This window comes from Hesperophylax consimilis, unplaced genomic scaffold (assembly GCF_061612785.1).
Source record: "Hesperophylax consimilis isolate HC1 unplaced genomic scaffold, BYU_Hcon_1.0 scaffold_67, whole genome shotgun sequence".
Taxonomy (NCBI): Eukaryota; Metazoa; Arthropoda; class Insecta; order Trichoptera; family Limnephilidae; genus Hesperophylax; species Hesperophylax consimilis.
Window position 1 is genome coordinate 108916 of NW_028301296.1, and position 72089 is coordinate 181004.

At 36.7% G+C, this 72089-nt stretch overlaps 2 protein-coding genes across 2 annotated transcripts; one reads left to right on the plus strand and one right to left on the minus strand.

The window, feature by feature from the left end:
* The first annotated feature begins 35407 nt into the window (after positions 1–35407).
* On the plus strand, positions 35408–37140 carry LOC149408793 (uncharacterized). Its single transcript, XM_089650445.1, has 2 exons — positions 35408–35666; positions 35933–37140. Exons 1-2 carry the CDS (start codon positions 35408–35410, stop codon positions 37138–37140), a joined length of 1467 nt encoding a protein of 488 aa, XP_089506571.1.
* A 12013-nt stretch (positions 37141–49153) lies between these two features.
* LOC149408794 (uncharacterized) lies at positions 49154–53157 on the minus strand. Its single transcript, XM_089650446.1, has 2 exons — positions 52715–53157; positions 49154–49271 (listed from the first exon to the last, which is right to left on the minus strand). The coding sequence occupies exons 1-2, from the start codon at positions 53155–53157 to the stop codon at positions 49154–49156; spliced, it is 561 nt and encodes a 186-aa protein (XP_089506572.1).
* Between the last annotated feature and the right edge of the window lie 18932 nt (positions 53158–72089).

Consider the following 72089-nt stretch of genomic DNA (forward strand, 5'->3'; position numbering starts at 1 on the left):
GCCGAGGATTCGAAAAGTTGTTACGTGGCAGTACTACGTCTTTGGTAGGATTAACAGTGAAAAATCTTTAAGTGTTAAATTTTAAATAAGCCCCTGGACTTAGGAAAATTTTGTGAAAAATACAAGTGCTAGAGTCAGTGAAATTTAATAAGTCAGTTAAACTAAATCAAACAGTGAAAATAAATACAGTTTAAACTCAGTGCTTTAAAAGTAAAGTGAGAAGTGCTAAAAAGTGAATTGTGAATTAATTAAAATTTTAAAAATAATTATTTCATTCAAAGTGAAAACATTCAAATTAAATTTAAGAGTTTGTTATCGTTAAACTAAAGTGAACGTGATCGCGGATTATTTAAAAATAGATTATAATTTAACATCGATTTGGTAAAAAAAAAAATAATAATAATAGTAATAAATATTTACGTCTTAGTTTAAAATAAACACAATCTAGACAGTTCGAAAAGAAATAACAAAAAATGCTCAAACCTTTGTTCTAAAATTAACAGTTCGGAAAAGAAATTAATTTATTAAGAATCAAGATAATTAAAAGTCTGCGCAATTCGGAAAAAATTTTCTTATCAATTTATATAAAAAGAAATTTAGAATTAATAAATTGTTCAATTAAAATCCATCGTGCGTATAGCGACAGTGTTAAAAGAGTTTGTCGTTCTAACCGGAATTTTAATCATCAGTCTATCATTTCGAAAAAGAATTTGAAACAGCTATCATTCAAAAGCCTAAACTAGAAAGGTGTTATTAAATCAACGGGTTTTCTGGATTAGGATTTCGTTCGGAAGAAAAATCAATTATCAGCAAATTTATATGATTCAAGCAAGAATAAAATATTAAATAGGAATAAATAGTCGAAAAGATTTATTTTGAAATTAGTTGGAAAATTCAGTTAATTAGGTAGTTTTCTTCATCAAGGTTGTTGTGTACACCCAACCGGAAATACCTTGATTGGGGGTAAGTTTTCCTTTTATAAATAATTTTCAGGTCCCAGGAGACGCAGAAGGGCTGTGAAGTGGAAGTATATCAATTGAATATTAAAATAAAACAACAAAAGGAATTACACATTAATATATGTATATATATTGTGTATTTATCTATATGAAATATAAAATAATATATTGTATATAAAGAATAAATATATATGTAATGTATTTATATATATGTATTTTATTTATTAATCAAAACATCGGAATGGTAACGATTTAAAATACCTACTCATGGACATATCTATATTATTGAAAAAGAAAATATGTATTTATTAATATTCAAGACCATGTAGAATCATATACCTCATATGTATTTATTAATATATGTAATCTTATTTAACGTATTTTGACAATCGAGATATGTGTACATATATATATATTTATATTATTTTCACCTAACTTCTAGTAAATTTACTAAATTCGGGAAATGAAATAAATAGTTTAACTTCAATAAAGGATTTAAAAATATTTTAATTAATAGTGCACAATAAAAGTAAAGAGGCACAAATGACTTCTAAGGAATTTTAAAATAAACAAAAATCACATTTAGGTTAGTGTGTCAGGAGATGTTTATATTATTTGTTTACAAATAAAGAGCTCACTGGAGAATTGGGTCAACTGCATAGTTTGGAAACGACCTTGGCCGTAACTAGATAATTTATCGGAGTTATAAGGATAAACATCAGGATGTTATTGTGCAATGTGCAGCGATTTGGGTCATTCACAAATGCTTATCGTTCGCAAACGACAATTGAAAAATCACGGGTTAGCCAGATTTATATCGAAATTACATAAAACATTTGAATATCATTGATTAGATAGTCGCATAGATTTTTATTAGTTACCTGAAACAGCTGGAAGCTGCGTGCTTACAAATACTTATCATTCACAATCGACAATTGAAAAATCACGGGTTAGTAGGATTATATCGAATAATTATACAAAACATTTGAATTTCATTGATTAGATAGTCGCATAGATTTTTATTAGTTACCTGAAACAGCTGGAAGATGCGTGCTCACAAATACTTATCATTCACAATCGACAATTGAAAAGTCACGGGTTAGCCAGATTTATATCGAATAATTATACGAAACATTTGAATTTTATTGATTGGGTGCTCATACAAAACCCCATCAGTTGCCTGAGATATTTGAGGGTCGAGTACTCTCTAATGTGGCAATCAACCACTTGAAACAATTGGAAAATCACGGGATAGGATGAACAAAAATTAATGTTGAACCCTGGAGGTAAAATTTAAAACAAATACAGTTCATCAATAGGAGGCAGTGGTCGCTCCTATAACAAGACCATTAACCAAATCAAATAGAGATGGCGATTCTCTTAAATAAAAACGTCAAAACCAAACAAACAAAAGCCTGGAGTTCGATAGCTCTCCAAAACAAACTATCAAATATGACCTTATTCTACTAGTATTTATTAGTATCACCTTATTAGTACGTATATATTCGGTTACCAGACCTAGAGCTTCGCAGAGTTCTTCGCGCGAGATCCGAGCTCGGAATGCGAGGTAGATAGCCTCGTATTGCGAGTTATAAACCTTTCCCAAACTGTATGTATACATATATTTATTCGTATGTACTGTTTACTGGAGAATGCGGACCCGCATACAGCTTGCATTTTAGGTCTTATAGACCACTCTCGCATTTTCTTTTAAACGTGGAATGAGGATTCACGACCCGTAAGTCCACACCAACCGTGAGTATATGATTGTATATAGGACGAAACCGGTTCGCCCTAAGTAAATTGTAGTCCAAGGAGGGGTCGGAATTTGGGGGTATCGAGACCCGAGGGGAAACTTGAATGCAGTACATGATGACGTGGAAGGCTCTTTGGGACGCGATAACTTAGGTATCAATCAAAGAGCCGTGTCAAAGGATTGTGCAAATTTCTTGTTGACTCACGATCATCTCGTTTACTTGCAGGAGGATTTGGAGCCAAATTATGCCAGCAAATGGGCTATTCCGAGTTCGTCAAATATGCAATTAACTAATTACATTAACCTACTAAATCAATCTTTACATGTACCTTATAGCAGCAGAATCAAAAAGGAGTGGCGCCAAACAGACCCAAGAGTTTACCAAAATCAAATTTACTAACAATTAACCATTTGAGTTATATTTAATTACCTGTCCAAATAAACATGTATAATATCTTTTATCAGCGTTTAACTACGACTTTGTTAGGGTGCAGGGAATCAGAATAATTACAATAGGAAAGTTAGCTCATCCAGAAAATTCATTTAAGTCTAGGTTTGCAATGGAAAGACCAATAAAATTGTGAAACTCAACACCTCGATCAGAACCAAGGGGGTTACCACAAAAATGAAGGTAATTAAAATCCTATATCATAAATCAAAAAAATTACACAACGTTTGATGGAATTTAATTACAATATAAATACGGAAATATTTGCGTTCAAGTTCGTAAATAACGTATTAATTAGTTAAGTACATATGTCTATAAAGATATATAGTACAAGAGAGCTTTAAGTAGCTTTCTGTAGATATCAAAGAAAAGGGTCCAATTTTCATGGAGGCTTATGTGTTGTAGGGGAGGAATTTTCCATCCCTGCGAACACATATGCAAAGCCTTAGAGAAAAAATTAAATATCGGTCATAGCCAAGAGAGAAGAAAATTTTATATTGTTTTAAACAAATAAAAATAAAAGAAAATGGTGAAAAGGCGAAAAACATTACAACTTTCATCACACATACTGATTCTAAGTTGAATTTCCATGAATAAGTCATGCAAAGGTTCGATTTTTGCCAATCGGACTTGGATGATTGACGGATCCGTTTGGTTTTCATCTAACAATGACTGAAACTTCGTTATCAGCCCTTTGATCTGACCTCTTCTGGCTGTTAGAGCCTTCAGGTTGTCCGCCATTGTCAGATGATTAGAGATCCGTGCCTGTTATGATTGAGAAACAGCAAAAGTATTACACAGTAAGGAGGGAAAGTTGAAAGGATTGACTTAACTATGGTGCTTGCTGTGATGATTGCTGATTTCTCCTGTGGTGGCCTGGGTGATGATTGCTGGTGCAATCCGGCGAAGGACCATGAGCAGCGTCCTCGTGTGGAGTCCAGAAGCCTCCAGTCAGTTTGTAAGGCTGATCGGTTGTTGTAGGCTTCTTTCGTTTCACGCAAGGATTGGCTTGCCGTTGAGATGGATGGAGGTTCACTTCTCATTAAAACACTTGTGTTTTTTGTTGATATGTTTAATATGTCACACAGAAGAGGGTAGACATTAAAACGAGAGAGAAGCGAGAGTTGGTTGATAAAGAATGTTGAAGAATGCTATTGCTAGAATCGCTGTAGAATGATCACACCAAGCTATTTATAAACAATACACAAATATTTGACGTGACTACAGACACAAGATATTATAGATGCAAATTAATGACAATATTACACTATGACGTGCCATAGACAAAAAGATTTAACACAAAAGGTGGCACAGACAGAAAAGGATAATGTAAAAGGCTCTACACATCGAGATTATAATATGAAAAAATGAAAGAGTTTAGGCTTGACTGAATTGACTGAATTTAAATATAAAGCAGGACAATCACAAGATACGACACGCAACATACTCCCGGCTTTGACAAACTAAGTTTGTTAACAAATCATGATGAAGTCTATGAAAGTAAAGTTCACTGGGTTTCACTGTGGGGAATGTCACTGGAGAGTCATTGTATACATGTCACTGGAGAAGTTAGTGTAGGAACGTCACTAAGGTGACAGAGATGATGATGATGATGACGATGTTGTCTGGTCAACGGGTAGTAGACAGAGCCGGTTGACAGCCCTTGTTACTGTCGATTTAGATGTAGCGACAGTAGCTGCTCGTGTGATGCCATCAGTGCCAGGGTGTAATGTTAGAATGCGACCAAGAGCCCACTTGGTAGGAGGTAAGTTATCCTCCAAGAGCAGTACCAAGGAGCCTGGTTGCAGAACGTCTGGGGTTTTGGTCCTCCATTTAGCTCGTTCCTGCAAGAGAGAGAGATACTCCTTAGACCACCTTTGCCAAAAATGTTGAACGAGCTGAGTGGTTCGTTCAAATCTGGAGAGCCTTCCAGAATTCGTAGCGGTCAGGTCCAGTTGAGGTGCAGCAACCAAAGATTCGCCAATAAGGAAGTGACCCGGGGTGAGAGGAGTGAGGTCAGACGGATCGGTGGAAAGGGGAGTGAGCGGACGAGAATTGAGGCATGCCTCGACCTGCGTTAAGACAGTATACAGCTCCTCAAAGGTCAATGACAAGTTACAGAGAACTCTAGTCAAATGATGCTTGGCTGACTTCACTGCGCTTTCCCATAATCCGCCAAAATGAGGAGATCTAGCTGGAATAAAGTGCCATTGAATAGAATGAGAACCAAAAAAATCCGAAAATTCATTCTGAGTCGAAGAGTTCTGCAAAAAAGAGGTTAAGGACTTGAGATCATTTGAAGCTCCTGCAAAATTCCCAGCATTGTCTGAGTAGATATGAGCACATTTTCCCCGTCGTGCGATAAAGCGATTGAAACATTTGAGGAAACCCGTAGTAGATAAATCAGTAGCAAGCTCAAGATGAACTGCCTTGGTAGAAAAGCACACAAAGATACACAAATAAACCTTGAGAGTTGTTTTACTACGAATATTTCCAGATTTAATGTAATAAGGTCCTGCGTAATCAACACCACACGTAAGAAACGGGCGTGTTGGTTGCAGTCTAGACTGCGGTTGGTTCCCCATTAATGGTTGAATTGTTGTAGGTTTTGACCTGAAACAAACTATACATTTACGAAGAATACTACGTATGGTGCGTCTTCCACAGAGTGGCCAAAATTGTAAACGAATGGATGCGAGTAACGCTTGCGGTCCAGCATGTAATAATTGACGATGAAAATGATTTATAATTAGGTTAGTAAACTGGTGATTGGAAGGTAAAACTACAGGATGTTTTTGATTATAGGTGAGGTTTGCATTTGATAGACGTCCGCCAACGCGCAGTACGTTCTCCGAGTCTAAAAATGGGTTCAATGAGAGAAGTTTACTATTTGACAAAAGACATTTTGATTTTGACTGTAATGCCTTTATATCTGATGCAAAGCATTGCCTTTGAACTATTTTAACAAGCGTTGTCATTGCAGTAGTTAGTTCAAGTACAGTTAGTGTGGTTGTTTGAGATTCAAACTTGCGGAGAGCATTAGTTTTGAAACGAATACAATAAGCTACTACTCTTTGCAATTTATGTAAAGTAGAATAACGATCAAAGATGTCAGTGTTATGTATTTGTGTTATGAATGCTTGAGTAGTGGTTTTCTGTTCCGGAAGTTCTGGTGAATCTGGGATGACGGTAGTTGGCCAATGTGTTTCATTTTGAGATAGCCATAGAGGACCATTCCACCAGAGGTTGCAAGATGCAAGATCCATTGGAGAAACGCCTCTAGATATGAGATCAGCAGGGTTTAGTTTGGTTGAAACATGTCTCCATTGTCCATGAGAGGTTGTGTCTTGAATCTCCGATACACGATTGGCGACAAAGGTTTTCCATCGTGCGGGCGATGCGGCGATCCACGCGAGAGTTATCGTAGAATCGCACCAGTAAGAGGTGGATCCTTGAAATGTTAATGAGTCTGTTACCTTCTTCATGAGTTGAGATAATAAAAGAGCTCCTGATAGTTCTAATCTAGGCAAGGAGATTTTTTTCAGAGGCGCCACTCTTGAGCGAGCGCATAGCAATCTGCAGATCCAGATGCCGTTTTCGAATGTCCGTATGTAAATACATGCTCCATATGCGCGTTCTGATGAATCGCAGAATCCGTGTAATTCAGAATATTCCTTAATTGTAGGTACATGTCTAGGTATAGATATTAGATTAATGTCTTTCAACTGATGTTGAAAGTTGAGCCATGAAGTTTGAATATGACTTGGAACGTCTGAATCCCAGTCAATTTTTAATTGCCATAAATCCTGGATGAATAATTTTGCAGTGATATTTATTGGAGCAATTAGACCGAGAGAGTCGAATAGTTTCGCGATTTGTGACAAAAGATTTATTTTAGTTATAGATGAATTTAAAGATGACGTAGCAGGTTGATATCTAAATCCAGAGTAGAATTCCAACTCAGACCGAGTGTTTTGGAGGTTTCAGATTTTCCCAGTAATGTCGAATCGACAGACTGATTGAGGGATTTTTCGTCTGTGATGAGATTCTCATCATTGGATTTCCATTTTCGTAGATTCATACAGGCAGAACTTAATATAGAATTTATACTATACTTGAGTTTTAGCGTTGTCTCAAAATCATTACTTCCTGTAAGGAGATCGTCGACGTAAAAGTCATGTAGGATGCGCTGACTTGCATCTGGCGACATTTCTTGTGAATCCAGTGCTAGTTGCCGTAGACATCTTGTCGCTAAATACGGAGCTGATGCCGTACCGTACGTAACTGTGTTGAGTCTGAAATGAGACAATTTGTTTGAAGATGGGTTTGACCAAACAATTCTTTGTAAATCACGATGTTTGGGAGTTATTAAGATCTGACGGTACATTTTTTCTATGTCCGCAGATATTACATATCTGTAAGTTCTGAAACGTAGGATTATTGAAAGGAGATCATCTTGAACGGTCGGTCCAACCATGAGGATGTCATTTAGAGAGAGCCCTGAAGAGGTTTTCGCAGATCCATCAAACACGACCCTCAGTTTGGTGGTTTCGCTGGATTCACGTAGAATAGAATGGTGAGGTAAGTAGAAATGATGGTTAGAGGATGAAGTGTTGTCCTTAATAGATATTTCAGACATATGGTTTAGGTGAATATATTCATTCATGAATTCAGAGTATTGCAATTGTAGTGGAGGTGAGAGTTTCCGTTCAACGGAGAGCCATCGTTTTGTAGCTGTGTTTAGCGAAGAACCCAAGTCTTGTGGGTTTCCCTTGAGCGGAAGCTCCACGATGAATCTACCATCTTCATTTCTGTAATGTGTCAATGAAGTGTAATTCGACAGCCTTTTCTTCCAAGGACTGAGGTGGATGAGAAAGGTTTTCTTCCATATGCCAGAATTTAGTCATGAGATCATGAAGGGCATTGTTGTCTTTAATGGAAAATAAAGAAATACCTTCGTCAGCTGGTGTGTCGGTGTGTGTAATTACCCAGCCGAAAGCGGTTTGTTGAAGTTGCGTTCCTGAGATGTTTGTTCGCCTTTGTTCTAGGCAACTCCAGAACATGTCGCAGCCAAGAAGGATGTCGATTGATGCAGGTTCATGATAGGTTGGGTCTGCTAGCTTCATGTGAGATGGTAGCGTAGCTGTTGCGTTGCTGGTGATTTTGTGTACTGGAATGTTTGGAGTAATTTCATTTAAACAGATGCAAGATAATTGTTTTACAAAACGCTTTTTATATTGTGAAGCGATGGTTATATTAGTTTTGAAATTACTGTTGAATGATGCGCCGGTTATTCCAGTAATTGGGCTATCTGACTTTATTAGCTGAACACCTAGATGCGTAGCTAATTTTGTGGTAATGAAGTTGCTTTGACTGCCAGAATCGAGTAAAGCTCTGGCCTGGATGAAATGTCCTTGCGCATTCTTCACATTGAGAATAACAGTAGATAGTAAGGCATGAGATTCGTTCGCCATAGATGTAGCGGAGATGATTGGACCTTGTTCAGATTCAGTTTGAACTTCTTTGTGAAACAGAGTGTGATGTTTTTTGTTACATGTTTTGCAACGGAATTTGCTTTGACATTGTTCATAAGAATGACCCTTTCCTAGACAGTTGTAACATAATTTAAAAGTCTTAGATGCATTTATTCTGTCTTGAAGAGTCATTTTCTGAAGTTTAGGGCATTGATAGATAGAATGATTTTCAGAACAGACATTGCAGCAATAATTTGGAGATGTTACAAAAGTGAAATTTGGTTTTTTTGCTATTAATGTTATCAGATTTATGAGCTGTTGCAGATGACTTTGGAATAGATTGAAGCATATTAGATTTATCGGTTAAAAACTTTATGAATGTTTCCATAGAATGAACGTAAGTATTTGGTTCAGGAATGGGAATTCGTTCCCACTCGCGAGATGTTATTGGATCAAGTTTTTTTGATAAATGATGAATTAGTAAGGCATCCCAATGTTCTGTAGGTAGGTTTAAATTTTTCAAAGCCCGTAAATTAATTAAAATTTGATCTAAAAAGGCTTGAATTTCTTTGGAAGATTCAAATTTAATGTTTGCAATATTGTATATAGCTTGGATGTGGTTTTGAATTATTAAGCGTTTATTTGCGTATCGATCTGTTAATAAATTCCATTTCTGAATAATTGCGGTAATTATAGGCGTTATATCCGGAAGACATTTCTTTAAGAGCCAGGTAGGTATGGGGTCTTGTGTGCATTGTTTATTAGGACAAGACATCACAGCACGCGTGACATCTTCTTCCGTTACAGCTGCGAAAGTAGTGAAGTCACCAGAGAGCGGACTTGGTGCTGCGACAGAAGGCGATCCTGCTACATTGAGGGCCCGAATGTTTTCAACCTTATTTCTGAAGTGTGTTGCGAGGCTGTTTGCTTCAAGGGAGGAATCAACCTTGATGTTGCTCTCTCCAGACAGAGTCTTTATGTTTTGCCAGAGCTTTCGAGGGTCCTTTTCTGACTCAAGTTGGTCACACCAAAAGTTTGATTTTTTCTTCGTCACTTCTTCCTTATACACTTTTTGCTTTGCAATCCAAAGCTGCCGATTGCTGAGAGTTGGGTTCCGTCTGTAAGCCCTCTCCAATTTACGCATTTCCCTTTTCCTTTAATAATAATAATAATAATACTTGGATGACTTGTATAGCGCCGTTTTTGTGCAAAAACACCTCAAGGGCGCTGTACAAACTTATAATACATCTGTACAGTGGTCTATGTTATTACTTAACTATTTATGGAGAAAATATACAGTTCAATACTTACCTGATAGGTCACTTGAGATTAACACTTAATTAACATTATCTAATTGTTTATTGGCGAAATTTAGATACAGGATTTAGGACTTAATTGAAGAATTGAATATAACTGGACTTTCTCTTAGGGTTGGTATATTTGAAGACATTCTGCATCGAACCATTTACTGCAATTTCTAATGCGGCAGATCTTTTCTGTGAAAGGAGCATTTTTATCAATTAATGCCAGTAGCGTAGAATTATAGAGAGTAACTAACTCTTCTACCTGCATTTCGCAATACTTTTCCTTATCACAGAGAGGCGAGGTTTTTAATTCGATGCAAAATGTCTCGAAGTCGAATTCTCTCCAATTTCTGGAGATAATAGATTTAAACTCCAGTTTTGGAGGATCGAAGGCAAACACGGATGTGACGAGACGATGATCCGATAGTCCAATGTCCGTAACATCTACGATTTTCGGAGGAAAACCGACCCGGGAAATTATTGCGTCAAGTGTGCCTCCTGCATCATGAGTAGGTGAGTTAACCCACTGGTCGCAGCCGAAGTCACGCAGAATTTCATTCAATTTTTTAGTCATGGGATTGGCTTTCTTTTCCAAGTGAATATTTATATCTCCCAGAATAACAACGTCGCAATTATAATTGGAGGTGCACTCCAGGAGAGATCTAAATTCATTGAAAAAAATTGCAGTCGGTGTGCATGACCCGGGACGATAGATGGAAATTATCACGAGGGATGCACCATTAGCTGAAGCCTTGCAGCCGACAAACTCAAAAGTGGTATACACCTGACGTATTCCTATACTGTCTAAGCGAATACCATTTTGCGCTACAATTGCAACCCCCCCGTGATTTGTAAAATTAACGTTGCTTGTGTCCGTTTTGATCGGTCTTGCAGCTTCATACACCGAGAAACCGCTTGACCGAAGTGTTTTGATGGAGTATGAGTCTGCATTCTCATGCCAAGTCTCCGATAGCGCCAAAATATGAATATCTTTGCCCCTTATCAGATCCACAATATCTTCGTGTTTATTAGCAATGGATCTCGCATTCCAAGCCGCAACATTCAGAGACTTAGGTGGACGCAAATTCCTGGTTTGTGTTAACCGCAGATTTTTCACTAATTTTACCTTCCTCCCGGCTCTACACCCTCGTTTCCTTCCCTTACGTTGGGGAAGAAGTACACCATTGTCCTTTTCATTATCACCACTATTAAAACTATTATGATTGTTTGTTACCGGTAAGGGTCGTAAGGCATACAGTTCGTCCAAAGTATATCTTATCATGATTTATGACCTTACTACCCATTTCGAAATGTTCCCACAAAAAATAAAACGTAACCTTACACCGGTCATCGCTCCACCCCGGCAGAAAAACATGTGGCATCCATCTGTGAACCCACACTGCACTTTTAAATACAGCTATGTCTGTTAAAAGTTTTTGAATAAAACTCTTACTTCAATATTTTAAATTGTCATATCTATTAGAATTTACACTAAACAACTATTTTAACATAAAAAACACAACAATTTTAATATTTCACTTATAAGGACGAACTTTCAGAACACTAGTATAAGAACTACCCCGTCAGGAGAATTAAAGTCCGGGAGCTTATATAGATACGTGTCTGCAGCTTCTAAGCGCGAACACAACCTTATCACTTCTTACCAATTTATTGACGAATCACAGTCAGCTTTACCCCCTTCGTTCTTCAACAGTTGATTTTACCCCTCGCCATTATCTTCTCGTCTATTTATTCCTATGTCTGTGCATTAGACTCATTCTGGCTGGAACGACTCGCTCCTGTTTGAAATGAATTGTGTCACACAAATGAAAGAATATCTTTGTTTTAAACCTTGTTTATTACATTTATATACGTCGACCGGTTTCGGTTGAACTCAACCTTCATCAGGACAGTACAAATATAAACTAACATATAATACAGAGGAAGATTATTAAGTAAACAATAAAGAAAGAGAAAGTATATAAATGTGAGGGAGAGAGCATCAGGGCAGCGGAGTAGGTAGTGGGGTCGGGGAGGGGTGGGGATTACCCAGGGAGAAAGGAAACATCTTTAATTGATCTGAATTGTGTCAGTTTTCAGTCAATTATCTTGATGATCGTCATCGAAGCTACAACCTTTGGAAGAAACCTGGCTTCCTATAGCAATATTGAGTAGTGTATTGATATAACCTTCCTTTGACCTTTGTAGGGTCTGGTGGATAAGGTGACTGAAGTATTCCTCTGCATCATCTGCCAGGATGTGCCCGCCAATCCTGTCACCACGAGTTGCTGTCACAATTTCTGCATGGTAAATAGTATTTTTATTTCTTGCCGAAATTTTGAAAAATGTAGAACAAACAATATGGCGTATTGTCTTTCTATTTTATTACAGTTAAGGTTAAACGCAACGCTTGTTATATTCTACGTGTTCATAGATGGCGTTAATTAAATAATTTGATCAAAATTCGCTTTTTGCAAGGTATTGCTTTACAGTATTAAGACAAATTATATGTTTGCGCCCGCATATACGCAATATGAATATGAATAAATAGTTTTGTCTATATAAAAACTCAATTCTATCGAGAAAGGCATGCAAATACATTATTGGATTGAATAATCGATACAATATTGTATTTATATGCCTTTCTCGAAAGAATTGAGTTTTTAAACGAACAAAACTATTGATTCATATTCATATTGCGTATATACGGGCGCAAACAAATGATTTTTCTTAATATTGTAAAGAAATACTTTGCAAAAGCGTATTTTAATAAAATTATTTAATTAACGCCATCTATGAACACGTAGAATATAACAAGCGTTGCGTTTAACCTTAATATGGATATTTCAAACTTCTATAACTCATGATAGGAATCAAGATACAAATTCTGTGTTATTATGAAAAAATATAATAAACAATATGGGGTCTTGTCTTATTCTATGACATTTAAATGGATATTTCGAAGCTCCATAGCTGAGTTTAAAAAAATGCATTGAGCTACAAATTTCAGAGCTGTTCAAATTTCACTACGCCGAGCTTACCATTCCAGAGTTTTAATGCTTCAGATTAGCTACCTGATTTTTCCTTAAGAGTTTTATCTTAAGAGGTTAAAGGAAGTAGGTTAATAAATACCTGGCTATTTAGAACTTGTCACCAGACGTAGCTAAAAGCCATTTCAATGTTTTTAATTTATTAATAACCTTTTATTTCGCTTTCAGTCCTGTCTAAAACTTGCCTTCAAGAGTAACGAAGCCAACATATGCCCCGCATGCCGGAACGATCTGTCCAAGGAAGAAATCACGCACAACGAACTGCTGAAAACAGTTCTACTGACCATCATGCCGGGATATGACACTCGCAAAAAATAAACACCATTTTCTCAAACATAATATCATTATCTTCGTTTATATTCTAGTGGGAATAATGGTTAACCTTATTTATGTGGCCGTGGCTTATGTGATCGATCCGCGGCTAACCTGATAAGCAAATGCTGCGTATATAATCCCATGAAGTTTCACAAAAACCTTATTGCCAAACATGGCTCGTTATGGGATTTCATCGCGTTGAAAAGACCAGCATTGTTCAGGTTAATAACCACTGTTTTGTATTATACGTATCACAACCAGAGTTGAATACTGTACTCAAACAAAAGCATTGCTTGCATACAGCGTGATTCAAACTTGTTATTCGACTTAAAATAAAATTGCAGTGAAATAGAATTTTTTTTTATAAATAATAAATAGAACAACACACTATAATACTTTTCGAATAACTAGGTACTGTAAAACTTTAGTATATTTGATGATCATCACTTTTTGGTAATTATAGGCAAAGTCAAAAGATTATTTCACAAGGATGTCGCTCTCGGAAATATATAAATATGCACCAATAAACACAATTTTAAAATTGTACAAATATTATTTTTCTTAGGGGTTGATTGATAAAACACATTCTCCAAAGTATATTTGTGAGCGCTCTTCATTTCAAGTCCTCCGGAGATTGCAAATTCAATTCCCATAGCTCTGCAAAATTATATATTCATATATGTTGGTTTTGAGAAGCCATTTTCGTTTTCAAAATGTTATCTTGCGTAAATTCTATGTATCATCTTATTAATTATGTTGTGTTTTTGGAAAGATTACCACTACATATACAGTAAGGACAAAATTTGGAGAAAACAGCCATGTATTATTTTTGAGAGTTTCCAAACGGGAAGATAAATTAATGTGGTATTTTAGCTGTTGTTGTTCTTCTACCTTTGTTTGTTTTGAAAGCAAGAAACTTAATGGGGGGTATTTCACCACCCCTGATTAAACTGTCGATTAGCACTACACAAAGAGAAGAGTATAATATCTGTTTCGTCACTGTTGAGTAATGCTATCTGTCAAGTAAGTGCATGTTTTTACTGCAGCGTTAATCCAACGATTGCTTAGCTTTAACGATTAAAGCTAACTTGATGAGCAGTTAATCGATAGTTTACTCGGAGATGGTGAAATCTCCCCTGAGTGTTTATGTATTATTAATGTGTTCATTACATTCTAGTTTTAATAATAATTCAAACAATGTGCCTTATTTCTTAAATTATTATTATTAATTGTTATTTTAGTATTTTACTGACTAGATCTGAAGTTAATATTAATGACTATATAGTTTAGCCTACGATTATGTCATGATTAAATGATTGTTATGTTTTAATTCATGTTAATTTTAGATTCAGGGTAATTCTGTATTAAATCTGTAGTTATGTTTAAGATCATCACTTTATGGAATTGTAGCCAGAATTTTCCATGGAATTTTTTACAAACACAATTTTTGATTTTGTTGTCGAAAAAGATAATCTTGTATTTCAAAGATAAAGCTCAAAATAAATTAAGTGACTTAGACAAGTTTTAAGAAGAAGATTGTACTGAGGCTTTTATGTAAAAAAATTTTTTTATTAATTTTCCAAATTCTTTTTTAAATTGAAAATATATTTTCAAAATTATGTTACTCATCATTACCTGAGTTTCAACTCTCCTTTTTTGTTATTGTACATTTTCGAGTAAATCGAGTCAGAAGTTGATTTTTTTTTCAATTTTTTTTTCAAATTCTTATAAATTATTACTGAAGATCAAATTACCCAACTAATGAAAACTATTTAAAAGTAAAACAAATAAAGAAACCCGGATTTAAAGCATTATTTTGAAATCACCCTTCATTTAATCCGGTCCTAATCATAAAATATTTCTGCTCTGCAGGGTTAAAACATCTATTGTTCTAATATTCATACCTATCTCTGACATATTAACCCTGAAATAGCCGAAAAATATTTTTTTTTGTTTTTTTTTTTTTTTGGTGAAAATGCTTAAATTCAAAAATTTTATGTTTATTTGGGTTCCCCATGTGGTGTAGATTCTCCAGTTTCCCGCTTGTACTACGAGTTTCCGGACACCCTGTATACATATATTTTTGGAAACCAATATTTGGATATCTAGGTATATTTGTGGAAACCAATATTTGGATATACAGGTATATTTTTGGAAACCGATATTTGGATTCCTAGATATACTTTTGGAAACAAATATTTCGAATATTGTTTTATGTGGTTTGGATATTTCGATTATCTATGTTTGGGAAACTGCTATTTCGATTATGCTATGCCAATCTAGCAGTCTGTACTTCTAGTGATAGAAACAATTAACTAAAACGCAAGAGAATTCCATATAAATATGCTGAACACTAAAGACAAGATTTTGAATGCACAGAATTAGGCGACACTAGCAAATAAATTAATGCAAACACTAATGTTAAATAAAATCCATTCACCATTTATTAAAATGGAATTTGATTATTTTTAAAAGTGTGGAGTATTTTTAATATAAACTTAAGTACCTACCTAATAATTAATTAGTTTTATTTTTATATCTATAAATAACATTTTGATCCTCATTATAAAATCTTCGTAATATGTATCATATTTTGAAAAAAAAAATTGTTCAAAAAGTTGTGGTGGAACATTATTTAAAATATTGTTGTGTATGTGCCACTTTATAAAATAAAGTTGTGCATATACAAAGACTTTTTTTTCTTAATATATATTCTTATCTGCACAATACATTCCTCATTATGTTAAACAGCAGTGAACTGATAATCCGTTGGATGATGATCTGGCGTGTAGGTAGCACAGATCATCCAGGGAATATAATATTTCCCTATGAAAAATGATTTTGGATTAATAACTTTATCTCTGCAGGGAGAAAAATAACAAACCAGTCACCAAAATACAAATGAACAGAAAAACTCACCCAAAACAATGGCATTCACAATTTAGGTCTTCTATTTTTGTCATCAGATTCGGTTTCAGGCAGCAATCAGCAATCACTTTGCATTTGCACTAGATAAGGTTATAAGGAACAACCAGCTCACAAGAGAGAAGAATTATTAATGACTGAGATGAATCAGCACACTCATTGTAATAATACACACAGCCGATTTTGTGACATTTTATTTTGTCAAAAAATATATTTGAATTATTTTTATCTTAAATAGACCTCTTTTGACGAAATATCACAATCTCAGATGAATCTACTGAACAGATGTAAAAGGTGATCGCAATTTGCTTATCATTCACCGGCAGAGAAAATACTATCCGAAATTGACAAGAGATGTCTCTTTTTGTCCATTCTATATCTTAAAAATTAATTAATTAATTTATGTTTATATATTAAAAATAATTTTAAATTAAGTTTTAAATCTAATGCTTCTCCATACTCCCCGCCTTGGAAGTTCTCAGAACTTGCAAAGGAGTAAGAGAACAACGTACAAATAAATAAACGTCAAATCATTTCAAGTGACTCTATTCACATATAATATCCAAGAATTACGTCGGAAGGTCACCAAAAAAAAAAGCTTTCAACAGAACGAAAAGTATAAACTTAATAAAGTTCAACTGACAAGAGTACAATTAACTGTAACGGAATATCATGGCATAGTCGGAGATAATTTGAACTACCAAAAAAAAATAACAAAAAATAAAAACAAAAAATAGAAGTAAGCAAATTATTGAGTCGGAAGGGGATATAACTTGATAACGGGTCGTTTGAAGAACCCAAATCGTGTCTTCACCGTCGCAACGCGAACAATTTTGTCCAATCCGGGATGGACCTCAGTGATTACACCCAAAGGCCAGTTCAACGGAGGGGAATCTTCCTGTCCCACTAGAACGACAGTTCCGATCTCAATCGGATGATCAGGGGTAGCCCACTTCTGCCTGACTTGCAAAGTGTGCAGATACTCCACACGCCATTTTTTCCAGAAAGACTGAACCATACTATCCAATAATCGTTTGCGCTGAGCGAAATTAATTTTACTGCCCGTCGGGATAGATGCAGGTAAGTATTGTAATGGTGTAGTCATTAAAAAATGCGCAGGTGTTATGATTTCCGGATCAGGGTCGGAAGATACAGCTGTGAGCGGGCGAGAGTTCATTATGCACTCTATTTGCACCAACACAGTCTGAAGCTCCTCATAAGTGAGAAGCTGACTTCCGATCACTCGGTATAAGTGAGTTTTCATGCTTTTCACGTTAGACTCCCACATACCTCCGAAATGGGGTGCGTGGGGTGGAATCATTTTCCACTCGATACGACGCTTGGCGAGTTCTCGTTTTAACGCGGGCTCATATTCCGATTCAACCAAAAACTTGTAAAGGTCATCCAATTGTGCCTTTGCACCCACAAAATTGGTACCATTATCCGAATACAAGCACGACACAGGGCCACGCCGTGAAATAAAACGGCTGAAAGCAGCCAAGAAAGCATTTGAAGTTAAGTCAGAGACCAACTCAATATGAATGGCCTTAGTCACAAGGCATACAAACAGACAAATATATGCCTTCTGCGAATGTTGTCCTCTCCGACGAGCAAGCGTAATACGTAGAGGACCCGCGTAATCAACACCGGTGTGAACGAAGGCTTTTGCTTCAGTAATACGATATGAAGGTAAATCTGCCATCTTTGGGGTAGGATGTGATGGATTTGAGCGGAAGCAGCAGTTGCATTTCCGCACCCTTGCCCTAATAACCGTCCTAGCATCTAATATCCAATAGCGCTGACGTAATATAGACATAAGAAGTCCTGGACCGGTATGACAGTTCATGACATGAAAGTGATCTATGATAAGATTTACAACACAGTCATGTTTAGGTAGTAATATCGGATGTTTAACCTCAAAAGGTAAGTCCGATTTAGACAGGCGTCCCCCGATACGTAACAAATTGTCCTCATCAAGAAATAAAGACAAACCCTGAAGCCTTTTGGAGTGGAATTTGCCTTTCTGAAGTGCAGCAATATCATTTGAAAAATGAGCATTTTGCACGGAACGAAGTACAGCCTTTTCAGCAGTCACAAGATTATTGACAATTCCAGAGGAAGGTGATATCTTTTTTATGAATCGGAGAATATAAACGACACTCCTTATAAGTTTATCCCAAGTGGATATACGCTGGGCCAGTTCACCCAGAACCGATTGTTCACCCAGAACCATTGCAGTGAGCACATTAACTTTGTGTTCAGGCATTTCACCGGTATTGGTGGGGCGAAACGGTTTTACTGGCCATTCCAAAGGTGGGTGGCGAATCCATGATGGGCCGTTCCACCATAAATCATGTGAAACGAGTTGAGAGGGTAGCATGCCACGAGAAAGGCAATCGCTCGGGTTTTCAATACCGGCGACATGGTAAAAATTTTCCGGAGACAAATTTTCCTGGCACTGAGCTACACGATTGCTAACAAACACCGACCAACGATGCGGTGAGGAATGTATCCAGGAGAGCGCAATGGTAGAATCTGAAAACGCGTATGTTCCTGCAATAGAAAGACGCGCACGATAACTATCTTGAACCGTCCGTATTAATTTTGACATCAAAACTGCGGCACAAAGCTCCAAACGAGCGAGAGTTGTCACTCTCGTGGGAGAAACCTTTGATTTCGCACACAATAACCTCACTGAAATATTTCCAGAGAGATCAGTGGTGTGCAAATAAATCACGCAGCCATAACCATTCATGCTCGCATCGCAGAAGGCGACAACGAGCACTGTACTGTCCTTTAGGACGCCAACATGGCGGGGAATTTTTACTGTCGAAATTAAAGGAAATTCCTGTGTGAGAGCCGAAAACCTTTGAATAACGCTCTCAGGGGGTATATCATCCCAACCAATGTTGCACAGCCATAGCTCCTTAATAAGTAATTTCGCATACAGAATGACAGGGGCGACCAAGCCGAGAACATCGAACAAGCGGGCTACTATGGAGAGTATGTTCCGCTTCGTGCACTTCTCCTGAACATAAGAAGACGTAAAGAAGAAGCTGTCATCAGCTGGTTCCCACGAAAGGCCTAACACCTTAGCGGCATTGTTAGAACCAACAGTAAAGTCCACAGGGCTCCGGTGCGAATCTGGAAGATTCTCAAGTACCACTGAAGAATTACTAGTCCATTTTACCAAATCAAAGGCACCGGACTTAAACAACGAGATCAATTCTCGCGACAGACGTACGGCACTGGGTTCATCTACAATAGAATATACCAGGTCGTCCATATACAACTTAGACTCTGCCACATTGGCAGCGTCCGGAAAATGTTGTCTCATATCCTGGGCCAACTGTCGAACAGTGCGCATTGCCAAGTATGGACTAGCTGTTAGTCCGAAAGGGACCCGATTGAATTGAAAGGTTTGTATGGGATCGTTGTCCGCGAACCGAAATAGAATTTTCAAATATTTGCGATGCTTGCTTGGAACCTCAATCTGCAAATACATCTGCTTTATGTCTGCAGTAATAGCAATGGGAAAAAGACGAAAGTCTAACAGAAGCAAAAACAGATCGGCTTGCAAATTCGGACCAGTATAAATAACGTCATTTAATGACAATCCTGTATGTGTCTTAGCGCTCGCGTCAAGTACAATCCGAGGCATAGGTTTATCCGGGCGAGTGACAGCGTGATGCGGAATGTAATATCCGTCATCGGTAATATCCGACCTTGAAACTTTTGCTAAATAACCGTTTTCAATGTACTCATGAATAACTTTATTATAATTCTCCCGCAAAGCCGGTGAATGTTTAAATTTTCGCTCCAAAGCCATAAATCGGCGCTGAGCAGTAGCAAGGGAATTACCCAATTGCTTCGGGTCTTTACAGAAAGGTAAAGCAACAGAATACCTTCCGTCGACGGTGCGAGAAATGGATGATATAAATAAATTCTCACATTCCGTCTCTTCCGGACTTAGAAATTGCATGTTGGGTATTTCCTCTAACAGCCAAAAATTTTTGTACTAAGTCATTAAGCGCAAGTGCCGAAAATGACGTACTTGTATTAAGCACATTACTAGGGTAGTCACCCATTAACACAAAACCGAAAGTAGTCGCTAATGCCGGAGGTTCGCCGTTACCAGATTCAACCCGGTTCCCTAAATAAATATATGGGAACAGTTGTGCACCTAATACTATATCCACGCATCCAGGAATATTCCACGTTAAGTCAGCGAGAGGTATACCCTTTAAGTAACTCATATCACCCTTGGTTATATAGTGATTAGGTAGCTGATCTGTAATACTGTCAATGACAAGCGCATAAATATTATATTTATTATTCGGGTACACGCGGGACTCAATGTCCAAATAAACGTAACCCAAAATTGGTTTGGATGCTGAACCGATTCCTTTTACAAAGGAATTGTTTAAAGGAATTATTGGTAAGTTGAGGATCTTGCAACAATCAACAGTAATTAAATTGTTCTGTGAACCGTTATCCATTAAGCACCGAACAATAACTTTATTTCCATTTTTACTCTTTGCGAATACTTGCGCGGTTGATAATAGAATCGTATTATGTGTCGCTTTCACAGAAAGGGAACATGAGTTATTTATGTTTAGCGGAGGTTCTTCAAATTGTGTATCACAATTTTCGGATGTCCCTGTAGATGTTCGCGACGTGTGTGCGTGGGTACTTGATGGAGTTTTAGCATTGTTATCAGCACTGCCAAAATGCAACAAAGTGTGATGACGTTTTTTACAAAACTCACAAGTTAAAACCGATTTACACGCGTTTATTGTATGCCCTCCACTAAGGCAATTTAGGCAAGCATGTTTTGACTTTATAAATTCAAAACGCGCCTGTGAAGAGCTCATATTTTTAAATTTAACGCAATATTTAATTGTATGATTAGTTTTATTACAAACAAGACAACAATTTGTGCGCGAAGCCGTAAACCGAGAGTAAGGATGCCATTTACCGGGTACTTTTTTTTGATCAGCCATAAAACGAAGAAATGATTGAATTTTCTAAAAATGAGTTTGTATGTGTATAACTGTATTAATCTTTTATCATGTGTGTACAATAAAAATAATTTAGCGGCCGTACTTAAAAACACAAAAAGAAAAATATGTGAAAGGAGAAATTTTGTCTTTGAAAAAAAGAGGTCCTTATATCGGGTACCATACCTGCCTTTTATCGGGTACCCGGTGATAGGATGCCTACCATTTATCGGGTACCCGGTAATACGCATAAAAAGTATTTCTGCAGGTGCTTTGAAAAAATTATTATTTTTTTTTAATAAAACATAGTTAATTAACTTATAAAAAGGCTGTTTATTTTCGTACTGTTAAGTTCAACCGTTAAGGCAAATATCACATATGAAATCGAAATTCCCGCTATCGGAACATTCTACGTGAGCCCATTTTTTACATGCAATGCATTTTATCCATTTTTCTCCTCTGAAATTAGATGAATATGCTTTGTTACAGTAAACGCACGCTGCATCTTCTTCATCGGTATCTGGATCATCGTCGGTATCCATGAAAATAACAGAGTCATCGTTACTCTCACCACTATTGGAATCTGATGTGTCCACTTTTTTTTGCTTCCGTTTCATCTTCGTTGTATTTTCAGTTTTCGTCTGTTTTTTCATAATGCGTTTAAATTTAATTTACTGACGCCTTTCTTATCTTGTTTAGCTAAAGACTCACTTAAATTGTTTTTTGTATGGGGATCCTGAAACTAAACAAGCAGATCCGGTTCTTTTACTTGTGTTAGGTTTAACAGTGGGTAGTTTTTTAATGTCAATACATCTAATGGGATCATTGCTTGAAGATGCAGCAGGGGTATCTACAGTGCCAACAGTTGCCAACGCCTGAGTGAGATGTGTGCCAGAATCAAGTAACTCAGCTTCTAGCGTAATATTTTGTGATTCTTCCGGTTCTGGAACATCGTGAGCAGCAAAATCGTGGTCTCTGAATATGAAACGATTGCAAGGAAATATGCCACTTTTGCGGAAACCATTGATGGCCACTTCAACAGTTGCACTACGTTAGTATGCTTGCCCCATAAGACTTGCGACTTGTAATGGAGTCACCATTCTTCCGACATTATTCCTCAACCACGTAGTTACAGCTTTTGAATAATATGTTTTAAATGGCCCCATAAAAGCAAGGTCTAGCGGTTGCATCTTATGAGTTGAATGTGGAGGTAAACAAATTATTATAACGCCATTGTCGCGGGCCATGTTGATTATGTCAATATTTCGTGTATGCGAGTAATGACCATCAAGAATAAGAATAATTTGATCCCCTTTATTCCCGCCTGGTGTATTTAACGAAGTGGCGAAACCAATCAGTACAAATATTTTGCTGAACCCAGCCTGAAGGATGGCACGCCGATATAGCTCCTGGAGGAGCTCCATAATAATAATAATAATAATTATAATTGGATAATTTGTAGAGCGCCGTTTTTGTGAAAAATCACCTCATCCATGAGTTCTGCTTTCATGTTTTTACGGGGAAATATGAGCATCGGAGGTACGTAGTTGCCAGATGCACTCATACATGTTATAACAGTTATGAGGGCTCCTCTTTCTGCAGATGTTATGGCTCCGACTTGCTTCTTTCCTTTCAGCGATAATATTTTTGGCAATTTACTTTGCACAACGCTGATACCGGTTTCATCTAAGTTGTAAATTCTAGTTGGGGAATTATCAACACTGTCTAGTTGTGCCTCCAAAATATCAAAAAATTTTGAAACATTGTCTGGGTTGAAACCTTTAATACGTGCCAAAGACGTACCTTGGGGCTTCCTCTTGGCAAGATAGGGGTGTCTCTGTAAAAATAATTTTAGCCATTTTTATTTTTTATTTTATTTATTTTATTTTAAATGCACATTTACAGTTATACATAACCAATAATAAACATACATTTTATTTTAATTTATTAAGTAATAATAGCGATTGCAACAATAACATTTGGCTGTCATCAGTTGTTTTGTTTTGCTCTATCTAAAATTAATTTTTTACCATTCTTTTTTGTTTTCTGGCAAAAAAAAGTGTAGTGTGTTGTGCCTTGAGGTTTCTTCTCCCTCCTGATCTTCCAGGAGTCACTTTTCGCTGCTGATTTCCAGATATTTATAAACTTTTTTACTTCTGTCATTTTTCATACTATTATTGTAGTTGTTTACTGTTGTGAATAATGGAGGAAGATTTCCCTCCTGGACCCCCTACAAAGCCCCCAGATCCCTCTCCAGACCCCCCAGACGGGGAAAATGTAGAAATTTCTGACAGTGATTCTGTCATCTTGACTTCTACCAAAAAAAGGAAATTTACTCCTTCTTCCCCAATAAAACTTGACTCGCCTTCGACTTCACTGTCCCCACCAGCACTTTCTCAACTTCCTCCAACAAACTTTTATTCTCCTCATTCCCGTGGCCCATTCATAGCATACGCCCAAAAAACTGAGCAAGGAAAAACCATCCACCCTCTTGAATTTGGCAAATTCCTATCAAATAGCAAGAATCTTTCAATCAAACCTGGAGGTGTAAAAGCCGAGGGTCGCTTCCGAATCTCCGTCGAATTCCTCTCAGGGCCAGCTGCCAACAGTTTCATCAAAAATATCTTCATTTCATCTAATTCAAAGTTCAAGGCATATATCCCTACTTTCAATGTCACTCGCATGGGCCTGGTCAGAGGTATCTCGACCGATCTGTCCATCGAAGAAATTCTGTCTTCACTTTCAACCCCCCAACACATTGGCAATCCCATAAAAGCCAGGAGGCTAAATTACAAGGACTCCTCTGAGGGTATAATTACCTGGAAGCCCTCCCAATCTGTTGTTATCACCTTTGAAGGTCAATCTCTTCCCTCCCATATATATTTATTCTTCAACTCATTACCAGTTGAAATGTATACATATCCCACCACTCAATGTTTCAATTGCTGCCGTTTTGGTCATACCAAAGCTGCATGCAGATCTCAACCCAGATGTTTTAAATGTGGAGAAAACCACGCAGCTGACCAATGTCCTTCTTCCTCCTCACCTAAATGTTTTAACTGCTCAGGCTCACATACAGCTGTCAACACATCTTGCCCAGAACAATCTCGCCAAAAAAATATTAAAATTTCTATGGCCTCTCAGAACTTGTCTTTTCTACAGGCTTCTAAACTATTCCCGCCTGTTAAAAAATCATTTGCTGAGGCTTTATCCAGCAACTCCTCATCCAACCCTCTTCCCTCCACTACAACAACTTCTTCTCGTTCAACTAAATTCACATACAAAAACGCTATCTCTAAACTGGCTCCTGGATACGATCAGCAACAACACAACTCACTGCTCTTAAATCCCAATGGTTCACCTCTTTCAAATGCCACAAATGGGTGTGCAAATAATTATAATGCGTCCTCAATGAACTCTCTTAAACTTTCTGAAAAACTCTCCCAAGACAATTCTACATTTATCCAAACTCTTATTATGCTTCTAATTGACCTTATTTCTTCTCAAACTAATCTACCGTCCAACGCTGCTACTATTATTATTTCCACATTAAAATCATTTATTCAAAATGACTCTTCAGGATGTCAGAATACTTCAGTGGAATAGCCGAAGTGCTATTTCTAACAAATCTGATCTCCTTAACCTATTAAATTCCAACTTTATTTCTTTGGCTGCTATCTCGGAGACTTGGTTTACTCCATCCACCCACTTTAATGTGGGAGGGTATTCCTGTCTCCGCGACGATCGCCCGGAAGGTTCGGGCGGCGGTGCTGCCCTTTTTATTAAAAAATCCATATCATTTTCCCCAATAAATAATATCAAACCCCCCAATGCTGACTTCCAAATGGTTGCAGCTAAAATAAAGGACACATCCTTTATTTCAGTCTATCTTCCCCCAACAGCCCACTTCAATAAACAAACTTGGTTGCAAATTGTAAGTCAACTAAGCCCTCCTTTCTTTATATTAGGCGATTTTAATGCCCATTCCCCCGTCTGGGGTTCTGCTTTCTCCGACCGAGATGGTCGAAGTGTGATGGATTTCCTAGATCAATCCAACCTTTTCCTTTTGAATGACGGATCTCCTACTAGGATCTCACGCCCCAGCACAAACCCCAGTGCAGTGGATCTCTCGATATGTTCTACTAGTCTGGCTTCTCTCTCCTCGTGGGTGGTGTCCCCCGACCCTTGCTCCAGTGATCATTTCCCGATCATCATTACTTATCAAACTTCTTTCCAATCGGACAAGTCTCATATTTCGACAAAGATTAAAACGAAACACACCAAATGGGATGAATTTAACTCTCATATGGACAAGTTCCTACTAAATTCACCCGTCACCGATATATTTTCCGTCAAAGATGATTATAATAACTTCAAATCAATGCTCATAACTGCAATAAATAAATCAAATCCTCCCCCTAAAACTAAATCTCTCAAAAAACTCCCTCCAACTCCCTGGTGGGATGAGGAATGTTCCAAAGTAGTAAGAATTCGGAAAGCTAAATCTCTTTCCTATCGTTACAATATGACTATGGAGAACTATCTTATATACAAAAACGCTGAATCCAATGCCAAAAGGGTATTGAGGTCAAAAAAAAGATCCGGGTGGTACAACTTTTGCAGTTCAGTATCTCCAAACACTCCAATTTCGGAAGTTTGGTCTATGATCCGAAGATTTCGATCCTCCTTCAGTTCACCATCTCCTCGAGCGTCCCATTCTAAATGGATAGATGAATTCTTGGACAAAATTGCCCCCCCTTCTGTTCCTAACTTAGATGAAATAACGCCCATCTATAATACTCCCATGTCTAATCATTGGCTAGACTCTCCATTCACCTTAATTGAGCTAAAAAATGGTTTATCAACAGTCAAGGACTCATCTCCAGGCAGAGATGGTATACCTTACAGCATAATCAAAAATAGTAATGATAGTGTTCTAATCCACTTCTTAAGCATCTTAAATAAAATCTTCCAGACTGGTATAATGCCTGATGACTGGAGTTCTCAAATAATCATCCCTATTTTAAAAACAAACAAATCTCCAAATTTTGGATCCAACTACAGGCCAATCGCTCTTTCATCCACCCTCAGTAAACTTTATGAAAAATTAATTAAAAACCGATTAGAATTTTTTGTCGAGAGTAAACAGCTTCTCTCTCCATCTCAATTTGGATTTAGGAAAAAAAAAATCCACTCAGGATAACCTTGCCATCATCAGCACTGATATCAATTTATCAATTTCTAAACAGGAAGTTTGTCTTGCCGTCTTTATAGATATAGAAGGCGCCTTTGACAATGTTTCCATCCCAATCCTGAAAAAAAAACTTCTAGGCCTTGGCCTTCCCCCCATGTTTGTCCAATCAATTATTAATCTATTTCTAGATAGAAAAATTTTCATTGAACTTCCAGATATTTCTCCTCAAAGTAGGTCTATTTGGAAGGGTTTACCACAAAGCGATGTATTGTCCCCCTTACTGTATAATATATACACATATGATATGCATGTCACTATTCCCCCACAAATAAAAATTATCGAGTTCGCAGATGACATAGCTTTCTTCTTATCATCCAAAATCATCCCTCTTGCCGTCAAATATCTTAACGAAGCCATGAATGCCCTTTGCACATGGCTCACGTTACATGGTCTTGAACTTTCAATCCAAAAGACTCAGTGTGTCACCTTCTCGAACCGCCATAAAAACCCCCCCGTTCAAATTTTATTTAAAAATTCTCCAATCTCCAACGCTTCTGAAGTAAAATTTTTGGGAGTAACATTTGATAGGAAACTTAAATGGTCTTCCCATATTAATAATTTAGTTACTAAATGCGAAAAAAATTTAAATATCATCAGATCATTATCTGGCGTTTGGTGGGGAGCTCACCCTACTTGCATTAAGTTGCTTTACAATGCACTTATTCGAAGCCATCTCGACTATGCCTGCCCACTTTTTAGTACCGCCTCAAAAAATGTACTTAATAAATTAGACAAAATTCAATCTAAATCTTTGCGAATAATAACTGGAGCGATGCAATCGTCACCCATCAATTCCCTTCAAGTAGAATGTTCTGATCCTCCTCTTTATTTAAGGCGTCAACTATTTGCTGACAAATTTGTTCTTAAATGTTTAAATTCTAAATGTCATCAGGTTATCCCCAGCGTCTCGTTGTTCATTGACTCAACCCATTCATCTACAATCAGAGCTTCAACTAAACCTCTTCCTGACATCTGTAAAAATTTTAAGTCTCTCTCAGAGCTTCACATCATCCAAAATGATCTACTTCCCTTATACAAACTAAAATATAGTCACGTCACCCTATCCCCAACAATAATAGAAGGGATCGGAATCTTTAAAAGTCATTCCAATCTCCCGGCCCGAACTGTCAATAATATGTTCAATGACATTATTTTATCTAAATGGCCCAACTTTTCTCTTTTATTTACTGATGGATCCAAATCTCCCGACTCTCCTAACTGTGGTATAGGTATTAACGTTTACCACAATAATTCTAATGATAGAATATTTCATTCAATTTCAAATCAATTTTCAATATTTTCAGCTGAGTGCATTGCAATAATAGAATCTCTCAAATATATAATCAAAAATAATTTTGAACATTCCCTCGTTCTCTCTGACTCTCTCAGTTCCCTCCAAAAACTTAAATCCAGTCCTCTTCTTCATCCTGATGATCATTTTGTATGCCTTATTCGAGTGATGATAGCATCCATTCAAAGCTCTGGTAAATCTGTAACTCTGATTTGGATTCCTGGACATGTTGGTATCATGGGTAATGATATTGCGGATGCCTTGGCAAAACAAGGAGCGTCCAACCCTGTTGTTACCCTCGTAAACCACATTCCCTTATCTGACATTTTTTCCATCATCAAAGAAAGATCCCGCAATGTTTGGTCAGAGTATTGGCACATTGCTAGTCAATCCAAGGGAGCCTGCTATGCCTCAATACAAAGGACTATACCATCAAAACCGTGGTTTCAGCAATTCCCTCATTTTTCCAAAAAAGAAATTTCTTCACTCATTCGAATGAGGATCGGTCATTGTTCCGTTCCTTCCCATCTTTTTAAAATTCACGTCCTTGACTCCCCAGATTGTACATTCTGTGGTCTAGAAGTGGGAACTTTAGATCACATATTTTTTGGTTGTCCCTCTCTAAACAAATATCCTCTCTTCTATCAAGCCTTAACTAAAATTGCCTCCCCTCCATTCAACATTTCATCTCTTTTAAGTCTGAACTCGACTCCAATTTTCATTATAATTTTGAAATTTGCCTATTTAAATAAAATTAATATTTAAATTCACCTTTCAATACACCTTTCTCAATAATTTTAAATGATGGCCAAGAACACCCTTGAAGGGTGAAAGCCAGAAATAATGGAAAAAAAAAGTAATAATAGCGTTTTTGAACTGGTGAATATTAAGTTGGAAAATATCTATATCAGGGGACAGGTAATTTAGTAACATAATCATTTTTCCGAGCGGCATTACTAATGGTAAGTTGGTTCTGCATTTTGGAACGACAAAGGTTCTGTACCTGCGCGCTCTTGTATAATTGTCGGGGACATAAAACTCAAATTTTTCTATAATATCGGGAATACAGACGTTACCATTTAGAAGTTTATATGCTGTTATCAGCAAAGCAGTTTTCCTTCTATCGGTGAGGCTATTAATACCCAGCATGCCGGACAAAAAGGCTGATGGATATAACCAGGGATAATATCCGAAGTCTCTAAGATATAAATATCTCAGAAACTTCTTTTGTACTTTCTCTATCATTTGAGAGTAAGTTAAATCCATTGGTCCCCATATTACAGAACCACTTTCCAAAATGCTACGTACTAAACTATAGTATAGCACACGAATCGCGGCCGAGCTGCAAAAATGTCTGGAGTTGCTTAGCACAAATCCTAGCATTCTTAAAGCTTTGTTGCATATCGTTTCTATGTGGACGTGAAATGTTAAGTGCGTATCAAATGCGATTCCCAAATCTCTTGAAATAACAATGTGCTGAAGAGATGAATAAGACATTTTGTAGTTATAGTAAATCGTTTTGTTTGCCTTGGTGTAGCACATAATGGAGCATTTCTTAATATTAAACCCTAATTTATTGGTATGACTCCATTCGACGATAGAATTTATATCACTTTGTAGCTGCAAGCAATTTTCCAAAGATTTTATTAAAAGGAATAGTTTCATGTCATCCGCGAATAAGAGAAACTTGGAAAATTTTATGCAATGGTAAATGTCATTGATAAATAGCGAGAAAAGTAAGGGTCCAAGATTCGACCCCTGTGGATCTCCAGAGTTTGTGATGAAGTTGGAAGAGTGGAAAATACCATAAGTTACGTATTGTTGTCTATTTGAGAAATAACTTACAAATAGACATAGAAGTTTCGCTGAAAATCCAAATTGGTCGAGTTTATTTAGGAGAATAAGCGGATCTACTGAGTCAAAGGCTTTTGCGAAGTCATTGTATGATACATCTACTTGATTGTTACTATCAAGAGCTTGAGATATGTACTCCGTAAAAACCATTAGATTAGACACAGTAGATCTGCCAGACCTAAAACCGTGTTGCTGGTCAATTATAAAGGGTTCAACTTGGGTATAAATGCATTTATGAATTATTAGTTCAAACAACTTGGCTGGAGAGGATAGGATCGCCACTGGTCTATAATTAGAGACTGAAGCCTTATCACCAGTTTTATGTAACGGTGTAACTTTAGAGATTTTCCACAGGTCTGGGAATATTCCGGAGTTAAGTGAGAGATTATAAATATACGCGAGAGGTGTTAATAAGGGCTCAAAGCATCCCTTTAACACGAATGACGGAATAAGATCCGGTCAAAAGAAGTTTTGGATTTTAATTTTTTAACAGCAGCGGTGATGTCAGTGTTTGTAATATTTTGAATATCAACATTCTGTGCTTTTGTTGGCGTATTTTTTCCAGGTATAAAAGATTTCAAGTCCGCAGCTTCCTTACTATAAGTTGATTTAAAATAGTCTGCAAATGCTTCTGGAATATCTGCTCCTGAGAAAGACTGATTATTCCAAGTAACATGGTCAACAAACCCGCCATCACTTCTTCTGGACGAGATATACTTCCAGAAAGATTTGGGATCGCATTTGATATTTTTTTCAATAGAATTAATATATTGCACATGTGCTAATCGAATACTGCGTTTTATTTTTGTTCTAAGTAGACAAAACATTTCCCGGTCACTCACCATTCCAGTTTTCTTCCATTTTTTGTAATGTTTGAATTTGAGTTTTATGTCGCTAACAATCTCACTAGAAAACCATTTAGGATATTTTCTACCATTCCTCGGAGTGCGCTTAATTTTGAAACACATATCAAAATATTTATAAATTATGGAATAGAAAAAGTGTGTCGCTAAATTAACATCATTTATGTCCTTCAAAGGTTGCCAGTCATGAGATTGTAAATGGCAATAAAGAGCTTTAAAATCGCCATGTTCGAAGTTCCATCCTCGCCTAACACTATTATCAATATTATTCCACAAGTTTCGTGTTTGACAATTGGTTGTGTTTTTGTTCGGCGAAATCTCTATACACAACGATGGATGATAAGCGTCTTCTTTAACTAGTGAGTATAAGGATTTATATACTTTTAAATCAATGTTGCTGATAACAATGTCCAGCGTGCTTCCCTTCACATTTGTAATAGAGTTGCTTTGTTCCATTTGGAAAAGATTCATAAAATATATGAGATCCATTTCGGTGCCTTTGTTACTAGATTTTAGATTGAAGTCGCCTATTATAATAATCTTTTTATTGATTAAAAAATTAAAATTCTCAGTAACCTTATCAAAAAAATCGGTATATGTTTTATTTGGCGATGCCGGTGGAATGTACACAACACATATGTAAATAACACCAAAATCATTTAGGCATGTCTTTATCCACATATTCTCGTCTTTACTTTCCAGATAGGTAAGTCTCTGGGTTTGAGTTGCACGGTCACGTCTCGCGGCTAGCAGTACTCCTCCTCCCCTTGAATGTCCCGAGGTTCTGTCCTTTCTGAACACGTCATACCGTTGATCGAAGAGTTGACTATTGTAAATGCTGTCGTTAAGCCATGTCTCTGATAGTAATATAAGATCGTTGTTCTGTATTATTACACTTTGTAGGAAATCATCGGTTTTGGATCTTAATCCCCGTACATTTTGGTAAAAAATTGTGCAAGGGAGAGAATTCACTTTTAGGGGGTTCTCTAGTCATTTCGCGGCGGCATTTTCATTCACTTTGGTCCGGTTTTGATTATCATCAATAGGATTTTGTTTTGGTTTTAAGTACCGATAATGTCTTACCGGTACTCCTCGAGGCCATAAATCTTCCCGTAAAAGTTTTTCGTATAGATCCTCCGTTACACCTATACGGAAAGCTGCGTATTCTTGAGAATGTGCGATGAATTTTTCTATTTCACTTTTTGTTATTTCGTTTTTCTCCAGATGTGCCCGGATCTCTTCTACTGTTGTGTCCTTATGTAATCTAGACACGATAATATTCTTTATTCTTGGATATGATTTTATACTCGAAGACTTATCGGAGTTACCGATAGTTAAATTCTTCACTGTGCGTTGTCTGGTGCGTTTAATTTTTATCCAATCTTCCGTATTAGGAGCGGTTTTTGATTCCGGCTCGGAAATTGGAACGTGTGGTTCCGTGGCGTGCGTTTTGGGGATCGCGCCGCTAAAAGATGCGGTTTCAAATTGACCGGCGTCATTTTTTGCTTTGGTGGCCGCTCTAGTTCTCATCCTTTACTTGGTTTGCGTTACTGCTGACAGGGTAGCGGGCGCGGTGTGCGGTGCAGCGGGGGCCGCTACGTCAGCCCAGCGCTGAGTCGCGGGATTTGTAGGTAGTGCATTTTTGTTGTCACTTTTGCTTGTTACCTGCCGATTTAATGTCGCTTCCACGGCCTTTACACGGTCCAACAACTCGTTAATCGTTCTACTTTGTTCGAGAATGATGCTCTTCAGCTCTAGGAGCACGACGTCACTCATTATTCGATCCAGCAGTGAACAAAATTCGCGAAAATTTTTTTTTTTTAATGACAGCGCGACAGTAAGACGTGCGTACCGTATCAGTGATACCGAGATTTTTTTTTTTTCTTATGAATATATTTTTTTTACATTTGTTTGCCGAATGGGAAAATTTTTACACATTTTTTTTGTTAAAGTTAGCTATTCTGGGAAAACTTGTAACAATATTATGTAGCATAGGCTTTATTTAAAACCTATAAAGTGAGATAAACATTACCATTTTGCAGCCAAATCGACGTTTCTTACCAATTTCGTGTGTAATTCTTAGTTTAAATCTCCCGCCAATGTCACCTGCTAGTTCCAAATGCATCCTTGAGGCGGCGCCAGTAGTGGGACGCCACCAGTGACGCTATAATTTCATGCTTCATTAGCATTTATTTTGCGAAGGTCAAACACGTTTGGTTTGTTTAGAAACATCAAATACCGTAAAATAACCTGTTTTTCAGTATTTGCGCAAAATTTACATTTTTTTTTCGAGGTTATTAACAGTGTGACTGTTCGAACTCCGTAAAATTGCGATTTATAGAGTTTCGTGTGTTTTTGTTTAGTGTTTTTTTGTGGTTTCTTTGTGTTTTCGCGATTATGTCGAATTCCGAACGTTCCGAGAGCGGGGAAGCCGAATTTTCGAGGGCGGAAGTCATGAAGGTGATCCACACGGACACGCGGGGAAAGCGTTCGAGGGTCTGCGCGGAAGACAAAGCCAAAAGGCAGAGGGTTTGTGAATTAGCTCCCGCCGACCCGCGAATTGACCTGTTAACACAGCAGATGTCCCAGATGCAGGAAATGTTGCGTCTGCTGCTAGAGAAGCGTTCGGAGGCTCCCGTCCGTGGCGCCTCGGACGACGATGACGAGGACAGCATCTCCCTGGACACCCCTGCGTCGCTTCGGGAGGAATTGGCAGGAGATTTGGGAATGGGACTCATCCATCCGAATAAGCCGTCTCGCGACTTGGATCTCGGGGAGTGGACAACTGACCTAAAGCAGCCGAAGATACCATCGGCCGACCCAGGGAGGGTGAAAAAAGTGGAGCTCCTTCAGCATCTGGGGACGGCCAACTGGAACAATGTCCGCTACCTCGAGATCCAGAAGTCGTATGCCGCAACCCCCCTCTTCTCAATGTTGGCATTGAACCCTGAATTGAAGCGCCTAGCTCAGGAGGAATCGGCCAGTACCTCAACGGACTCCTTCTGCGGCTCCCTGTCCAATGCTCTTTCCCTGCAGGCTGATCTCCTGAAGGCCTCCTTGCAGGAGCTGGTCAACTGGAGTGCGGAACCGGGCACGAAGCTGAGCACTTCCACTCTTTTCGAGAAGGTGCAGTCTCTCTTCGCGGCGGGGTCTGAGTCCCAGAAGGTGTCCAAAGACATCATGCAGATGGTCTGCGGAAAACGGGCTAGCCACATTGAGTATCGACGAGAGGGGGCATTGCGAGGCATCAGTGACGGATACGTCCGAGATGCCTTACGGAAGATTCCGCCCACATCGGAATATCTCTTTGACCCGAACCTCCTGTCGGCCCAGCTGGATAAGTTAGGGGGAGTGAAGAAGTGCCTCGCTCCTCAGCCTAGAACGTCGCGACCAGCTCCACCCGTTAAACCTGTGACTGTGCAGAGCTCGCAGCCCTTTCGTCCTAGAGTGCAGCAGGGAAGAACCATCGCGAGAAGGGAGCACCCTGAGAGTCGAGGTCCGGAACCAGCCCGTAGGGCCGCTAAAGCTTTCCCTCCCCGAGGTAGGTTCCGGCCCAAGGAAAGAGCAGGGAAGCCAGACCGTAAGAGGTTTTAACAGTGGGCCCTCTTTTCAAGGGGGTCAGTTGCACTCATTCGCAGGTGAGTGGAGGAACTTTGGCGCCCCTACTATCATCCTTAAGATGTTAGATGGCTACCGAATTCCATTTTCATCAAAACCTCCACTAAATAATAATATTGATTTCTTTAACTCCCCTTTCGCCACTAAGACTTCTGTGGCAATGACAGAACAAATAGAAAAACTCAAAGCCCTTAAGGTTTTAGAGTCGGCACCTGCCACTCCCTCATTTATTTCTAACATTTTTTTTTTTTTTTTTTTTTTTTTATTCAGTTTTTTTTATTTGTACATTATTTTCTCTTACTTAGATCTTACAAAACTGATCAATCAGTTTAATTGTAAGAAATCTCTCAGTTTTTCTATTTATTAGCTTATAACAATATATTTAATTTCAACTTGATATCTTGGTACCACAATATTAATTGTTTTTATGTTTGACGGAGGTAGAACGATCTAATTTTCGTTTTTATTTTTGAATGACATGTCTCATTTTTAATATCTTCTGGTAATGAGTTAAACATGTTTCTGGTCCCCAAATCAGATGGCTCAAAGAGGCCGGTCTTTAACTTAAAGTATTTAAACAATTTTCTGACTGTCAGTAAATTTCGTCTGGTAAACGTTTATCGAGTTCCTACTTTTCTACAACCGAATGACTGGATGGTTAAAGTGGACCTCACACATGCTTACTTTCATGTACCTGTGAGTGAGCAGCATAGATGTTTCCTTAGACTTATCTATAGGAATGAACTCTTGCAGATGACATCCCTCCCCTTTGGCTTGGCCACCGCACCTAAGGCATTCGCAACCTTCACTAACTGGGTAGCGCAGGAACTGCGGAAGAGAGGGATGAGAATTCTAGTGTATCTGGATGATTTTTTATTAGTAAACCAATGCCTGCCTACTTTAAAACACCAGTCTATTGAAATGGTGGAGTTTTTGCAAGGCTTGGGATGGCATATACAATTTGATAAGTCAATATTAGAACCATCACAACAAGTTCAATTTCTTGGTATCAGCTGGAATACTCTAACTAATGAAAAGTCTCTCCCTCAGAACAAGGTTTCAGCCCTATCTTATTTGTTAAAGGGTTTTATTCAGACGGGTAGGTGGTCACTAGATAAGGGGCGCAGCCTCTTGGGCTCTTTAAACTTTGCTAGTTTTGCAGTTCCAAGAGGCAGGCTCAACAGCCGGCACATACAGAAAGGGTGCTTAGGACTCAGACACTACCACCCTTGGGAGTCATCACCAATTCCGGCAGCTACCGCTCGGGAATTGAGATGGTGGGTTCGATCGCTCACCATGACGTCACCTATACATCTGCCGCTGTTTGAGCATTACCTGACAACCGATGCCTCTGATCAGGGTTGGGGTGCCCAGCTGGACGAAAAGCTTCTCAGCGGTGTGTGGGCTGATGACCAGCTGAATCTTCACTCCAATGTAAAGGAGATGCTCGCCGTGTTGGCTGCCTTGTCTCCTCACGCGCTTGAGCTATCTGGCTCGGGTCTTCTGATCCAGTCGGATAACAGGTCTGTCGTATCTTATCTCCGCAAGGAGGGTGGTACCAGATCAACTCAACTCCTGAGCTGTACTCGACTAGTGCTAGATGTTTTGGATAAACACTGTGTCTCCATGACAGCACAATACTTACCCGGTCGTTTCAATGAAGTAGCGGACTGTCTATCTCGTCATCGTGCTGTACCCGAATGGCACTTGCTACCCTCTTTCACAGAGGTAGCATTCAGAAAATGGGGACGACCCGAGATAGACCTATTTGGCTCTAGGACAGCGCATGTGGTTCAAAGGTATGTTTCTCTTGATTTTCAGGACGACGAGGCAGACTACCACAATGCTTGGAGCAGGGACTGGGACTATCAGCTGGCTTGGATCTTCCCTCCCCCGTGCCTCATGCCGAGGGTTCTTTGCCACCTGAACAGAGCAAGGGGATTATACTTGGTAGTGGCTCCTCGTTGGGAAAGGGCATTTTGGAGAGCGGATCTGAAGTGTCGGGCCTTGGGTCCACCTCTTACGATTCACAATCTAGGAGAAGCACTGATAGACACCAGGACCAACAAACCCCCTCCTCAAGTAGAGTCCTTCACTCTGGAGATTTGGCTTTGTGGGGGTGGGACAAAAACCTAACAAGATGGTCAAGTCAGCAGAAGGAACTTCTTAGATCCGGATGGAGAAGTTCTACCCTTCGCACTTATGCTCCGGCATGGCGGAGGTGGCAGCGCTGGGCGTCAGAGAATCAGCTCGATGCCACGCGTCCCAAAGCTGAAGACTTAGCCAGGTTCCTAGCCGATCTACACATCAAAGAAAAGCTATCGCTGAGTACCATTTTAGTTCACAAGTCAGTGGTGTGTACCTTAGGCTCTCCCGAAGACAATAGAGAGCTGAGCTCCAATCCGATAGTGAAGAAGATATTAAAAGGGATATCTTTAGCTAGACTAAGGCCTTCGAAACCCCCCATTTGGGACCCGAGGGTTGTATCATCATGGCTGGAGAAGAATTTGCCTCAACATATTACTCTCTTTGAAGCATCAAGGAGAGCAGCCACCATCCTGCTTTTGGCATCAGGGCGCCGAGTCCACGATCTCACATTGCTCCATTGCACAGCTGAAAGCAAGCAACAATCAGGGTGGAGACTGGCTCGCTCGGAGTCTAGGAACATAGACCCTGTCTATTGGACGGAAAAGGTCATAGAACTGTCAAAGGAACGGAGAGCGCAGGCGATACTACCTAGCCTATTTATTACAACTTGTGGGACAGTGAAAGCGGCCTCCAGGACAGTAATTGCAGGTTGGATTAGGACAGTCCTCAGGGATGCTGGTGTAGAGGATCCACCTGGCAGCATCCGTTCAGCAGTGGCATCTCTGAACTGGCTGCAGAATTATAAGCTGGACGATATACTGTCACGTGGTAACTGGAGAAGTCCCAATACTTTTGCCAGGTTCTATAGAAGGGAAATTGCAGAATCGGCTGGCCGAGTCAACACCGACCCATCTGTCGCTGACCTTTTTCAACCTCTGTAACTGGTTAGCTGATTTCTGGAAATCTTGCCCCTATTTTCTTTTTATTTGATTCACATTAGCATAATGTCACCAGGCGATAACAAACAATATCTCACTTTATAGGTTTTAAATAAAGCCTATGCTACATAATGAAAAAGTTTTACCTTACAATAAAACTTATATTATGTACTTAGCTTTATTTAAAACCTAGGCAAGGGCTGCCTGATGAGATCTAATGAAGCATGAAATTATAGCGTCACTGGTGGCGTCCCACTACTGGCGCCGCCTCAAGGATGCATTTGGAACTAGCAGGTGACATTGGCGGGAGATTTAAACTAAGAATTACACACGAAATTGGTAAGAAACGTCGATTTGGCTGCAAAATGGTAATGTTTATCTCACTTTATAGGTTTTAAATAAAGCTAAGTACATAATATAAGTTTTATTGTAAGGTAAAACTTTTTCATTATCATGTAATATATATGAATAAGGCAGGAGAGTAATTTGCGCGCGGTTTTTTTCAAAAAAGCTTGGAATTTCCGGGCATTCAACAGGTTAATGACTATATAGTTTAGCCTACGATTATGTCATGATTAAATGATTGATATGTTTTAATTCATGTTAATTTTAGATTCAGGGTAATTCTGTATTAAATCTGTAGTTATGTTTAAGATCATCACTTTATGGAATTGTAGCCAGAATTTTCCATGGAATTTTTTACAAAAACAATTTTTGATTTTGTTGTCGAAAAAGATAATCTTGTATTTCAAAGATAAAGCTCAAAATAAATTAAGTGACTTAGACAAGTTTTAAGAAGAAGATTGTACTGAGTATGTATAGATATGTGTTCGCGCTTAGAAGCTGCAGACACGCATCTATTTAAGCTCCCAGATTTAAATTCTCCTGAAAGTAGTTCTTATACTAGTGTTCTTAAAGTGTGTCCTTATAAGTGAAATATGCCAAATTATGTGTTTTTTATGTTAAAATAATTGTATAGTGTAAATTCTGATAGATATGACATTTTCAAATATTGAATGTAAAAGTTTTATTCAAAAACTTTTTAGCAGACATAGTTTGTTGAATGGTGCAGTGCGAGTTCACAGATGCATGCCACATGTTTTCTGCTGGGACGGTGCGATGACCGATATAAGGGTACGTTGTATTTTTTGTGTGAACTTTCGAAATGGGTCGTAAGGGTCATAAATCATGATAAGATATACTTTGGACGAATTGTGTGCTTTACGACCCTTGCCAGTTAAAAACAATATTAATAGTGATAATAGCAGTGATAATGACAAAAACCATAGTAATAATGATAATAACAATAGTGTACTATTTTCCCGACGTAAGGGAAGAAAACGAGGGTGTAGAGCCGGGAGGAAAGTTAAGCTAGTTAAAATCTTGCGTTTAGCACAAACCAGGAATGCTCGTCCGCCTAAGTTTTTAACCGTTGCCGCCTGGAATGCGCGATCCATTGGAAACAAACACGATGATATTGTGGATCTGATACGTGACAAAGGTATTCACATTTTGGCGCTATCGGAGACTTGGCACGAAAATGCAGACTCACTTTCAATCAAAAACCTTCGATCAAACGGGTTCTCGGTTTATGAAGCTGCAAGGCCCATTAAAGATGATACAACGAACATTAATTTTACAAATCATGGGGGAGTTGCAATTGTAGCGCAAAGTGGTATTCGTTTAGACAGTATAGGGATACGTCAGATTTATACTACTTTCGAGTTCGTCAGTTGCAAGGCTTCTGCCAATGGTGCATCCCTCGTCATAATCTCCATCTACCGTCCCGGGTCGTGCTCACCGACTGCAAATTTTTTTATGAATTCAGGTCTCTCCTAGAATGCACCTCCAACTACAACTGTGATGTTATCATTTTAGGAGATGTAAATATTCACCTAGAAAAGAAAACTGATCTCATGTCCAAAAAATTCACCAAAATCCTGTGTGACTTCGGCTGCGAGCAGTGGGTAAACTCAGCTACTCATGATGCAGGAGGTACACTTGATGTAATCATTTCCCGAGTTGGGTCTCCCCCGAATAGAACTCACGTGACTGACATTGGACTATCGGATTATCGTCTCGTCACATCCGTGTTTGCCTTCGATCCTCCAAAATTGGAGTTTAAATCCGTTATCTCTAGAAATTGGAGAGAATTCGACTTCGAGGCATTTTGCAATGAACTGAAAATCTCACCGCTCTGTGATAAGGAAAAGTTTTGTAAATACCAGGTAGAAGAGTTAGTAATTCTTTATAATTCTACTCTACTAGCATTACTTGACAAAAATGCGCCTTTCACAGAGAAGGTCTGCCGCATTCGAAATGGCTGCAAATGGTTCGATGCTGAATGTCTCAAGAAGAAAAGGGAAATGCGAAAATTCGAGAGGTTGTACAGACGAAACCCGACTTTCAGCAATCGGCAACTTTGGATTGCGAAACAAAATGCTTACAAGGAAGAAGTAACGCAGAAAAAATCCAACTTTTGGTGTGAACAAATTGAGGCAGAAAAGGACCCTCGAAAACTGTGGCAAAATATAAAAACTTTATGTGGAGAGAGCAACATCAAGATTGATTCCTCTCTTGAAGCGGATAGTCTTGCGACATATTTTAGGAGTAAAGTCGAAAAAATTCGGGCTCTCGGTGGGGTAGGATTGCCTTCTGTCGCAGCAACAACTCCGCTCACTGGTAACTTCACTACTTTTGCAGCAGTAACTGATGAAGATGTCGTACGTGCTGTGAAGTCTTGCCCAAACAAGCAATGCGCTCAAGACCCCATACCGACCTGGCTCTTAAAGAAATGTCTCCCGGATATAGCACCTGTAATTACCGAAATTATCCGGAAGTCTCTTGTAAATTCACTTGTACCGGGATCACTTAAAAAATCAATTATAACTCCAATACTAAAAAAACAAAATCTTAATACTGATAATACAGATAATTACAGGCCAATATCCAACCTACCATTCCTATCAAAACTGCTTGAGAAAATCGTTGCCAAACAATTAGTGGGGTACTTGAACTCCGCTGGTCTGTTTGCCAAAAATCAATCCGCTTATCGACGGTTTCATTCAACGGAAACTGTTCTTTTGCGGGTTGTTTCAGACTTGATCATCGGGATGGAAGCAGGTAAGTTGGGTTTGATATCTGTTCTTGACATGAGTGCGGCATTTGACACAGTAGATCATAGTATTTTACTAAATGTGCTTGAAACCGAATTTGGCGTTCGAGGTGATGCACTCCAATGGATGACATCGTACCTGTCTGGACGAGTAGCCTCAGTCACTTTCAATTAATGTACATCACCTGAAACTCCCATAGAATTTGGAGTTCCCCAGGGTTCTGTCCTAGGCCCCATTCTCTTCATTCTCTATACGAATCGTCTTGAACGACTAATTCACTCAGCTGGCTTTGAATCACAAGGCTACGCAGATGATCGTTTGATTTTCAAGTTTTGTTCTCCGGACGAAAAAGACGTCCTTAAAAACCAGGTGGTTAGCCTCATTAACACAATCTCAAGTTGGATGTCTGTCAATAAACTTAAACTAAATCCCACAAAGACAGAATTTATGTGGATAGCTTCCCCTGGAAGGCAAGCTCTCCTTGACTTCAGTCCAATCCGTATTCAGGATACGGATATAATCCCTTCTGCAGAAATAAAATTTCTAGGTTTCACTATGGACAATATTCTTTCTCTTGAATCGCAAATTTCAAAAGCTGTGAGTTCTGGTTTTTTCCATTTAAGGCAGATAAAATCAATCAGGAGATGCCTTCCCTCTGATGGAGCAAAGTCACTCATAAATTCGTTCGTCGTCTCACGTATGGACTATTGCAATAGTGCATATGCCGGCCTACCTCAGAAACAAATCAATAGAATCCAGTCAGTTTTTAATGCTGCGGCAAGAATGATTTTTGGTGAATCTAAGTATTGCCGTATAACCCCACTTCTAAGGGATCGCCTTCACTGGCTTCGATGCCCTGAAAGAATAGAGTTTAAGATCTGCTTAATGACCTTCAAAGCATTGCAAGGAATGGCGCCAGCATATATATCGGAACTATGTATCCGACAAAACTTAAGCAATAGACAGCTTACTCTAAGGTCAGCAGATCTAGATATTAGTAATCGTCTAATCGAACTTTCTAGGTCAAATCGAGCTGTTTACTATGATCGTTCTTTTAGTGTAACAGGCCCTCTCATCTGGAATAGACTTCCCTCAGCTCTTACTAATCTCCAGAATTTGGCTGAATTTAAACGAGCTTTAAAAACAAAATTATTTGAAAAATCTTACCATTTATAAATTTTAACTTCTTTTCAATATTTATAATAAGCCATATTCTAAAACTTCCGGTAATTGTTTGGTTTCGGTTGTCTCCTTATTGTACCTTTTTAGTGTCTGCTCGGAAAATTCTCATTTCTGAGCAAAAACTGCCTCCTGTTTTATGTTATGTTTTAGTTTTAATATTCGTGTTTTGTCCTGTCCTACTGTTATTGTTATTCTAAGTTTTGTCATCACTTTGTATAAACAGTGTATTTAGTGTTATAATATTAGATCTGTATTGGGTAAGGCACACTGTAGGAATAATTTTAAGAACTATTAACACTGAATTACCATTTTTTTTAAGTTTGTTATACGAGTAGTTAAGCGCACTTGAAGTGAAATGACACTAAACTGCGCTATATAAATTCCATGTTATTATTATTATTATTGAGGCTTTTATGAAAAAATTTTTTTTTATTAATTTTCCAAATTCTTTTTTAAATTGAAAATATATTTTCAAAATTATGTTACTCATCATTACCTGAGTTTCAACTCTCCTTTTTTGTTATTGTATATAGGAAAATATGGATCAAACAATATAACATTTTTTATAAAATCTTGAAAAATGTAGAACAAACAATATGGCGACTTCTCTTATTTTAAGACATTTAATTGGATATTTCAAAGCTCCACAGCTCATGGTGGAAATGTCATTACAAGCCGAAAATATAATGTGTTCTAAAAATTCCATTGTCCTGTAAATTTCATGATGGCAGACTCTCCGAGTTTTCACTGAAATGTACAAAATGATTTTTTATGCACATTGACATAAAGGTTGTAAATTATATTGGTTTTCAAAATTTTGTGATTCTCTAAATTTAATTAAATTTTTATGAATTATTTAAATGATTCATTCACTTGTACCTTTAAAAAAAACTGCAGGCCAGCGTAAATTATATTACCTTAGGAGCCAGTGGTGTTCGTTGTGTGTATTAAAAAAATCCTTTCTTTTGAAAATAGTCCGTTCTTTCTTTAGTTTTTCCTCTGGCTGCCTGCGAAGATAGCCGTGTTAAACTATATAAAAATTTGCACTAGTTGTTTTTTTTTTTTAACATTATTTCTGGCTTTCACCCTTCAAGGGTGTTCTTGGCCATCATTTAAAATTATTGAGAAATGAAAGGTGAATTTAAATATTAATTTTATTTAAATGGGCAAATTTCAAAATTATGATGAAAATTGGAGTCGAGTTCAGACTTAGAAGAGATGAGATGTTGAATGGAGGGGAGGCAATTTTAGATAAGGCTTGATAGAAGAGAGGATATTTGTTTAGAGAGGGACAACCAAAAAATATGTGATCTAAAGTTCCCACTTCTAGACCACAGAATGTACAATCTGAGGAGTCAACAACGTGAATTTTAAAAAGATGGGAAGGAACGGAACAATGTCCGATCCTCATTCGAATGAGTGAAGAAATTTCTTTTTTGGAAAAATTAGGGAATTGCTGAAACCACTGAGGCATAGCAGGCTCCCTTGGATTGACTAGCAATGTGCCAATACTCTGCCCAAACATTGCGGGATCTATCTTTGATGATGGAAAAAATGTCAGATAGGGGAATGTGGTTTACGAAGGTAACAACAGGGTTGGACGCTCCTTGTTTTGCCAAGGCAACCGCAATATCATTACCCATGATACCAACATGTCCAGGAATCCAAATCAGAGTTACAGTTTTACCAGAGCTTTGAATGGAGGCTATCATCTCTCGAATAAGGCATACAAAGTGATCATCAGGATGAAGAAGAGGACTGGATTTAAGTTTTTGGAGGGAACTGAGAGAGTCAGAGAGAACGAGGGAATGTTCGAAATTATTTTTGATTATATATTTGAGAGATTCTATTATTGCAATGCACTCGGCTGAAAATATTGAAAATTGATTTGAAATTGAATGAAATATTCTTTCATTAGAATTATTGTGGTAAACGTTAATACCTATACCACAGTTAGGAGAGTCGGGAGATTTGGATCCATCAGTTAATAAAAGAGAAAATTTGGGCCATTTAGATGAAATAATGTCATTGAAAATATTATTGACAGTTCGGGCCGGGAGATTGGAATGACTTTTAAGGATTCCGATCCCTTCAAATATTGTTGGGGATAGGGTGACGTGACTATATTTTAATTTGTATAAGGGAAGTAGATCATTTTGGATGATGTGAAGCTCTGAGAGAGACTTAAAATTTTTACAGATGTCAGGAATAGGTTTAGTTGAAGCTCTGGTTGTAGATGAATGGGTTGAGTCAATAGAAACTTCTCTAAAAAAAAAAAACCAATCACATTGATCTCTATAGATACATTTAACAAGTTTAAAAAAAACTATATTTTAAACACCACTGTTTTATCCTTACACTATAATACCCACGCTCAGGCTTCGCCTTTGTGGGATTTTTTTGTTACTCTTTCATTCTATATTACTATGTATGTACCTGAATTGTATATGTATCAAAAATTTTGTTAATAAAAAAAAAAAAAAAAAAAAAAAATGAACAACGAGACGCTGGGGATAACCTGATGACATTTAGAATTTAAACATTTAAGAACAAATTTGTCAGCAAATAGTTGACGCCTTAAATAAAGAGGAGGATCAGAACATTCTACTTGAAGGGAATTGATGGGTGACGATTGCATCGCTCCAGTTATAATTCGCAAAGATTTAGATTGAATTTTGTCTAATTTATTAAGTACATTTTTTGAGGCAGTACTAAAAAGTGGGCAGGCATAGTCGAGATGGCTTCGAATAAGTGCATTGTAAAGCAACTTAATGCAAGTAGGGTGAGCTCCCCACCAAACGCCAGATAATGATCTGATGATTGTGCTAAAATACTCATGTCGCTACCAGAAGAATATAAACATTTTGTTTCGGCTTGGGAATCTGCCCCTGATGACAAACAAACCTTGGAAAACTTAGTGGCCAGGTTGTTGATGGAGGAAGAAAGATTTATTGAAAAGAATGATGAACTTCAACAAACCCCATCATCGTCAGCTCTCGTGATGAAAAATAAAAAAAAATGGAAAGTGTTTTAAGTGTGGAAAAATCTGACATTTCCAGAACGAATGTAGGAAAAATAAAAATAACAATGAAGAAAACAAAAACGACAAGTGTTATTATTGTGGCAAATTTGGACATTATAAGTCGCAGTGCTGGTTTAATAAAAATAAAGACTCAAGTAAATACAACACAAAGAAAAGTAATGCGTTTGTCGTATTAAATAAAATTTACGACAATTATCAAGATTCTAAGTGGCTCGTAGACACCGGTGCGGATGAACATATGTGTTGTGATAAAGCCTTATTTACAAATTTGACATACATTTTGAATAAATCAGTGATAGTCGGTAATGGCGAATCAATTAGTGTGTTGGGCTGCGGGAAGATGGCAGTGCAGGTACAAAACAACACGGAATGGGTTGACACTACCATAGACAACGTGTTATTCGTACCAGATTTGAAAGTTAATCTGTTCTCTGTCAATCGCGCTATTAAAAAAGGTTATGTTATGATGACAGATGACAAGTCTTGCAAATTTTACAAGAAAGGAGATATTTGTGCCGTAGCAAAACGAGACGGAAGCGGTTATTATATGGATTTACGTTTTAAATGCAATACTGCAATTGTGGCAAAATCAGAAATAAATGATTTTAGTTTGTGGCACGAAAAATTAGCTCATCAAAACTGTGAGTATGTCAAGGAAGTTTTACAGAAAAACAACATCGATTCACAACAAACATTAGTTCCGAAATGTGAAAGTTGCTTACAAGGAAAAATTCACCGATTGCCGTTTGCAAAAAGTAATTACACCAGCAAGAAGACATGTGAAGTAATTCACGCAGATACGTGTGGCCCAATGGAAGAAATGTCATTAGGAGGGTCGAAGTACTTTGTTCTGTTTAAAGATGACTACTCAAATTTTAGATATGTTTATTTTGTTAAAAATAAATACGACATCAAGAATTGTATTGAAGACTTTCTAAATAAAGCTGAAAATATAACTGGAAATAAGGTTAAAATCTTTCGAAGTGACAATGGACTGGAATTTATAAACAAAGAAGTGAAAGAAATGTTCTCAAAGCGTGGTATAACCCATCAAACGACTGTTCCATATACTCCAGAGCAAAATGGAAAGGCTGAAAGAGAAAATAGGACTCTAGTGGAGGCTGCAAGGACAATGCTACATGCAAAAAGTTTACCAAAAAAACTATGGGCAGAAGCTTTAAATAATGCAGTTTTTGTACTTAATAGGACTGGAAAAAGCAAAGTAAACGGAAAATCTCCCTTTGAAGTATGGACAAACAGAAACTTTGACATCTATCAATTGAAAGTGTTTGGTACACCTGTATATGCGCACATTCCTAAATAAAAAAGAAGAAAATGGGACAAAAAGGGTGAGAAAGGACTAATGGTTGGTTACAGCGAAGATGTGAAAGGGTACAGGATATATTTTTCACATAAGAATACCATAGAAACAAAAAGGTAGGTAATTTTCTTAGAAGATGAAAATAAACTCCAGGAATCAATTGAGATAATATCTTTAGAAGACAAACCATCACAGATGACTGAAACAATGGTAAATGAAGAAATTAGAACATTGGAAGATGAAGGTGGTATGAAAATCTCTACTGAAGAAGATATGCCATATGAAACCAAATCGGAAAGTGATAATGAACCATGTGTTGATGATTTGAGTTCAAATGAGTCAGTGAGTGAAGATAATCCACTAGCACCCTACTGTGAGAGATCAAAAAGAACAAGGAAACAAACTTTTAATTTAATTAGCAAACCTCTCCTAATCAACCATGGAGTACCACAAGGAAGCGTACTAGGTCCGATATTATTTTTAATATACATTAATGATATCTGTAACCTAGAAACAAGAGGAAAAATCATTAGTTTTGCTGATGACACAGTAATTTTATTTAAAGAAAAAGATTGGATAAATACCTACAAAGAAGCTGAACACGGACTTGGTCTCCTGCAAAACTGGCTTAAAAGAAACTCCCTGACGCTTAATGTCAATAAAACAAAATATCTGACATTTTCTAAAACAGCCAGAGGGCAGCCGTCGGAGGACCTTAATCTCAAATTACATTCATGCCAAGGAATTTATCAAAAAAATCAAGGCTTATCATGCCTCTGTCCCACTATAGCACACTCCAAAAGCATCAAATATCTTGGAATTGAAATTGATGATAATCTCCGTTGGAACTCACATATAGATGTAATTACAAAAAAAACTAACCAGGTACATATACTTCTTTAGAAACATTCGCAATATCCTCAATATAAACGATATTAAAAAAGTATACTATGCTTTGTGTCAATCACAAATAGAGTACGGAATAACTGGATGGGGGTCTGCCTTGAGCACTCACACAGAGCGGCTCAATATAGCACAAAAAGGAGTATTAAAGACTATACTGAAAGTTCCGCTTAGAACTCCGACAGAAGAAATATTCAAAAACTTCAATGTTTACAATGTACAGAAACTATATTCAAAAAATATTTTATTTAAACTGAAAAAAAACATATCCGAATACTCCACTGCCCAAAATAAATACACAACCAGGGCAAAAAGCGAAAATATCCTGATTACTCCCAGTTTAAACACATCCTTTGGACAGAGAAATAATAAATTCCATGCTATAAAATTGTTCAATGCTCTACCAAATGAAACCAAAAAAATAAACGAAATGAGTATATTTAAAACAAAAGTCAAAACATGGCTTAGAGATCAAAGTAACAATCAACTTACAAACATTATGAAGACAATGTAAAGACAATTCAAAACTAAATACAAAAATTTAAGAAAAACTACAGGCCGCCTCAGAACAGGAAACCCTAGTGAGGAGGACTGTGAAAAAAAATACAAAAAATATACTTATATAATACTTTAAACCTACATAATGTACAAATTTTGCTATTGATATTAATAAAAAAAAAAAAAAAAAAAAAAAAAAATTAACTTAATTTTGTGTATTTATCTTTTTCTTTTAAAATGTAATTGTTATTTCTTGTATTTTTTATATTTTCCTTCTAGATGTATGAAAAAATTTGCATACATCTAAATAAAGATTCAAAAACAAACAAACAAAAAAACTTCTTTCTATAAATGCAACAATGTACAAATTAATGTTGATCCTGATCCGATGACATACAAAGATGCTGTGAGTAGGGTTGATGCTTCCAAGTGGCAGGAGGCCATTGAGAGAGAGCTGCAAACACTGAGAGAAAACAATACGTGGGAAGTGTACAATGAGCCAGTAGATCCAAGTAAGGTTGTTACTAGCAAATGGGTGTTCAAAATTAAAGTTCCAAATCAATATAAAGCCCGGTTGGTTGCTAGGGGGTTTGAACAAGATAATTTGTTTAGTTATCAAGACATTTATGCTCCAGTAGCAAAATTATCCACTTTTAGACTTTTTGTTGCTATTGCTAGTAAATTAAACTTGCAAATCTATCAAATGGATGTTACCGGTGCATTTTTGTATGGAGAAATTCAAGATGAGGTATATATTCAGTTACCTGAAGGAGCTTATTCTAATAATGAAAATATTGTAAAATTAAACAAATCACTGTATGGTTTAAAAATGTCTCCTAAGTGTTGGAATAATAAGTTCAATGATGTCATGACTAGAGAGGGTTTTCTAAGATCAAGCTGTGATTCGTGTTTATACAAAAGGTATAATGGAAATGATAAAATTTTTGTATTGTTATATGTTGATGACCTATTAATTTTTGGAACAAATAACTGTGAAGTTAAACAGCTTAAAAAGGCTTTGAATAGTGAATTAAAAATGAAGGATTTGGGATGTATAATGTATATCTGATTTTCTAGGTATTAATGTGAGTCAGAACTTAAAATCTGGTATAACTGAACTAAGTCAGAAAAGTTACTTAGAAAATATTCTTGTAAAATTTCAAATGGAAAATTGTAAACCGGTGGCTACACCGATGGATAAAAATTTTAATTTTAAAATTTTTCAAAATCAAAAGGTAGATAAAAATATTATATATTATAATTATATATTATAATAAAAATTATGTAGGCAGATAATAGGAAGTTTAATGTATGCTATAATAAATAAATGCCGCAGACGGGAATTGAACCAGCGCCTTCTGATATCCGCTCAGGCGCTATGGACCACTGAGCCACGTCGGCTTATTTCCAACACCACAAATAATTCAATATGTACTACTACTTCAATCAACAATTACTGCTTATTATATTTTTTTCAACTGTAAAATTTCGGGCTCTCGGAGCAGCCTGACGCGTTTTGGTCGGTCTCGTCTTTCTTCGACAATTACAAGGGAAATTTCATATATTCCGCCCTTAAAAGTGTCAATAAATGTTCCTTACTGTATTTAAGTTGCTTAAGTGTACTAAAAACTAATTTTACTGTGACCAGTGTGGACGTATAACGACTTTAAGAAAAGGTGACAAATAATATTGTTAATCCTAAGATGTGTGAATTCCTGTGCCTACAATACGAGATCAGTGCTTTGAACATTCACCAGATGTGATCATCCCTTCGGCCCTTGCCCCTTGCCCCTCGTCCACCCGCACCAATACTGCAAACCCCGCTGTCCGACGCATACAGTGCTTATACAGTGCCGTTATAAAATGTGGGCCATATGACATTGCTTAGGCCACAGAATCATCGTTTCTCGGAATCTACCCTGAACCCGCACAAGAAAAGAGTCATTTGGCGACTCATGCAACCCCTGCCGCAACCTCCGCTCCCCACCGCTCGTGCTCTTCCGCGCGTGGAATAATGACATCGGAAATGAAGGATGGAATCGGACTCAACCCGCGCTCTTTGGTTTGCTGTCTACATGGAGTGTTTTAAAACAATTATATAGTGATAAAATAACTATTTTTAGTGGTAGTTTATTTGTTAAGTTAAATGTTATATTAAGCGTATAAATATGTATTATTTGTTTTATGTGTGTAACGATATGATAAGTTATATAAGTAAGATGTTTAAGTAGTACTTGGAAGGGAATGGCCGACAAAGATGTCGATGAGGTTCGCTATCCATCACATCGCCAACCCTTCGGTGGCGCAAAGAGGAGGACGGAACGTGATCAATGTCGAATTGGTACATGGAACATTAGAGGAGGAATGGAAAGAAAGATGAACGAACTGTGTGATACTATGGTGAGCAAATGTTTGGACGTACTTTGTATAACAGAGAGTATGAAAAAAGGTAGCGGTACAATGCAGCATAATGATAGGCTCGTCATTTGGTCTGGGAGACCAGATACGGAGAGGGCTTGTCAAGGTGTTGCAGCGCTACTGTCTCCCAGAATGATTGAATGTATGTTGCAGTATGAATGTGTAAGTCCGAGAATAATGTGGATCAGATTTAAAATCGGTTTGACAAGGGTGTTTATTGTTATTTGCTACGCCCCTGTTAATTCTGAAAGCGATGAAGTGAAAGATGATTTTTGGACTGGTGTGAATGTTGTAATGAGACTAAAAAATATGAACGAAAGGATTATAATGGCAGGCGATTTGAATGGGTGGGTGGGAATTAGACGTGACGGATTTGATTCGGTCTTAGGTATGTTTGGGGATAAAAGAACGAATGACAACGGGAACAGAATGCTTGAAGTATGTTTAGAGTGGAACCTGTTTGTGTCGAATACTTTCTTCGATCATAAAGGTATCCACCAATATACGTGGGAAAGAGGAAATGAGAGGTCAATTATTGATTTTGTAGTAATTGACTCTAGGTTGAGAGCTGTTACCGAGGACACAAGAGTTTTCAGAGGGGCTGAGGTCGAAACTGACCACTTTCTTGTAGTGTCGAGAGTAAACCTCTTTCGCGGTTGGCGCTCTAAAGTGAAAACGGTACCAACTCCGACAAGAGTCAAAATAGAAAAACTGCAAAACGATAATGTGAGAAGTAAGTATGTGAATTGTGCAGAGATAAGATTGAATGCGAAGGAAATGGATGGTCTAAGCATAGACGAAACATGGAACCACATAAAAGTGTGTCTTTGTGAATCTGCTAGGGAGGTTTGTGGAATAAGTACGCAAGGTAGGAAGAAAGGTGATGCATGGTGGGATGATGAGATTAAAGCACTGGTCTCAGAAAAGAAGAAAGCATGGTTGTGTCTGATTGCGGCTGGCAGTGCTTCCAGCGAAGAGAAGTATCGAGCGAAAGAAGTATATAAGGAATGTAAGAAAAAAGTAAGAGTTGGAGTGAAAGAACGAAAGAAACGCCTGGAAGAGGAAGAAGGAATGAAAATGACAAACCATTTCCAAGAAAACATTAAGTTGTTTTGGAAAGAAGTCAAAAGGTCCCGGAGTGGCCCAGAAAACGGAAGCATGAAAGTGATAAAATCAAAAGATGGAAAAATGTTGACGAATGAGGAAAAAATAAAAGAGAGATGGATGAATTATTTCGAGGAAGTCTTCGAAAGCGAAGTGAGTGACAGTGATTCCAGCGGCGAATCAGATATGAATGACGATGGAGTGAATGTTACCGAAATTAGCATGGATGAGATAGAAAGCTCGATTAAATGTATGAAGAATGGTAAGGCTGTTGGGTTTGACAATATTGCTGCTGAATATTTTAAATCAGGTAGCCGTGTAATTCTCACATGGTTGTGCAATCTTTTTAACCAATGTTTAAAGGAAGGTTACACGCCTTTAGATTGGAGAAGGGCTGTGATCATGCCATTATACAAAGGTAAAGGGTCACGTATGGAATGTGGGAATCATAGGGCTATTAGCCTGCTTAGTTCAGTTGGCAAGCTGTATGGTAGAATTTTGATTGAAAGAGTAAGAAAGGAAACAAAGGATAAAATATGGGATGTGCAAGGTGCTTTTATGAGTGGAAGGGGGTGCATGGACCAGATCTTCTCATTGCGTATGCTCACTGAGAAGTTTCTGGCAAAAAACCAGAAACTTTTCTGTGCCTTTGTAGATTTACAAAAAGCATACGACCGAGTCGACAGGAAAAAGCTATGGAAGGTGTTGTCCAAGTATGGAGTGAATACGAATCTGACTCAGGCAATTGCGTCTCTGTATGAGGGAAGCGTTGCATGTGTTAGGGTAAACGGTGGTTTTACGGGGTGGTTTGATATCACAGAAGGTGTTAAACAAGGCTGCGTAATGTCGCCGTGGTTATTCAATCTATACATGGATAATTGTATGCAAGAATTGAAAGAGGTGGGATTGGGCGCGAATTTGAATAATTTGAAAGTATGTTGCCTGTTGTATGCTGATGATGCGGTGCTGATTGCTAATAGTATAGATGATCTACAGTCTCTCGTGTCTAAGATGAACGAAGTATGCATGAAAAATGAGTTAATGATGAATGTAAGTAAGTCTAAAGTAATGGTGTTTGAAAGAGAGAGTACGAAAACAGTGTGCGATATAATTGTGAATGGGGAATACTTGGAGCAGGTGGATGAGTTTGTGTATTTAGGAAGTATGTTTACGAGAGATGGGAAGGCTGACAGAGATATCGAAAGAAGGGTAAATGCAGGTAATTCCGTTAATGGAGGACTAAACGCCGTAGGCGCTAACAAAAAATTGTCCAAAAAAGCGAAGTTAGCAGTCCACAACGGAGTGCTGGTACCTACCTTGATGTATGGAAGTGAGGCATGGAACTGGCAAAGAAAGGATGAAAGTAGATTAAATGCTGTTGAAATGAGATCCCTGAGGCGTATGTGTGGTAAAACCATGTTTGATCGTGTGAGGAATGTGGAGATCCGCAAAGAGTGCAAGGCTGATGTAAGCGTAATGAGTAAGATTAAGAAAGGGACGCTTAGATGGTTTGGGCATGTAGAGCGAATGAGCGAAGATAGGAGTGTAAGGAGGATATATGATGCAAATGTGAATGGTAGCAGAAGTCGGGGACGCCCGAGGAAGACATGGCACGATCAAGTGAATCAGATACTCGAGTCGGGCCATGTCAAGAGTCAGAATAATAGAAGAGTATGTATGAGACGATGTATGAATGTGAATGAGGCAAGGAGTGTGTGCCAAGACCGAGTTGTTTGGCGGTCCGTCCTCTCTGCCTACCCCTGCGGGGAAACGGCGTGATGGTTAGTTAGTTAGTTAGTTAATGTATGCTGTACAAGGTACAAGACCAGACTTATGTTTTGCTGTTTCAATGCTAAGTAGGTATCAATATTGTGCAAATAATATATTGTTAGCTGCTCTAAAAAGCCATTATGATGATTATTGTCCATAGTTTCACATTCAGATTTTTGATAAACTTCCGAGATTTTATCTGCTGTGGATGCTAGTTGCAACAGATTGTCGTCGGGTAGTGCGGTAAGAATGGCCTGAATGTGTTGCGGGAGTCTTTGCAGCCAAAGTACGCGAACGATTGGGCTCTCCGATAGCCCGGGACCAGCGAGTTCATGGATTAGTCGAAGCAGTCCAGAAGGTTTCCTGTCCTCGAGCTGTAGTCCGGTTAGAAGACGAGTGAGTCGCTTTTCCTCCGAATCTTGTAACCTCTCGATGAGTGATTTGAGATGAGTGTACTTGTCTGCTGCAGGAGGATTGATGACGATGTCGCTTACGGTCCTGAGGGTCTCCATATCCAAAGCGGCAACAATAATGTTGTACTTGGTGAGATCATCCTTTAGTCTTGAGTTAGAAAATTGGCTTTCAGCTTGTGTGAACCAAAGTGCAATGTTGTCGCGCCAGCACGCGGGTAGTTTAACCGAGACAGAGTTTATTGTTGTGTCCATTGTGGAATTATTACCGTGGATTTCGTTCGATGTCTGGTTATTCTCGAATGACATATTGTTTTGATAATACGGCAAGCAATAGGCAGTATAATATAGGCAGATGTATGTGTAAAAATAGCAAGGAAACAAAAGCAATGACGACAGTAAATTTAGGTTTTGAAAAAAAATTTTAAAATTCAAAAATGTTAGATTGATTGTATCCGAAAATTTCAAAAATCCCTTAATCTAGAGTGCATACAATGTAAATAATGTGAATGTACTGTGACGAGTTCAACTTGTCTGGTCACTTAATTTAATAAACATGTAACAATATTGTACACTTGCAAAAAATTTTTTTTTAAAGTTATTTTAGAATGTTCGTATTCGGAAATTTAGCTGTAAAATCACTGTATGTAGGATTAATTGGACTCTAATTTCAGACTTTGGTTCGACTTTTGGAAGCAGTTTTATGAGGCTCTATGGGACCAAACGGGCTGAAATTTTGGAATTGTTATGAGTATTGTAGTAGAAATCGAATTCAGTCACAAAATCTCTAAAAAAATGTATTTTTAGAAAAATTATGACTTTTTCCGACGCTAATTTCAGACTATTGTTTCGTTTTTTGGAGCAGTTTATCTAGGCTCTATGGGACCGAACGGGCTGAAATTTTGTAATTGTGATGAGAATTGTAGGCCAAATAGAATTCAGTCACAAAATCTCCGTAAAGTTGTATTTTTAGAAAAATCATGATTTTTATGGACGCTAATTTCAGACATGGGTTCGGACTTTGGAAACACTTTTATCAGGCTCTATGGGACCAAACGGGCTGAAATGTTGGAATGGAATGGTAGGTAGTCGAAATCGAATTCATTCCTAAAATCTCCATAAAGTTGTATTTTAAGAAATATGGACTCTAATTTCAGACTTTGGTTCGACTTTTGGAAGCAGTTTTATGAGGCTCTATGGGACCAAACGGGCTGAAATTTTGGAATTGTTATGAGTATTGTAGTAGAAATCGAATTCAGTCACAAAATCTCTAAAAAAATGTATTTTTAGAAAAATTATGACTTTTTCCGACGCTAATTTCAGACTATTGTTTCGTTTTTTGGAGCAGTTTTTCTAGACTCTATGGGACCGAACGGGCTGAAAATTTGTAATTGTGATGAGAATTGTAGGCCAAATAGAATTCAGTCACAAAATCTCCATAAAGTTGTATTTTTAGAAAAATCATGATTTTTATGGACGCTAATTTCAGACTTGGGTTCGGACTTTGGAAACACTTTTATCAGGCTCTATGGGACCAAACGGGCTGAAATTTTGGAATGGAATGGTAGGTAGTCGAAATCGAATTCATTCCTTAAATCTCCATAAAGTTGTATTTTAAGAAATATGGACTCTAATTTCAGACTTTGGTTCGACTTTTGGAAGCAGTTTTATGAGGCTCTATGGGACCAAACGGGCTGAAATTTTGGAATTGTTATGAGTATTGTAGTAGAAATCGAATTCAGTCACAAAATCTCTAAAAAAATGTATTTTTAGAAAAATTATGACTTTTTCCGACGCTCATTTCAGACTATTGTTTCGTTTTTTGGAGCAGTTTTTCTAGACTCTATGGGACCGAACGGGCTGAAAATTTGTAATTGTGATGAGAATTGTAGGCCAAATAGAATTCAGTCACAAAATCTCCATAAAGTTGTATTTTTAGAAAAATCATGATTTTTATGGACGCTAATTTCAGACTTGGGTTCGGACTTTGGAAACACTTTTATCAGGCTCTATGGGACCAAACGGGCTGAAATTTTGGAATGGAATGGTAGGTAGTCGAAATCGAATTCATTCCTAAAATCTCCATAAAGTTGTATTTTAAGAAATATGGACTCTAATTTCAGACTTTGGTTCGACTTTTGGAAGCAGTTTTATGAGGCTCTATGGGACCAAACGGGCTGAAATTTTGGAATTGTTATGAGTATTGTAGTAGAAATCGAATTCAGTCACAAAATCTCTAAAAAAATGTATTTTTAGAAAAATTATGACTTTTTCCGACGCTAATTTCAGACTATTGTTTCGTTTTTTGGAGCAGTTTATCTAGGCTCTATGGGACCGAACGGGCTGAAATTTTGTAATTGTGATGAGAATTGTAGGCCAAATAGAATTCAGTCACAAAATCTCCATAAAGTTGTATTTTAAGAAAAATCATGATTTTTATGGACGCTAATTTCAGACTTGGGTTCGGACTTTGGAAACACTTTTATCAGGCTCTATGGGACCAAACGGGCTGAAATTTTGGAATGGAATGGTAGGTAGTCGAAATCGAATTCATTCCTAAAATCTCCATAAAGTTGTATTTTAAGAAATATGGACTCTAATTTCAGACTTTGGTTCGACTTTTGGAAGCAGTTTTATGAGGCTCTATGGGACCAAACGGGCTGAAATTTTGGAATTGTTATGAGTATTGTAGTAGAAATCGAATTCAGTCACAAAATCTCTAAAAAAATGTATTTTTAGAAAAATTATGACTTTTTCCGACGCTAATTTCAGACTATTGTTTCGTTTTTTGGAGCAGTTTTTCTAGACTCTATGGGACCGAACGGGCTGAAATTTTGTAATTGTGATGAGAATTGTAGGCCAAATAGAATTCAGTCACAAAATCTCCATAAAGTTGTATTTTTAGAAAAATCATGATTTTTATGGACGCTAATTTCAGACTTGGGTTCGGACTTTGGAAACACTTTTATCAGGCTCTATGGGACCAAACGGGCTGAAATTTTGGAATGGAATGGTAGGTAGTCGAAATCGAATTCATTCCTAAAATCTCCATAAAGTTGTATTTTAAGAAATATGGACTCTAATTTCAGACTTTGGTTCGACTTTTGGAAGCAGTTTTATGAGGCTCTATGGGACCAAACGGGCTGAAATTTTGGAATTGTTATGAGTATTGTAGTAGAAATCGAATTCAGTCACAAAATCTCTAAAAAATGTATTTTTAGAAAAATTATGACTTTTTCCGACGCTAATTTCAGACTATTGTTTCGTTTTTTGGAGCAGTTTATCTAGGCTCTATGGGACCGAACGGGCTGAAATTTTGTAATTGTGATGAGAATTGTAGGCCAAATAGAATTCAGTCACAAAATCTCCATAAAGTTGTATTTTTAGAAAAATCATGATTTTTATGGACGCTAATTTCAGACTTGGGTTCGGACTTTGGAAACACTTTTATCAGGCTCTATGGGACCAAACGGGCTGAAATGTTGGAATGGAATGGTAGGTAGTCGAAATCGAATTCATTCCTAAAATCTCCATAAAGTTGTATTTTAAGAAATATGGACTCTAATTTCAGACTTTGGTTCGACTTTTGGAAGCAGTTTTATGAGGCTCTATGGGACCAAACGGGCTGAAATTTTGGAATTGTTATGAGTATTGTAGTAGAAATCGAATTCAGTCACAAAATCTCTAAAAAAATGTATTTTTAGAAAAATTATGACTTTTTCCGACGCTAATTTCAGACTATTGTTTCGTTTTTTGGAGCAGTTTATCTAGGCTCTATGGGACCGAACGGGCTGAAATTTTGTAATTGTGATGAGAATTGTAGGCCAAATAGAATTCAGTCACAAAATCTCCATAAAGTTGTATTTTTAGAAAAATCATGATTTTTATGGACGCTAATTTCAGACTTGGGTTCGGACTTTGGAAACACTTTTATCAGGCTCTATGGGACCAAACGGGCTGAAATTTTGGAATGGAATGGTAGGTAGTCGAAATCGAATTCATTCCTAAAATCTCCATAAAGTTGTATTTTAAGAAATATGGACTCTAATTTCAGACTTTCGTTCGACTTTTGAAGCAGTTTTATGAGGCTCTATGGGACCAAACGGGCTGAAATTTTGGAATTGTTATGAGTATTGTAGTAGAAATCGAATTCAGTCACAAAATCTCTAAAAAAATGTATTTTTAGAAAAATTATGACTTTTTCCGACGCTAATTTCAGACTATTGTTTCGTTTTTTGGAGCAGTTTATCTAGGCTCTATGGGACCGAACGGGCTGAAATTTTGTAATTGTGATGAGAATTGTAGGCCAAATAGAATTCAGTCACAAAATCTCCATAAAGTTGTATTTTTAGAAAAATCATGATTTTTATGGTCGCTAATTTCAGACTTGGGTTAGGACTTTGGAAACACTTTTATCAGGCTCTATGGGACCAAACGGGCTGAAATTTTGTATTTTTGATGAGAATTTTGTAGGTTTATATTTATAATATTATATTAAGTTTGTATGTATTATTTTTTTATTTCTTTAATTGAAAAGCTGCACATCTCGGGACAGGAATTCCGTAGTGAGCTAAGCGGCAAATGATTTTATTGTATTAAGCCTTTTTTAAATAAGCAAATAAATGTATATTGCAAAGTTTCACAGATCATAGTTAAAATGACATGCGAGAAGAAAAAACGCATAAACTGTACAAATTTCATTAAAAAAATTCGTGAAAATCCCAAATCATATGTGTATTATTTTTCTTTATAAGGCAGACAGAGGAATTAAGGAAATAAATAATTAATCCTACAATTAAGAGGCTTTATAAACGGTGTCCAGAAACTCGCAGTACAAGCGAGAAAATGGTGATCTACCTCAGTCACATCCAGGACCCAAAAAATATTTTTTAAAGATCTCATCATTTCAATTTTTGACCACTAAAGTGTAAAAAAAATTTTCGAGCCGGATGCAATTTAAAATACATTAAAAAGTTGATATTTTTTAAAATTTGATCCCATCTTCGGATTCGATTTACTGGAAAACAAAAGCTTAAATCAAAACAAAAAATATCCTAGAAAATCGACTCTAAATGTGATGTAGATTCATCAGTTTCCCGCTTGTAATACGAGTTTCCGGACACGGTGTATAAGGAATATACCTATTTTCCCCAACCTCCGATTAGAGACCTGTCTAAATATTATTTAAGAACAACAACAACAACAACAAAAAACAAACTGAACATTTTCTTCGTCTATCTGTCATAGGTTTCACTTTTAATAACATTGATATTGGAAAGTGATGTTAAGAAGAAATTTAACTTTTATAAATATTTTTTTAAAATCAAATGTTATAAGAAATGCTTAAATTTGGTGGCGTCACAGATGTAGATTTTATGGACATAAAAAATTAAAAACAGTTCGATCGTTCGTTAGTTTCTCATTTGGCCGCCTATAGAATTATGTTTGTCAAACTGTGACTAAATGTAATGAGCATGTTTATTTATAAGTTTCTAATAAATTATATTTATCAGGTAAATAACAGAGCGTCATTTTACTGTCCCCTGATTTCTAATGCGTAATATTTCAAAATACAATAAAACAATTTAAGTAGAATGTAAGCAAACAAACAAACACAGACTAATTTGTAATTACCTACTTGGAGGTACAAGAACAATAAATAATTTCCCGTTATAAATTCTTACCCCTTACTAATAAACGTGTTTTAAATTTAAAACAACAATTGATTTATTTATCTATCAGATGTATAAAATTTAAAACACGTTTATTAGCGAGGCCCTTTTGAATTTATCGTGGTTAATTTTTGGGTGATTATGTCACATTAAGAGTTTCGTTATTATTTAGCCAACGTTTCTGTTAGCGTTACAGTGTACTTTATCAGGGCAGATGAGAATGGTGGAGAAATGTGTGTATGTGTATGTAGAAGTGATACCGTGTTGCAAGAGTTAATCCTCGTAGGGCCGGTATTTCAGTACATAATACTAATAATAATTATTAGTGAAATTAATGTGGTTTTCGGCGTTTAGTTTTGGTGTAACCGTTAAGTAACGGATGCCTAGTTCCTTTTGTACATAGTTTATTCATTATTTTTCGAATACAAATACATATTTACAATGAAAAGAATTATTTTATAACTAGCTTTTAGCCCATTGAGGCTACTAATTGTTAAAAAATTATGTCTGATATAATGTTTGAATGTGGATGAAGCAACGGGAGTGTGCATTTATTTTTATATTTATGATTTGACCTTTGAATTTGCAAGAAGTGTGTGCCCACTTTACATTGATTATTTGATATTTGATTGTGGATAAAGCGAGGAGCGTGTGCCTACTTTTATATGTATGATTTAACGTTAAAATGTGGACGAAGGAAGAAGTGTGTGCCTACTTTTATATTTATGATTTGACGTTAAAATGTGGATGAAGGAAGAAGTGTGTGCCTACTTTTATATTTATGATTTGACGTTAAAATGTGGATGAAGGAAGAAGTGTGTGCCTACTTTTATATTTATGATTTGACCAATGATATATAACACCCATAGATGGGTGTTATATATCTATGGATTTAACGTTTAAATGTGGGTGAAGGAAGAAGTGTGTGCCTACTTTTATATTTATAATTTGACGTTTAAATGTGGATGAAGGAAGAAGTGTGTGCCTACTTTTATATTTATAATTTGACGTTTAAATGTGGATAAAGGCAGAAGTGTGTGCCTACTTTTATATTTTTAATTTGACGTTTAAATGTGGATGAAGGAAGAAGTGTGTGCCTACTTTTATATTTATAATTTGACGTTTAAATGTGGATGAAGGAAGAAGTGTGTGCCTACTTTTTTTTATTTACGATTTGATGTTTGAATGTGGATGAAGCAAAGAGTGTGTGATATTTATTATTTTATACGGATGAATTAAGGATGTGTGGCTCAAAACATTTAAATTTTTGACCGTTGCACCCAACGGAGATGAATAAGTTTATAAAACTTATTGAAAATTGTGTGTGGATGATGGTTATAAAATTATAATAACTTTACATACCGATTTTCAGAACAACATAATGAACCTTTCTGAAACAATACTAAACTCCAATAAAAGGGGTAGATAACGATATTATTTCACCGTTTCAACATTAATGGTAAGAGGATAAGTCAACAAAGCCAACGAGCCTTCTGATACACATGGACAGGATAATACAGCCAGGTATTCCCACAAATTCAAATTCCCGGAGTAATTTAGGAAAGGTGCCGCTTTGTCTTGTAGCGAGGTCCCGTTGCAGGTTATAAACCTCCCAGGGATAAATGGTGAAGGACTTTTAAATTGCAAGCGTAGAAACGCAGGTAAATATATTTGACAATATCACGTACGACAGCTGTGTTGGCAATATCATAATAATAATAATAATACTATTCAACAGTCGACGGATAAATAAACTAATTATTTAGAGCCAGACCAAGTGCTGATTTATTAAAATCCGGTTATAATCGGGATTGCAGGCCATTTCCTATTTAACTTAATTTCTAGTAAATTTCTCATATATCTCAACACGGGTTCATGCACCTGCATTTGTCCGGATAATATACAATAACGAAATGCGAAAATATTAGATTTTTCATGAACACGTGTTCCGACATCGCGATAACACATTCGTTTTTTACTGAAAGTATATTAGGGAACTATCAATTCATTCTTTAAAGGCCTGCAATTCCGTTTTCAACCAGATTACGAATAATTTGAAGACATTCAGATAAATCATATCCGACAAGCGATACCAAAAGTATTGAATTAAATTATAATTCTTTATTCGAAATGTGTATTTGTTTTGTTAAAATGTTCGACAGATGTGAATAGATGTCGTAATTTTTCAAATTTTCTAACATACGAAAGGTATATTTCCTTTTTTGAAATGCAATGATACTTTTTTGTTTTGTTTCACAAATCCTACAATAATAATATCGAATGAAAAAAACATACACTTAGTAAGACACCACTTTATTTTTGAATTAATAACAATAGCCAACCGGGTTTCGCTTGTCAGCTTCATCAGGACTAATTTAGTCCTGATGAAGCTTGGGACAAGCGAAACCCGGTTGGCTATTGTTATTAATTCAAAAATAAAGTGGTGTCTTACTAAGTGTATGTTTTTTTCATTCAATATGTCACACCCCAAAGTATTTGCTTCCTTCGAAAAAAAAAATAATAATATCCCTTGATTTCAGGGGTATGCGCTAGTCATTAATATATTTATATTAATCTAATTTAATTGCCTACCGTGATCAAGTAAATGTAATTTATATTACCCAATCCATTAACCCACTCCTAAACCAAAATTTGAAATGAAGGTATTTCTTTGAATAATTTACGTTTATAAACAGCATCGTTGAGAGAGTACAAACTTCAAACAAACCAGTAATGAGTTTATCATCTGTAGATAATTATATAATAACTTTATAATTCGCTCGCAAGAAATAACAATTGACTTAATAGGGTGCGACAGCTGAAGTCAACAGGTCCCGTATTATTTATAAAAACCTATGTATTCAAGGAAAATAATACAATATTTGCGACATAGAACACAGCTAATTGGGTACAATACTTATGTTACCCTGCAAAAATAATTTACAATTTTGTTACGAAAAAAAATAACATCATCAATCATACATATAATTAACATTTTTGTAATCAAATTCTCCACAAACAAGTTGTTGGTATTTTGTTGTTTTTCGATTGAATTCCTAGATCCGTGAAAAATCACGCCATATAAAGTTAAACACAACTTTTAAAGTAAAAGATAAAATACATATTTTTTTAAATGCCATGGCCAATAATTGAACTCGGTCAACTGCTTGGAAGGCAAAAATGATGTCCATAAATTCATGATAAGTATGTACGGACAGCATAATATACAAACTATATATTATTGAAATTTCGTGGATATGATTTGTTTAAAAATGTAATTCTGAGGTTGATGAAATTTTGCACACTTGACCTTCAAAACAAGAAGAAGATTTCTGCCGGGGAATTTAGCCAGTAAAATATAAACAACATTGATCTTAGAGGAACATCAGATTAACCAATTAAACTATGGTGATTAATTGTGGTATCCTTTATATATTAGGGTAAGTAATTAAGAATTCCAGCTCCGATTCATAACGTACGTTATATATATCTGTAATTAGCCCTTTACATACACCCGACTGTCACCCGTAACCACAGAATAGCAATGGCGCCTTTATTAAAACCATGCGCACAAGCATTCGCGCTATCATTCTCTCAAACTCACGTAATTACTACTAGGCAGTGGCGGTTTTCTCTAAAGTGCGTTTGTGCGGCGAACCCCCATTAAAAAGATGAGAAAATAAAACAAACTTGTTTTATAATAATAAAAGCACATTATAGATAGCACGCTATTAAAATTTCGCCTTCAAAACCCGCGCCACCGAATGACATTTATGTGATTATTAAATGATAATTTACTATCAAAGATTATACCGAGGTCCCTTATTTCAGGTACAGATAATAAAATGTGGTTGTTCAGTGTATAACTATATTTGATGGGGTTTTTTATTCTGAAAAAGCTCATAATTTGACATTTTTTAATATTGAGTGTAAGTTTGTTAATGGAACACCACTCTGCAAATTTTTTGAAATTGGATTGTAGGGACAAACAGTCATTGATATTTTTAATGATTTTAAATATTTTCATATCATCAGCAAATAATAATATGTGAACATCAGAGAAAATAGAAGTGACATCGTTTATAAACAGTATAAATAATATTGGTCCTAAGTGTGAACCCTGAGGCACACCGCTAGTGGCTTCGAATTCGTAAGACAAGTGTTCTTTGATACATACAGTCAGTATACGTTTTGATAAGTAATCCTTAATCCAGTGTAATAGTTTACCACTTATTCCAAGTTTTGACAATTTATTTATAAGGATTTTATGACAAACCTTGTCGAACGCTTTACTAAAATCCGTATAAATTGAGTCGACTTGTTGCCTGTTAGCGAGAGCACATGAGATAAAGTTTTCGTATAGTGTAAGATTAGTTAGAGTAGATCGGCCAGAGACAAAACCGTGTTGAAAAGAAGAAATATTAAATTTTACACAAGAACATATTTTATGAAGAATTAACTTTTCAAAAACTTTCGGTATCGACGATTGTATGCATATTGGTCTGTAATTTTCAACAAAAGACTTGTCTCCGCTTTTAAATATTGGAGTAAGAAAGCTGTTTTTCCATATTTGCGGGAACTTACCGGATGAAAGTGATTGTTTAAAGAGTAGGTATAGTGGGTTAGAGACGCTACCTGCACAGTTTTTAAGGAATATGGGGGGAATTTTATCTGGTCCTGAGCAACATTTAGGTTCCAGTAGTTTAATACAAGCCGCTATGTCTTTAATTTCAATATTAATCTGGGATAATTCTAAATTTATATCTGACTCGAAGTTTGGAATTGGTTCGTTAGGTATATCTCCTTCATACACATCTTTAAAAAAATCTGCAAATAAATTGACAATTTCATTAATTTTACAGGAAGTTTTCTGTTTATGGTGCATAGTTTCAGGTATTCCAAGATTATTGTTATTTAGTGATTTATAATACTTAAAAAAATGTTTTACATTATTTCCAATTGAAAGTTCAACATTATTAATATAATTCTTGTAACAAATGTTCGATAGTTTATTGCAATTTTTTCGTAGCATGCTGAAATTTGAATAATCAGAAATGTTTTTAGTATCTTTGTAAATTTTATGTGCTATCTTCTTTTCAATTACTAGGTTAATGAGGTCCTTGTTGAACCAGCTAGGAAAATTAGAGGATGATTTGAAGCTGATTGGGACAAAAGTTTTAATGGCTTTATACAAGTGGTCATAAAAGGCTTTAATATTTCCATCGAGGTCACCTCCCTCTAGTATAGACCAGTCAACGTTATATAGATAATCACGTATTGTGGCATAATTGGCTTTTTTGGATACTGGGTCTTAGTTTCAAGTTGGTATTTCATAGGGCTACATAATATAACAATGTCTAAAGGTGGGTGATGGGAGTCGGGTGCAAGAATCAAATCCAGTGATTCATCAACCTTAGTGGCCATGTCAGTACAAAAAACAAGATCTAGTAATCTGTTATTGACATTTTTTAACTAACTAACCATCACGCCGTTTCCCCGCAGGGGTAGGCAGAGAGGACGGACCGCCAAACAACTCGGTCTTGGCACACACTTCTTGCCTCATTCACATTCATACATCGTCTCATACATACTCTTCTATTATTCTGACTCTTGACATGGCCCGACTCTAGTATCTGATTCACTTGATCGTGCCATGTCTTCCTCGGGCGTCCCCGACTTCTGCTACCATTCGCATTTGCATCATATATCCTCCTTACACTCCTATCTTCGCTCATTCGCTCTACATGCCCAAACCATCTAAGCGTCCCTTTCTTAATCTTACTCATTACGCTTACATCAGCCTTGCACTCTTTGCGGATCTCCACATTCCTCACACGATCAAACATGGTTTTACCACACATACGCCTCAGAGATCTCATTTCAACAGCATTCAATCTACTTTCATCCTTTCTTTGCCAGTTCCATGCCTCACTTCCATACATCAAGGTAGGTACCAGCACTCCGTTGTGGACTGCTAACTTCGCTTCTTTGGACAGTTTTTTGTTAGCGCCAACGGCGTTCAGTCCTCCATTAACGGAATTACCTGCATTTACCCTTCTTTCAATATCTCTGTCAGCCTTCCCATCTCTCGTAAACATACTTCCTAAATACACAAACTCATCCACCTGCTCCAAGTATTCCTCATTCACAATTATATTGCACACTGACATTTTTTACATTGTTTAATTGATTAAGGTTGAGGAAATCACATAAATTGACAATTTCTTTTTCTGTTTCGGATAAGGTTGAGTTTTGAGAATCAGTAGAATTATCGCAGGTGCCCCAGTGGATTTTGGGTAAATTGTAATCGCCGATGATAGTGATTTTACTATTTGGAAATTTGTACGACAATTGCTCTATATCCTCAAAATGACCTTTGTATACACTTATATCCGACGAAGGCGGAATGTAAACACTGCCAATGATATTTTTTTGGTTTTTACCGTTTAATAAGATGTAAACTTGTTCCACATTACAGTTTGTGGTTTTCAGAAGTTTTGAGCAATGCACCTTGTTGACGGCTATCATGACGCCGCCGCCTCTAGACTTAGAGCTGGTATGTTGACTTCTGTCAGCCCGGTAAACGTGATGGTGGGGAAGTCCAAGCTCAGCTGTGTTGATAGATGGTTCTAGCCAGGTTTCTGTTAGTATGATTATGTCGTGGTGCAGAGTTGGGGCATGTATTTTGAAGTCCTTTAGTTTTGTTTTTATTCCTCTGACGTTTTGGTAGTAGCATTTCAGTTGGTAATTATTGTGTCGTTTTTTGGAAGAGTTGCAACAATGGTAGGTTTAGAGTTAATGTATTTAATGGTGAGGTTTGGTTCGCCATTTTCTTGCCGGGACAGCAACTCTCTTCTTAGTTCAATTAAGTGATTCCGCTGGAGAACAGTTAGATCGTTACCAGCTTTGATGCCGTTTTTTAATTTTATGCTGTTGCGTAACACAGTTTTTGGTGTGATGTTATCATTAAATTCCAGTTTGATTGGTCTGTTTTTGTTAGGAGTTTTTTTGGCTTTTAGGAGATAATAGGACTTTTAGGTTTGCGTGAGCTCTAGCAGCATCAAATTAACTAATCTTGCAGATTAATGATATGGTATAAGAGAGGTTAATTATTTAACATCAACACAAAATTGTAATAATAGAAAAATAATTAATTTTTTCATACTAATTTTGACAAAGTATACGTAAATCTGGAAATATCTCACTGTTGCGTGGAGTGTTTGGTAATCATCTCAAATTATCTCAGTGTAGCATTGTAATAATATTACGAGTTTAGATGGATAAATGAATTAATAATTGTTCCTCGCGAGATTTTTTCAATGTGGACGACTGTTTCAGGCTAATAATTGCTTAAAATAATTAATAATTGCTTAAAATAATTAATAATTCTTATTTCTGCATGTTTTTCCATGATTTTTATAATCATAAATACATTTTAAACAGTACACACCCACTCACTCCCTATAGTTTGTCAACAGGACAATTGACGATAGTAAGGTGGTATAAAAATGAAAAAAAATATATATTTGTGCTTATAAATTTATTTATGAGAAGCGTGATATAATGTATGTAACAAAAATAACAGAAAAACCTTAAGAATAAAAGTATGTAACCTAATTAACAGAAAACCAAGAATAAAAAGTAGGTATGTATCAAAAATAACAGAAAACCTTTAGAATAAAAAGTATGTAATTTTTTTTACAGAAAACTTTAAGAACAAAAAAATATAACAAATATGTGTTGATTCCCTGGAAACCTACAATGAACCTTCATCGTTATTTTCTTCTTGTACATCGCAGTCTGTATTTGCAGTATTAATTAATTCAAAACAAATTATGAGGTTTTTTTGGTATAACACCACTTAGGCAAACAAATAAGAAATCACGATTTTTATTCGGTGGAATTGTAGGTGGAACTGTATAAGCTGGTCCAAGAATTATACTATTCTCATTCCGAACATTATTTAGTCGCTCTCTCACATTAATACTCTGATTAAATGGATCCTCGGTGTAGGTGCTTTTGTATTTGATAACTGACGGTTCGTCTTTAGTGATCTGTAAAATCTTAACTTTATTCCAAATACATTTATTTTTGTCCATAAACATCCAAAATTTTTCCAGTCTTCTCACATACCTTCTTCCAGTCAATGAAGTGCGTTGTTTCCATTTCTGTTAACTTATAACGAGGTTCATTCTTCTTGGAACACTTTATGATCATCGCTAACTCCGTTGGAATAAATATTAGGCCTTCTTTTTAAACCCTGACCTTTTCTCTGTCTATGCAATAATGAATGGAGTCTCCTTTGTTCTCTGAGTGCCCAACAATTAGGTATATATGGGTAATGATTTGAATATCAAGTGTTCATAGTGCATGCATGTACATAGAAAATAAATAAAATTGTTTTTATTCTGTGCCACACAGTTATCAGAATAAAATTTCACTTCCCGTTTCCCTTGTCAAAGGTCTTTTAAAAATGTGTACACGCAGGTAGACATTTCAACTGCGCATCTTTTAGCTACACCCTCATGCCGCATGTAACAATGGCCCTGTCGTGTTTGATATTGTAAATACAGAAGTTATAACGTTTAACTTGCTCTTATAAAAATAGATATATTGCCATTTGGCAACGACATAACAGCTTGAAAGTCATAAATGGCAACTACAGTATCATCAGTATGGTATTGGTAATGTTTTTATCTTTTTCTTGTCGAGATAGCTTTACATTCTGAATGTGTTCAGAATATTATTATTTTTTTCTAATATCTCATTTGCAGTACTATAGTTGTATTATACACAAAATGCGCAAAGGTTCTTTTTTGGTTTAAAAAAATATATATTGAATTTGGTATTGAATATTTCCTGTATGTAGAGTGTGTAACATAGAGATTACCTACCGAGACACACTTCTATTTGTTCAAATTGTACATCTTTTGGATATTTGGAGATCCGAGCTGATCCTGCACGACAATAGTGCGATTCCACACTACTAAAGCTGTTGATGTGATTCATAACACCATCAACTAAATCATCCTTTTGCAGGAAGCTGTCTGTTTTCTTTTTTAATGCAGTGCTTATGGTATTATTGCTTATATCTAAGGTTGCCATAAAAAAATCTTACACATACGTATATTATGTCCATCTCTCTCAAAATAATAACCACTATTAGCTAGCATTCATGGAATCATAAATATTAAAATATTTTAATCGATCAACTTCCAAAACAGATTCAGAACATTTGTATTTACAATTAGTACACAGTACAGGCTTAATTTGTTTTGCTCTGCATACCTTTCCTGACTTTGCTACATACTCCTGACCAGTATTCACCTTCAGTTTCTTTATGTTTCTCTTCCAAGATCACCCAACTTGTTGAAAACTATAGAGCTACAGTGAGACAATAAATAAACGACCTTTTGAAAGCAACAGTGGGACAACATCAATATCTCAGTGTTGCTCTGAGTGACCGAACATTTCAATACTGAGATTTTACTTGTAACACTGGCAATTTTTTTTTTACAAAATATCCCAGTAATGCATCATGTAGAGCTCAAAATTTTACATCGAACTGCATACTTATCTCAAAAGTGTATTTTTCGAAGATATCCCACTATTGCTTTAAGGTGACGATATTCCAAATTTTGTGCTAGTTGAAATCCGCGCCAAACTCTTCATACAAAAGAATTTTAGCCGGTACAGATCCCTATGACGGTGACATATACAATATTTGGTCTTTCTTTGCAAAAGTAAGACAAATTGTGTGCGCCGAACACGCGTTATGTTATCACGTGACCTCCGAACATTGACGAATGTAACCTAAGAAACCTGAGAACTTCGCGGTCGACGTTTGACCTTTAGGGAAGCAAGTGTTATTTTTTATGTTATATTATGGTATTTAACTTTGTAGTCATTTTTGTACATATTTTTGTTTTCTTGTTTCTGCATTTCTCCAACCGTTTGCTTATGGCATTTGCAAATCTACTACCTATTGAAGTAGACTTAGTAAATTTATTTCGTGCCACCTTTATTTGTTTTTTTTTTAATGTTTTAAATATCTATTATATGTATATTCTACGAAATTATTCTTCTCGAAAAAACAATAATAATTAGCAACATACATTGAGTGCTATAAAAACATTAAACAATTTAATTCCTATAAAACTTTTCTCATTATCTAATATTTGTGTCTAGTGAAGTGATTTAAAAACAATAATATGTAGGTAATAACAAAGGTAGATCCTAGGAAATAAATTGTACAGCGCCCTTGAGGTGATTTTTCACAAAAACGGCGCTCTACAAATTATCCAATTATTATTATTATTATTATTATTACCCCTCCCACTAACTTTATTTAAGTTGTGTGACTGCTGCCGTATTCGACTATTTGACGAAGGACAACAGTAAGTAAATTTTAATTAGATATGTTTTTCTTCTCTTGAATTTCTGAACCCCCTGTTAAAAAGACCACGAACCGCCACTGCTACTAGGTAAGGGTAAACTAGGTAAACCTAACCTAACTATTTAATCATTAATGTGGCAAATACGTGCTATAAAAAAATATAACAACACTCTTAAAAATATGAGTTTGATATTGTGTGCAAGCTGACTCATTAGTATGCATAATATTTTAATATGTACATAGATACTTATAACCGAGACGTTTTTTTAATAATACAAGAACAGTGTTACAATATGAGTTTGATACTGTGCGCAAGCTGACACATTAGTATTCATATTATTATAATACGTACATATATACTTATAACGGCGCTGGTCTATTAAAATATTTTTAAAATGCAAGTAAAGTGTTCAATTTTACCGAATGTATTAAAAAAACCTCAATCTATAAAAAGTTGTAGGTAAATTTTGTTCTCACCTCTTTCGGAAATAACCAGATAAATATAATTTGCGATGAAGTCACATTATGAGAATAATTTGCAAATGTAATAATAACGTCAACTGGGATATTATCATAAGAGTCATAAAACGGGAGAAACTGGCGAGACGAGAGATAAGTGACGAAGAATACCTGCATATTTCCGTCTCTTTCCGACACCCATTGAAATGAGTCAAGTAAAAAATAGTAAAAAGTTAAATAATTTACCTCAGCCAGGCATCGGAATGTGTTATCGTCGAACATTTTGGCTTCGATGTTATCACTGGGATCATTCCAACCCATTTTTTAATTAATCGAAAAATCGGTACGAATTAGTTTCACAATGATGTTCACTGGATTTATAAACTGTTCACAATAATAAATAATTTTAAAAAAACGTAGTCTATATTTTAATTTCCGATAAACTCGTAAAATGCTGGCAATCAAACTTTTTTATTTCCCCGATCAACTCGTAAAAAGTTGGCAATCGTGTTAAGGTTGCTAAAACGCTTAATTGCTTCGCGCTCGACCACGTGCTTCCACCTGCACACCTGAACACAAACTGAGGTGCATTTACCTCTAGGGGCGGGGGTATATTCTGCCCTGGCCGAAAGGGACGTGTCCGAATGGAAAATACCAACAAATGAGCAATTAACGGTCAATGTTGTCTCCGACGCGACGTCAGATTTCTCCAGAGCCATTTGTATTTCCGAGCATTAATGTAGCAGAAGATGCAGCCCAGAATATGAAGTCGTAAATTATGGAATTGAAAACGATGCCCTCGTGGCCAGTGGCCAATATCATAACATCATAAGATACATATAACATTGCATAGTCCTGCCAATGAGAGACATATATCCATCACTCAAATAATAATAATTGAATCATTTGTACAACGCAGTTTTTATGACAATATCACCACAAGGGCGCTATAAAAATATGACTAAGTTTTTCTTTTACATATTCAATAATATTTATTATTCAATTCACAAAAAACAGCGTAGGTATTTCTAAACAGGCTCTGCCGTATAATTATTATTTCGCGTGGCTGTTGTTTTGCTTCTGAAGACATTATCAAACAGTTTCAGGTTAAAAAAATAATTAAAAAATGGTTTTCTAGACTCTATTTACGTATTTCGAAACAGGAATACAAACAATTCTTACCAGGCAGGTTCCTTCGTTTATATAGTTTAAGCTTGGAGAAGATATGACTTAGAGCGTAGAATACACTATATCTATTAAACACACTGGACATTGTATGATTTGACTCCTTTGCACTAATACTCTCATATATATTAGGAGAGTGTACGTAAAAAATATAATATATTATTATTGTACTTGTATTATTTTTTTTTAAACTCAAATATATATGAGAAGATTAGTGGCAATCTGAGAAACGTTTTTGGTATCCGTTGTACGAATACGTTGAACGTTGTGATACAATCACGCTAGAATTAGGTCAAAATTCAACAAGTTATCGAAAGGAATCTTTTTATAAAAAGTGGTGCGATTAAAGCTTAACTGAGAGCTGTGTTCAAACCTTTAAAAGGTGACACAAATACGACGGAGGTATCAACGGTAAGGCAATTTAAACACAGTTGAGTAAGTGTATGAATTGAATCATACTTCGCTATCGTTGGTAGAACTATACGACATTGGTAAAGTGAAGATACTTCAAGGTAAATGGCGGCATTAACAAAATTATTTATTTAAAAAATTATTTGAACCCTTGAATCTATTTTAATCTGCACTTTTGGAGTCAGATACAGGGTTGCGGGCAGCGTTTCCAGATCATTATTAACAAATCGTATATTTTACCATGTGAAATTGAAAAATCTGGATTTGGGAGCAAAAGTGGTTTGCGCCGTTTGCGATTAGTTAGTTTGGTTTTCCATTATTCATTCCTAAAGCCTTAAATTTCGAAAAACTTGTCAACTCGATCTTCAGAGTAACCATCGTATTTGCAAATTATACATAAATACCAAACTAACAGCCGATGCAGATCAAAATCACGACATTTATTCAACCTATGTTTCCATATCGTCGCATTAATTCGTAGAATGCGTAACCACCAAATGTAAAATTTTACAGGAGGCACAAAAAACCTCATAGTGAAAAAAAATGAAAGACGGCTCATTCTTTTTATTTATGTTTCGAACATATAATATATTTCGAAATTTATTTTCAATCATTAAACTTTTGTAAGTTAAGGCTTTCTATTTCAAATCGGAGTTAGGAAGTTTACATAAAAACCGAGAATGGAGATACGTATTTTACAACAGATACATACTTTTCTGCGAACAGTTTTATGAACAACCTAGCGGAAAATTTGAGAGATAGGAATTTTTCATTCACAAAATAAAACCCAACAATGCATGTATATGTCGAGGCAGTCTATTTAGATGCATTTTAAAGATTTTAATGATGCGGAAGGTTATCGTAAAAGGAGTGGTAATCCTTTTCTAATGTCTGTTTTAAGTCTTGTAAATGCTGGTACTTTTCCTTCCTTAAGCGATTAAATCTGACTCTCAAGTGAAATCTTCAAACTCTAGAGATCATTACAGATTCGGCGACGGTTTTGTGCTGGGTGAGATCTACACTGACCGGGAGTAGTCGTGTCAGAGATGCTCGTTAAGTGACGC

Bases quoted from the DNA above. Each gene is read 5' to 3' on its own strand.
- LOC149408793 (XM_089650445.1), top strand. From the start codon at position 35,408: ATGACGTCACCTATACATCTGCCGCTGTTTGAGCATTACCTGACAACC. The intron at 35,667-35,932 runs GTACCAGATCAA...CTTGATTTTCAG, and splicing joins TTATCTCCGCAAGGAGGGTG to GACGACGAGGCAGACTACCA.
- LOC149408794 (XM_089650446.1), bottom strand. From the start codon at position 53,157: ATGGACACAACAATAAACTCTGTCTCGGTTAAACTACCCGCGTGCTGG. The intron at 49,272-52,714 runs GTTGCAACTAGC...CACTCCATGTAG, and splicing joins GCACTACCCGACGACAATCT to ACAGCAAACCAAAGAGCGCG.